Raw genomic sequence first — 72,089 nt, forward strand, 5'->3', positions numbered from 1 at the left:
ATTGTATTAGACAGGGTGTCTAATGTATGAATTGAATTAGACAGAGGGTTTAAGGTATGAATTGTTTTTAGACAGGGTGTCTAAGGTATACATCGTGCTAGACAGGGTGTCTAAGGCATGAATTGTTTCAGGTAGGGTGTCTGAGTTATCAATTTAATTATACAGGGTGTCTAAGGTTTGAATTGTATTATACAGAGTGTTCAAGATATAAGTTGTATTAGACAGGGTGTCTAATGTATGAATTGTATTAGACAGTTTATCTAAGGTATGCATTGTATTAGACAGAGTGTCTATAATGAACGTTATTAAACAGGGTGTCTAAGGTATGCACTGTATTAGACAGGGTGTCAAAGTTATTAGTATTAGACAGGGTGTTCAAGATTATATGAATTAAATTAGATATGAACTGTATTGACAGGGTGTCCAAGGTAAGAATCATTTTAGACAGAGTGTCAAAGGTATAAATTGTTTCCGACAGGGTGTCAAAGATATGAATTTTTTTCTACATATTTAAGAATTTAAGAAACGAATTGAATGTCCATACGAAACATTAACATTTCCATGGCAAATTTATCGGGGTTAAAAATGTCTCCCTGGTCTGAATTACAATATTTATGTCCAGAGTTTAAATGAGTCTCCGCGGACAATTGAGAATAATCTAGACTTCAACGCTAGAATGGGACAACATCGTAGATTCTAAACAGAACAGTTTAAATGGTGCTTCACAATATACAGTATATACACACTTGTATTGTATACGACTTATATCAGGATTAGTTGTGTATAAATGAAGTATCCTTGAGCTTGAAATGAATTTGTGTATATATTCTGTATATATACATTATACATTATACATAAACTGTATGCATGGATTCTGAATTTGATACGAATGTAAATTGCGTCTATGGAGTTTGGGTCTATTAAACTTTTAAGTTATTCAATAAGAATTCAGCTACTAGCTTTCTTGATATATCCGGTACAAAGGCGAAAGAAAATTACGGAAAATGGGGGGAGGAGGGTATATAGTGTAAGAGAATGTGTTTATCTTTCATAAGTTTGTCGTTCACAAATTTGTCTTTCATAAATTTGACTTTTATGAGTTTGTCTTTCATGATTTTGTCATTCTTTCGTTTGTCTTTCATTTCCATGAGTTAGTCTTTCATAACTTTTCTTTCATTAGTTTGTCTTCCATGAATGTGTTTTTCTTTCTTCCATAAGTTTGTCTTTCATTAGTTTGTTTTTCATAAGTTTGTCTTTCATTTGTTTGTTTTTCATAATTTTGTCTTTCATTAGTTTGTTATTCATAAGTTTGTCTTTCATAAGTTTGTCTTTCATAAATTTGACTTTCATGAGTTTGTCTTTCATGAGTTTGTCTTTCATAAGTTTGTCTTTCATGAGTTTGTCTCCATGGTTTAGACTTTCATAAACGTGCCTTTCATGAGTTTGTCTTCCATGATTTTGTCTTTCATGAGTTTGTCTTCCATGATTTTGTCTTTCATTAGTTTGTTCTTCCATAAGTTTGACTTTAATGAGTTTGTTTTTCATTAGTTTGTCATTTATAAGTGTGCCTTCCATGGGATTGTCTTTAAAAGCTTGTTTTTCATTAGTTTGTCTTTCATGAGTTTGTGTTTAATAAACTTGTCTTTCATAAGTTTGTCTTAATGATTTTATCTTTCATGAATTTGTCTTTCATATACGTTTGTCTTTCTGGGTATGACTTTTATAAGTTTGCTTTCCATGGGTTTGTATTTTATAAATTTGACTTTCATGCGTTTGTCTATCATGAGTTTGTCTTTCATGAGTTTGTCTTTCATGAGTTTGTCTTTCATGAGTTTGTCTTTCATGGGTTTGTCTTCCATAAATGTGTCTTTCATGAGTTTGACTTTCATCCGTTTGTCTTTCATGAGTTTGTCTTTCATGGGTTTGTCTTTAATGAGTTTGTCTTTGATGCGCTTGTCTTTCCTGAGTTTGTCTTTCATGTGTTTGTCTTTCATGCGTTTGTCTTTCATGAGTTTGTCTTTCATAAGTTTGTTTTTTATGCGTTTGTCTTTCATGAGTTTGTCTTTCATACGTTTGTCTTGTATGGGTTTGTCTTGCATGGGTTTTGCTTTTATGAGTTTGTCTTTCATAAGTTTGTTTTTCATAAGCTGGTATCCTCCTTACTAGCCTGGTTATTAGTGACCTATTATATATATACTTTACACTTTTGTAACCGGTGTGAGCTCAATAACTCGGAATATAGGGATAGTTCCATTGATGTAACCCCTTCCGTTACTCGGATTGCAAGTAGTCCGGCCTATAAACAGGACAACTTATTAGCTCTTTTGTAACTACATTTTTCCTATACTCTGTAGATTTACTCAAATCAGTTTTCAGGCTTTAGATTTCCTTTATTTCATACCACTTTTATATGGTTACACTGTACACTATATATAGTGCATGAAAAAGAACTAAGAAAAGCATGACTCGGTAAAATAAAGTGCTTAATGATATCTGGATTGAAATCTTAAACTTTGAATAGACTACCAACTACTAACTAATAAACACCCTACTATCTACTAACTACTAACTACCAACACCAACTACTAACTAATAAACACCCAACTAAATACTAACTACTAACTACCAACTACCAACTAATAAACACTACTGACTACTAACTACCAACGAATAAACACTCTACTAACTACTAACTACTAACTACCAACTACCAACTACCAACTAATAAACAATCTATTAACTACTCACTTCTACATACTAACTACCAACTAATACACACTCTTCAAACTACTATAAACCTACTACTTACTACTAACTACCAACTATCAACTAATAAACACTCTTCTATCTACTAACTACTAACTACCAACTACCAACTACCAACTACCAACTAATAAAAACTCTTCTATCTACGAACTTCTAGCTACCAACTACCAACTAATAAGCACTCTACTATCTACTGACTACTAACTACCAACTACCAACTACCAACTAATAAATATTCTACTAACTACTAACTACTTACTACCAACTACCAACTATTAAACAGTAACTACTAACTACTAACTACTAACTACTTACTACCAACTACCAACTATTAAACAGTAACTACTAACTACNGGGGAGGGGGTAAATAGAAGGGAAAACATTTGAGTAATATTTGCATTATTCTATACGTATGCAATAGGTGTTTAGTTTATGTTTAGGGTAAAATTGCCCCTCTAGTTTATTATTTGAATATTTAAATCCGTTTCAACTCCTTGCACCTTCAAGGTTCCTGGGAAACTCTTCTTTTTCAATCTTAATAACAAAATCTTTCTTGAATATACTTTTAAGGAAACTAAGGACTTATTTGTGAAATATGAAATAGTTTTGCATTTTAAATTTAAGATTTAAGCTATGCATACAGCATAAATAGCTTGCAGGTTTCTGAAAAAACGAATGGTACAGACATAAATTTGACTTCTTTATTTAAACGTTTTCGTTAAATATAAAAAATAATCTTTCAGAGCGCTTTGCGGCCCTCTATAGACTCTATAATAAAACAATTTAAGCTTTCAAACGTTTTTTAAGTTTCGACCCGCCATAAACCTTACTTTCCTCTACATGGTGTCAAATAAGTTACCACAAAAAATGATCATAATCGGTTCAGTCGTCTTTACATTTATTTAATAAACACAGATACAGAAAAGCCAAAATGTACACTTGGCTTTTAAGGCGATTCGCGCCCCTTATTTTTATTTTATCTTTTGACTTTTTTATTGTACTAAAAAAACAAAGATTGTCGGGATTTTTGTTTCATATTTTCAGAATTTCAAAAATCGTAAATCCAGGTTAAATTTTTCAATTTCGAATGACCATAAACCTTACCTGGGGTCATGTGACTGTGAGTGATCCAAAATAAAATGTTAGCCCGATCATTAAACCCGTTTTGACAAACAAACAGATATACAGACAAGCAAGAAGAATATTAAGTGTAAATCCAAGATTAACTGAATATCTTCAAACTTATTAAATTCCGTATTCTTAGAATCCCAAATATTTACTTTATAGGCTTATCTGGACATTTAATACGCAGACAACCTTCCACCTTTCAGATGCAGATTCATTCATTTATCCGTCAAACAAAATCCTTTCACTTTCAAACTATTTTTTAGCAGTAAAAATGTAAAGTGTAAAACTTTCAAAGGGTTAAAAATGATGAGAGATGTCCTGCAGTTAAAGGGAGAGACTGGCTATGCATGGTAGTTGAGATAAAAATGCACTACTGTAGAGAAAACTTTAGGATTCATTTAATAACACCAACCAAGACATATGTTTACAATCTTTAAAAAAGAGCGTACAAAAGACGCTTTTTACGCTTTAAAAAAAATTTCACATCATAAAAATGTCTCATTAATATTAAATGAATATTAAAGTTTTTTCTGTAAAACTGCACTTTCAGCTCAATTACCATGCATAGCCGGTCTCTCCTTTTAAATACCATCAACAACACATTTTTATGATGAACTTTATAGAGGTAATGAAATCTTTATCCTTAAAACACTTAATTTCTGTCCCCTTGTCCCTTTGCCCTTCCCCGACCCCCCCTTCTTCTTTTTCTTGGGTTTTAACCTAGGGTAAGATTTTACAAATAAGGAGACGTTTTCGAACTATGTACGCTAGTTTATTTATTGATGATCAGGACATTCTTTCGATCATTGCGGTTGAAGCAAAAAGAGCTTTGTTATTGTTTTCTGCACTATTTTGACATTAGTCCGTTAAGTTTAAGAATATACTAATTGCAATTTTAGTTTCAAAACGGAATTTCGTTTAGCGGAATTGCGCGGAATTGCACGGAATTACAGGTGCTCGCAATTGCGCTCAAGTAAAATCTACTTGCGTTGAAAACCCTACAATACAGTAAACCCTTCAAGCGATCTGCTCCCCCCCACCCCCCCAACCCCCAACTTAGATTATAAATAATAAGTTATAAATCATTATAGATTATAAACGTTATATTAAATGTTTTCAATCATAACACCATTGAAAATCTATTTGAAAAACAAAACAGTTTTTTCTTTTCATACTAGGGAAGCTGAGGTCACAAAGCCGTACCAGTAGTGTCGCATAAATTTGGCCTTTTTCTTCTGTCCATTGGATTTGCCCCCCCCCCCTCTTTACTCTCTTTTTCCCCTTTCAATACCCCTGTCCTGAATACCCCTGCGATACATTTTTAATTGTTAAGGTTATGTCTGATAATTTTCCTTATATGTTTAATATGTATTGTATACATATAACTATGTGTAATGTGTTTAGTGTGAATACCTATAGGTAAGAAAATATAAGAATATTATTTTGTCCCATGTAAATATATTTACGGGACGTACAGGGTGTCCCACGAAACATGACAGTAGCATGGACGACTTGAAGGTTGCCTTTAATATTTAAAATAATCAGCGACATTTATTCGTATAAGTAGAATTATAGAGTTAATTGTCTTGGCATTATCAAAATGTAGTCTGCCTTTTTTCTGCTTTTAATATTACCGGAGATATGAAGAATTTTTTTAAGATTTCGAAAATTTTGGGTTTTTATTTTATAAAATTTTAATCTGAACGAAATTTTTAACATCCCTCGTAATATTACCAGCACAAAACAGGCAGACCACATTTTGAAAATGCCAGGAAAATGAGAATTTAGTGGATATTGTTTCAAGAATCAGACATGTTAAAATAGGTAGGCGAATGAAAATTCAAAGATTAAAGACGACCTTCAAGTCGTCTTGCTACTGTCATGTTTTGTGGAACACCCTGTAGTTTCAATGTAGTTCTAATTTCATTTTAATTCATATACATCAAGTGGAAAAATTTGGATATTTTTGGATCCAAATAGGTATAAACATGTGTATCGTATAAATATATGTGTATGTATTATGTATGATATATGTTGTATAATCAATAATACACCTGATAGACCTATCTTACAACCATATTTATTGTATTTTAACATAAAAGGTTCGACTCTTAACCATTTAAAGGATGATTTGAATATTTTTAGATTTGAAAAAGAATTCCAATGTTCTAATAGACAATTAGTAGACACAGCAGGATACAGGGCAAACAGCCAGTCAGTCAGGGTTATTACAATTTTATCAAGATTAGAAGAATAGAAGAATAGTGGAATAGAAGAATAGAAGAATAGACAAAAACAAAGAAGAATGGAAGATTAGAAGAATAGAAGAAGACGAGAATAGAAGAAGACAAAGAAGAATAGAAGAATAGAAGAATAGAAGAAGACAAATAAGAATAGAACAATAGAAGAATAGACGAAAACAAAGAAGAATGGAAGAAGACAAAGAAGAATAGAGAAGAGAAGAAGACAAATAAGAAAAGAAGAATAGAAGAATAGACGAAAACAAAGAAGAATGGAAGAAGACAAATAAGAATAGAAAAATAGAAGAATAGAAGAAGACAAATAAGAATAGAAGAATAGAAGAATAGACGAAAACAAAGAAGAATGGAAGAAGACAAATAAGAATAGAAAAATAGAAGAATAGAAGAAAGAAGAATAGAAGAATAGACGAAAACAAAGAAGAATGGAAGAAGACAAATAAGAATAGAAAAATAGAAGAATAGAAGAATAAAGGAATAGAAGAAGAAGAATCGAAGAAGACAAAGAAGAATAGTGGAAAACAAAGAAGACATAGACGAATAGCAAAATAAAAGAAGAATAGAAGAAGATAAAGAAGAATAATATCTATTTATGTCAGTGTAATGGGTATTGTTGAGTGCGAAAAAGTTTTTGCCGGGATTTTTATTTTTTCTAGTTGTAGGGTGATTAAGTAAATTTATCACCCTACAATGAGAAAAATAAGGTAGGAAATTTGAAATTTTTAATGCAGGGTGAAAAACATACTTTTTCGCCCTGTTGCAGGGCGATAAAATCACTTAATCACCCTACAACGGGAAATATTAGGTGTGATAGATTTCATCAAAAAGAATAAAAAGACAGAGAAGAATAGAAGAAAATAATAAGACTAGAAGAAGATAAAGAAGACTAGAAGAAGATAAAGAAGACTAGAAGAAGATAAAGAAGAATAGAAGAAGAAAACGAAGAAGGCCAAAAGAACAAGGAAAAGAAAAAACAAGAAAACAAGAAGAACGAGAAGAACAATTTAACAAGAAGAGCAAGAAGTATAAGAAGCACAAGAAGAGCAAAAAATCATGAAGAAGAATTAGAAGAACTAGAAGAACAAGAAGAACAAGAAAACAAGAAGAAGAACAAGAAAAATAAGAAGAACAAGAAGAACAAGAAGAACAAGAAGAACAAGAAGAACAAGAAGAACAAGAGGAACAAGAAGAACAAGAAGAATAAGAAGAACAAGAAGAACAAGAAGAACAAGAAGAACAAGAAGAACAAGAAGAACAAGAAGAACAAGAAGAACAAGAAGAACAAGAAGAACAAGAAACATTCTTTTCATTCTTTTCATTCTTTTCATTCTTTTCATTCTTTTCATTCTTTTCATTCTTTTCATTCTTTCCATTCATTTCATTCTTTCCATTCTTTCCATTCTTTTCATTCTTTCCATTCATCCTATTCTTTCCATTCTTTCCATTCTTTCCATTCTTTCCATTCTTTTCATTTTTTCCATTCTTTTCATTCTTTCCATTCTTTCTATTATTTCCATTCTTTTCATTCTTTTCATTCTTTTCATTTTTTCATTCTGTTTATTCTTTTCATTCTTTTCATTCTTTTCATTCTTTCCATTCTTTCCATTCTTTCCATTCTTTCCATTCTTTTCATTCTTTTCATTCTTTTCATTTTTTCCATTCTTTTCATTCTTTCCATTCTTTCTTTTTATTCATTCTTTCCATTCTTTCTTTTTATTCATTCTTTTCATTCTTTCCATTCTTTCCATTCTTTTCATTCTTTTCATTCTTTTCATTCTTTTCATTTTTTCATTCTGTTTATTCTTTAATCCTTCCTTTCATCCATTCATCGTATTTATTCTTTTCATTTCGTCATCCTTCCTTTCATTCATTCATCCTTTCTTCCTTTCCTTATTTCAACATTTCATATTTTCATCCTTTCTTTCACTCCTTTCCTTTCATCTTCAATTTCAATTTCACTATTTCATCATATCTTTTAAACTTTCATCTTCATCATTCTTTTATTTTTTATTCTTCCTCTAATTCTTTCATTCTATCGTTTATTATTTTCCTTTCATCTTTCTTATCCTTGTACCCACTTCCTTCCTTTCATTCATGAATTGTATAATTTTAAACCTAAATTCCAGTTTCTTTGGTGCAAAATTTGCCGAGATAATTTTAAACCTAGATATAATTTAGAGAAAATAATTAATTATTATCACAATTATCTTTATTACAATATTTAGGAAAATTAACTCATTAAACTCCATAATTACAGGGTATGCAATTAATACATTTAGAGGCGTGCAAATTTCTTAATCCCGGCCCCCTCCCGTCCTTCCCTTCCTTCCCTTCTTTACCTTCGTTCCATTCCTTCTTTCCCTTCCTTCCCCCACAACCTCCCCTTCCCGTCCTATTCATAAATTCTAATTTGTGCCCCGACTTCAAGAACAAATGTACGTGATAAGTGTTGCACATTTTGTGCAAACAAATTGTAACTTTACGAATGTTGAAAACCTAGAACATGGGGAAGGGGGGGGGGGAATGGGTAATTGCTGCATTGGGTATAATTTGGATGTATATTCAACTTCTCTATTTGTATTTCCTAGACTTAATTATTTCAACCTTTTAGTTTTCAGTGCTATTTCGTTGTTGTGTTTAAATTGTTGTGTATACGGGCTGATACTGTTGTGTATACGGGCTGATACTGTTGTGTATACGGGCTGATACTATTGTGTATACGGGCTGATACTGTTGTGTTTTGCTGATGATATTGATTTTTTGTTTTTGTTTCTATCATATTGTTGTGTGTTGTCACGTTTTGTGATAATATAGTTATGTGTTGTGATGTAATATTGGTGTGTGCTGTTTGATGATATTGTTGTGTGTTGTGTTATGATATTGTTGTGTGTTGTGTAATTATATTGTTGTGTGTTGTGTGATGATATTGTTGTGTGTTGTGTGATTATATTGTTGTGTGTTGTGTTATGATATTGTTGTGTGTGTGTAATGATATTTTTGTGTGTTGTGTGATGATATTGTTGTGTGTTGTGTGATTATATTGTTGTTTGTTGTGTGATGATATTGTTGTGTTATGATATTGGCGAGTGTTAATACAATTTCTTTGAACAGCAACATTGTCTGTTTCAAAGATTTTTTAAATATGTGTTTCCAAATGTCTTCTATTGCTAAAACTTGTTGACGATACTTTTTTCTTGAGGCTTTTCTATCCACAGTTTTTGTGCAATCATGAAGCTATTGAACAAAAAGTTTAGAGACATAAGGAATTTTACAGATTTTTCTCTGTCAAACTTGAAATTTACAACCATTGATGAAAAATATCGCAAATCAATAATGATGAAGAATGCATGAAAACTGAAAATCATTTAGATTACCCAACCATTAAATAGATCAAAGAAAGTTTATAAAGAAATGTCAGGGAACCATCAACGCAATTAGAAGTGCCTGTTCATTCATTAGATAGATAAGTGGCTGTTAAAGTGACTTGTTGGTTTTTATCTTAAAATAGAGAAAAATAGTGTGAGCATAGCAGCTCATTTGTATTTAGCCATAGTTCGTATTAGACTTAGATCAGTTAATACAACCACCGCATTTTCTATTCCAACCCAGTTCCGTACGTTGAAGACAAATTCTAGCCACGCATTGGTTGGATAGCAGAGATTCAAGCTGGCATAGATTCAAGTCAGGCATAGATTCAAACCTGACATAGATTCAAACCTGACATAGATTCAAACCTGACATAGATTCAAGCCTGGCATAGATTCAAACCTGACATAGATTCAAACCTGGTATAGATTCAAACCTGGCATAGGTTCAAATCTGGTATAGATTCAAACCTGACATAGATTCAAACCTGACATAGATTCAAACCTGGCATAGATTCAAATCTGGCATAGATTCAAACCTGACATAGATTCAAACCTGACATAGATTCAAACCTGGCATAGATTCAAAAGACATAGATTCAAACCTGACATAGATTCAAACCTCGCATAGATTCAAATCTGGCATAGATTCAAACCTGACATAGATTCAAACCTGACATAGATTTCAAACCTGGCATGGATTCAAACCTGACATAGATTCAAACCTGGCATAGATTCAAACCTGACATAGATTGAAACCTGGCATAGATTCAAACCTGGCATAGATTCAAACCTGACATAGATTCAAACCTGGCATAGATTCAACCTGGCATAGATTCAAACCTGGCATAGATTCAAGCCTGGCATAGATTCAAACCTGACATAGATTCAAACCTGACATAGATTCAAACCTGACATAGATTCAAACCTGACATAGGTTCCAACTCAATGTGCATTGAAAAATCGGAAGCATTTTTAAATATGAAAGTTTGACTTTAAATTTAACTTTGTGAGATTAAGTCGAAAGTTCGGTAAGTTCCACTAGATTAAGTGGACAGTTCGTTAATTTCCACTAGATTAAGTCGACAGTTCGATAAGTTCCACTAGATTAAGTCGACAGTTCGGTAAGGTTCCACTAGATTAAGTCGACAGTTCGGTAAGTTCCACTAGATTAAGTCGACAGTTCGGTAAGTTCCACTAGATTAAGTCGACAGTTCGGTAAGTTCTACTAAATTAAGTCGACAGTTCGGTAAGTTCCACTAGATTAAGTCTTTAGTTTGTTAAGTTCCACTAAATTTAATAACGTTAATAAAAGGATTATTAGGGTAACTAAGCAACATGTCAGTTGAGATACGATTTGAAGGTCGTCTTTGATCCTACTTCTAAGCCTTATTAATTTTTAGAAGTACCTTTTTGAGTCATTAATCACTAAATATTTCTGGTCCAGGAATTTCCAAAATGTGGTCTGCCTTTTTGAGCTTTCAATATTAACGCGGAAATATGCAGAGTTTAGATTCTGAAGTCGACAATTTTGTTTTTAATCTGTTTATTGAAATCTGAACCACATCCTCTTCATATTAATGTGGCAAACCACAGTTTAAATGCCAGAACTAGGGGAATTTCGCAATTTACTTTTTCAAGAATCATACATTTAGGTTTACAAATAAAAACCGAAAAGTTATCTTTCAAATCCATAGATAAATAAATAAACATAGATAGCTTATGTACGCAAAATCACCAAGAATTGTACAGTCCGCGAACTCATACTTCTAGGGGTCAAAGTGTACTTCAATGATAAGCGGGTGGTTTGGTGTTTTAATGGATTTTATAATGGAGTGTAAAATAACTCCGATAAAGGAATTATTTGAACAACAATATTTCACTGAGCAATATATCATATTGACGAGAACTGAAGAAGGGCATGAGAAGGACTTTACTAACTTAAATTTCTCTCTACAGAACTCATGTACACCACAAGTACTCAATGGCATAAGAACAGCCAATGTTCACAACCGACCTAGTTAATCTATATAATAGGAATATCTTTAAAACATCTCTGTACATTTATATCTTTCAAGATGAAAAATGTCGTCTTATGCACAATCTATCTTTATCTACAGGTTGTCCCACATCATATTAGACCGTCAACGGGTCTAAATTGCGATTTTCGGGACTAATAAGAAAATTTAATTCGAATAAATCATTTTGAAAAATAACATAAGGCTTATATAAGAATTTTCTTGCGGAAAATGATAAGTTCTTCGAGTATTAAGGGTTTATTTTGTCGTTAAAGATTAGAGATAATCTAATATGATATGTTCAAACCCTGTATGTAAAAAAAATGGTTTGTATCAAGGAGGAAGTAATCTATTCATCTAGGTTAGATTTTAAAATTTGAATTCGAAAATGAATAGTTTTTAAAATATGATCACATTTAGGGTCCTGGAGAGCAGGAACCCCGGGGAAAGATTAAAAACTTCGATAATGTTCAAAGACTAAATTCTTGAGAGAAAATAATATTACAAGGTTTGGAAAAAAAATCAAACAAATGAAAATAAAAATTCGAATTGAACTGGGATAAGTTAGAGACGACCAGGAACAAACGAAAGGGATGCTGCAGTAAAAACTTCAATAATCATGATTGAATGAACGATATGGCAAAGCTAAAAAAGAAATAACATAAACGAAATCTGTCTTATCCTCTGATGGAAATTATGTTTTGGAAATTATCATGCTTAAATGATTTAAACACAACCTCCTGTGTAAAAAATGGTTAAACACGGTCTGCACTCTCAATGTGAACTGTACAGTTCAGCTTGCTTGTATTAAGTATTAAGTATACGTTCTTATCGTACATTAATAATCGTACATTAATTAACCCTATCCCTGCTGGGTTACTTGAAAACCAGGATATGCTGGGGGGGGGGTCAATTTGACCTCTAAATCCCATGTTTGATGTCCAAATATGACATTGGAAAGCTCTTGTGCTCTACTTTAAGAATTGCAAATTTGCAAAAATTGAATTTTTTATCGTAAAATCCAGTCATATAGTAAAAATGTTTGCAAAAAAAAATTTGTCCAAAAAATGAAAAATTATACATTTTTGAAAAGCCCTTGACCATGCGATTTCAAATATCCAAAAAATTTTGCAAAATTTTAAATAACCTAATTTTTAATCAAGAAAAACTAAAAATGTGCAAATTTCCTGTGACAGGTTGTTTGCAAAAAATTTGCATTTTTTTTTTCGCAAAACTTGTGCAATCTGTTTCCTTATGTCATAGGCTTTTCAAAAAACTAAATTTTATCAAAATCTGACAAGTGAAAGTGGGTCAAAACAAAGATTTAGTTTGTTACAGGAAAAAGCAGTCATTCAGGCAGTGTGCCTGAGGACTCAGGCAGTTAGTATAAAAACCCGGTTTTAGGCCTAAAGGCAGGGCTTTGGGTATGTAGGAAAAGTCAGAAAATTTCAACAGCCTTAGACCAATACTTTTTGAGTTATGTAAAAAAAACTACAGGGGGGGGGTCAAATTGACCCCCCCCCAGCAGGAATAGGGTTAATACCTATGGCCTGCCATTGGTAACAAACTATACCCAAAATACATATTCCGCTCTATTTTACAATATTTTGAAGTTAATTTCGAGTATCTAGAGAAATGTTAAATATTATAGATTCAGCAATATATAATGTGAATTTTTTTTTAGTAATACAGATGTACTGCAAATTATCCCGCTTTTGTACTGCAACTGATAAAGCACTTGGCTGTGTTGAATGTATAACTTGACCTTGGTGTACAGAGTACAGCTAGGACAGTACACTACAGGGGTCGTGATAAAATCAAATAATTTCTTTATCTGCTCCACAACCATTCAACACAGCACGAACATCTCCAATCAGGGGTGTAAACTGTAAACTGTAAACTGTAAACTGTAAACTGTAAACTGTAAACTGTAAACTGTAAACTGTAAACTGTAAACTGTAAACTGTAAACTGTAAACTGTAAACTGTAAACTGTAAACTGTAAACTGTAAACTGTAAACCGTAAACTGTAAACCGTAAAATGTAAACTGTAAACTGTAAACTGTAAACTTTAAAACCGAAAATTGAAAAAAGGGCTCTGCTACCCCTTTTTTACTGTCTTTGTCCAAGTTGCCTGTGGCTATCATATAGTTTTGATTAGCCAAACTGTCGACATTTGTTTAAGCTTACACATTAAAGATTGATGGTAAATGTAAAAAAAAAAATCCTTTTTTAGCTAAATACATAAAGGTTTCATTTAAGCTGGTCTAATACATCTCAACATATTTATAAGTTATCTTATTTCCTAGTTTTTTATCAGAAAAATCCAAAATTGGCACCATACCAAAAATCATCAAATCATTGAGATATCTGAGGAAAACTAAGAAAACAATAGTTTTCCTTTTCCCTAGTTGTAAATCCTTCTCCCTAGTTGTATTTCCTTTTCCCTAGTTGTATTTCCTTTACCCTAGTTGTATTTCCTTTTCCCTAGTTGTATTTCCAAACATTTGTGTAAATCGATAAATATTTCCTTAATCATTACTTAATAACTTGGTAAGGAGAACAGAACAGCTTTTTGGAATTCGTGGGAGTTTGGGTTTCTTAGATTTGGAATTGGCTTGGGATGCACTTCAGTACGGTTTCCATACTTTTTAGATGGTTTAATGACAAGTTTTGATTTCCTGCTCTGCTTTGGTTAAAACATGCATGGAGAAATTGATTTCTATGTTTGTAGACAAAATGGGGAATTGAGTTTGGTTTGATTTCGGTTTGGTTTGGTTTGATATCGGTTTGGTTTGCATGTGGTTTTATAGGTTGGGTTTGGTATCAGAGTTGGGATGGTTAAGTATTTGTTTGGTTTTTTTCTTGGGTTTACATTGAAGTCGGTCATTTGGTTTCATCCATGCATGAGTTTTTGAGGTTATTTGCTTGAGTTGAATATGTTTAATGCTTAATTTTAAGTGCAGATTTTTTTTCTTGAATGAATTATTTTTGTTCTGTTGAAGATTTTGTATAATAAATAGTTTTAATTAAAAGACAGATATAACGGATAGATTGTTAGGTTAGATTTTACATAATCATGTTTATATAATCATAGAATAGAAGATCAATTATACATGTATGCAATGTCAGTTGCTTACCACTCTTAGAAGAAGAAGAGATGGGACCTCTCTCATAGTGGTCCCAGCTTTACAGTTTGGGGGAGCGCTGCGTTTAGTTGCACACATGTATTATCATACAGGGGAGTAGGAGTAGCGAATGTTATATAGAATAAACCAAGACTCCATTTTGCTGATTCCTGGTTAGCTGAAAGAAGGAGTTTAACCCCTGATGGGTATACTAGCCATGCACATTGATATAGGTTTTTTACTTGACCAGCTATGAGGACTGGACTGCTCTGGAAGATTCCTCTCAATGGGGCTTTAAGGCTTACAACACCCCATTTCACATAAGGGGTGCAGTTATGAGTTTCCTTATATTTTGCTATAGTCTGAAAGACTATAACACAAAGGAAAACAGTGAGCAATTCCTTATACCCTTCCTCCTACAAACCTCCTTATCTATCTCCTACCTGCTTCACAGCTCGATGTCAAAAGAACTTTTTGGAGAGGAAAAATTTGAAAAGAAATCTCTTGATATTAGAGATGGGGGCTTGGGAGACGTTTCCCCTCACTGCCAGGGAGGGGGGAGATGGGTGAGATATTCACTCTTCCCCTCCTCATATTTGCCTCCAAGAAAATATTAGGAATTGGTATTTTGCTTAGTCAGGTGTAACTCATGAGTAAACAATTCAATACAGAGTTCCAAGAAAAGAAAGTAAGATCCTCTGAACTAGTTCAATTTAATACAGAGTTAAGAAAAAAAGCAAGATTCTCTAAAAATAGTTCTTTTAAATTAGCCGAAATATGATTGAAAGATGTACGAACAAGAAGAAAATGAAGAACAAGAAATATAGAAATCTCAAAATATGTTCATCTGATATCATATAAATATTTAAAGTTAAAAATTGTATGCAATGTATCTCAATCCTAAGACTCCTAAAGAATTAAAGACAAGGCCAAAGCAAACTTTTTGCCACCAAAACACACACACACCCTACCCTGTCCTTTAAAGAAGGGCGTATTAGCTCTAAAAGACAGCATAAAGTCATTAATTCAACTTCATTTAAAATTGGCAATAAATAAGAATCTGGAGTTGAATTTAAGCTGGACATTAGGCGGCTGAGCTTTAGTTGGTTTAAATACCAACAATTCTCACAACAGTGCTATAGTGTAGAGTGTAGAGTGTAGAGTGTAGAGTGTAGAGTGTAGAGTGTAGAGTATAGAGTGTAGAGTGTAGAGTGTAGAGTGTAGAGTGTAGCGTGTAGAGTGTAGAGTGTAGAGTGTAGAGTGTAGAGTGTAGAGTGTAGAGCCTGAAAAGAATTTAAGTTCTCTGGCCGTGTCAATCAATGAATAAGATAAAATGTTTAGAATAGTTAAAGGAGGGGATGGACAAGCTTGACAATAGCTGAGAGAGCTACTAAAGATAGGACCTGGAGATGCCCTTGTAAACATGAATAATCCCATAGATTTCATCTTAAAGAAGATTCATGTCAATACTATCTTTTAAGGGAGTGTTTAGACTAATTTTAGCTGATATACATCTCAACCAGGGGTTCATGAATTTCCATTTGGTGTACAGAAATTTGAGGGAAAAATTCTCTTTCGGACAGAAAGAGAAATAAAGTCATGTGGGTTCACTGCATACTATATATTACCCGTAGGAATGTGTACTGCATTTGGATTATTGAAGGGGAGGAAGGCCAACCACATCATTTCTACATACGAACCAAGTTCTTCTAATTTTCTCAACCGAACCTCCTCCGAAACCTCAGTCTAACCTTTTTTCTCTTTAAAAGGTCAATTCTGGGGATTTGCGACCGTTTTAAACAATACAGCCATGTTAGGGCACAATTCACAAACAATATTAGAATTTTCGTAATACATAGAAATTGGAACCCAAATCCAATGGGGTTTAAACTGTTACTGGAGTTGGGAAAAGATAAAAACCATAAACCTTGATCTACAGAAAAAAAACTCCTTTGAATACGTTCTGCAGTTTGGAATTTTCTCCACAAGTTGACATCATACTTCCATACGTTTACATAAACAACATATTGGATCTAGGACGGTTGATCTAGGATCTAAGACGGTTGATCTAAGATCCAGGAGGGTAAACTCGGATCTTGGAAGGTTGATCTACAAATCATGGAGGATTGATTGAAGGATCTATGACGGGTTTTCTAGGATCTAGGAAGATTGATCTAGGATCTATGACGGTTTTTCTAGAATCTAGGAGTATTGATCTATGATCTAGGACGGTTTATAAACGATCTAGGAGGGTTGATCTAGGATCTAAGAGGGTTTATCTAGGATCTAGGAGGGTGATCTAGGATCTAAGAGGGTTGATCTAGGATCTAGGGGGATCGATCTAGGATCTAGGAAGGGTTTATCTAGGATCTAGGAGGGTTTATCTCGGATCTAGGAGGGTTGATCTAGGATCATAGGAGGATTGATCAAGGATTTAGGCGGATTGATCTAGGATCTAGGAGGGTTGATCTAGGATCTAGGAGGGTTGATCTAGGATCAGGCGGATTGATCTTGGATCTAGGGGGATTGATCTAGGATCTAGGAGGGTTGATCTATAGATCTAAGAGGGTTAATCTATATATCTAGGAGGGTTAATCTAGGGTCTTCGAGGCTTAATTTTAGATCTATGATGGTTAATCTGGGATCTAGGAGGATTAATCTAAGATCTAGGTGGGTTTTTTTAGGATCTAGGTGGGTTAATCTAGGATCTAGGAGAAATAAGTTAGGATCTTCTTCCTACATCTCGGTCTAATAAACTAACCAGAAGATTCACTGGTTCAATGTCTCCAAGATAAACATTTTTTATTCGTTTTTGACCGAGTATTATCTAAAACTGTAGAAATGAACGAAGGACAATATTTGTCCCATAGATTACTAACAATACAGATAGAACTTTTCAAGTAAGGAGGTTTTTCTTTCACAATAACCCTGAGCCAGAAGTCCAACGGAGTTACAAGCATACCGCGTTGAATTAAAAGACAGAGAGTGAGCATGCGCGTAACTTCTTTGGGCTTCTGCCTCATGATTATATTGAACGAAAAACCCCTAAATCTTAAGAAAGACAACATTTGTGTTCTATCTGTATTATTATAAATCTATGATTTGTCCTTTATTCAGATGAAATCCGGGATTAACAACTAACAAGGGAACCAAGAATTTACGGAAACTCACAACTCACAAGGCCAGGAAATTTGAGAACCAAGAGAACCAGGAAAAATGAAAGAAAACCAGAAACCAGGAAAAAAGAAAACATATTTTGAAACTGAAAGAAATAATTCAATCTGGGAAGGAGGCATGTTGCTTCTCCGGACATGAGTATTTTGTTCCACTAATTACTTTCCTAGACTGTAATTTGTTTCACTAATTACTTTCCTAGACTGTATTTTGTTCCACTAATTACTTTCCAAAACTGTATTTTGTTCCACTAATTACTTTCCTAGACTACTGTATTTTGTTCCACTAATTACTTTCCTAGACTGTGTTTTGTTCCACTAATTACTTTCCTAGACTGTATTTGTACTTAATCGTCAGGTTTTGTACTAAAATGTATTCAGGGGTAAAGAAACTTAACATTTCTTTAATTATCACACTTTACTCACGATTCAATATATAATCATGAATCATTATAACAAAGTACTAAAACACCAATAAACCGGGAAATTTAGGATTTAGGAAACATATTCAAAAAGTCAGGCTTTAGGCTACTTTGCGCCCCTTATTCTAAGTTTTTTTTTATTTTTCTGTATACATTGATGTGTTTAAAAAACACATAGAAATGGAAATTTTTATTTAGAAATTTTTAATTTCGACTTTCCATTTATAAGTTAATAGTGTCTTCTTCGTACAAATATTAGTGTTACGATTGGTTTTGATATTTCCGAATACTTCTGAAAGATAAAAATAAATAAGTAATTCATTAAATTCATTAAGTTCTGGAAATGGTTGATAACAGGCCCGTAGCCAGGGGGGGGTGCAAGGGTGCAGGTGCACCCCCCTTTCTTCTGTAAGAGGGGTGCAATGACGAATTTGCACCCCCCCCCCTAGTCCCATATAAAAGAAATTGTTTCTAAAATCTAGTTATAAATTATATAGCCCGAGTAAGAATTAATTTCCAAACCAAATTATAATTTATTTGTGCGTTACTCATTAAAAGTGTGACGGAGTTTTTGTGTACTCTCTCAACTCATCCCCTGAGTCATGTCTCTCCTGTAACCTATCGCAGGCTAACAACAGTTGATCACTCTGTTGATTAAATATAACACAAAATCAAAATTTACTCATAGTCATTTAAGTCTAATTAAAACAGTATGATTTATTAATTATATGAATAGAGTCCCATGGAAATGAAATGGTAATCTCCTGTACACTTTCAGACTTTTAGCCCCCCCGCCCTTGAACTGTGTGCTATGTTTTATGAGTCTGTTTTTTGAGGCATTTCCGTGGTAAGGCGTTTCCCCCTGGACCCTTGAAAAGCTTTTTTTTAAATGAATAAGAAATAAGATCATTTTCATATTGCAAAGTCAAAGTAATAAATGATTACTTGACTCTGTTAGTTAAGCAGTACTCCCTTAAAAGCTCAAATACACTTGTTAAAAAGGTTAGCCTTTATAGTGTGCATTGACAATGTAATAAAAACAACCAAATACCACTGTAAAACCAAACCAAACATTGTTTAAAAAAATCATTAAAAACCCCAAAAAAATTTTTTTTGCCTGCAGCGCGTCAGGTTGCACCCCCCTTGGTCAAATCCTGGCTACGGGCCTGGTTGATAACACCTGAATTCAACTGATAAAATAATCTGTTAGAAACAATTAAGACAATTAAATTTTGGAGCGCTTTTAGTTTTAGAGTTTAGAATTTTAATTTCAATTGTCTTTTAATTTGATTTCGAGGATTAACACGTTCATTGTCGAAAACAATATTTTTTTAATATAACACTTAAAAATGAAATGTCTGTGCAAGGGAATAAAATAAAAACCAGAATATCCAAGTCAACACTCAATAGCTAGGATCTATAAGCAAGGTCGAAATTTCCAATTTGAAAAAATTAGAATTAACAGAATCGAAACATGGTCATGTTGACGAACGTTGAAACAAAACCAAGTCAGTTTAATTCTAGAAAATTCAGTAGAACTCAGCAGGTTTCAAGTTTAGTGGCAGGTTAAAGATTTACTTATACAGAGTGTCCTCTTNGTGTCCTCTTCATTTTAAAATATATATACAGGGTGTCCTCTTCATTTCAATATAAACAGAGTGGCCTAAAAAAGGGTCACGTCTAAAGGAAATAACGCCAACTACAATTTTAGAAACCACTCCAACATGTTGGATTGTCCGGTATCTGTGAACCATAATCATATATATTAGGTTATTAACCTTAGATAAAACCTTTACAAGTTTTGAATTGCATTTTAGCAATCATATTTGTCTCTGTGTAAAGATTATAAATGATAGTGAATGATCTATCCTGTATCCGCCCATCATAAAATGAATAATACTTCATAAAATCAAAGCCCCCACCTGAACCCCTCCCGACTCCCATGGTAGTCTCCCCCCTGAACTGGTCGCCCTACCAAATGGTCTCCCATGGTCCTCTTCTTGCTCTTTTTTTATACCTAACTTTTGTAGCAATCATTTAAATCAAAATCGATTTCTAATTTAATATTACAAATCATAAATTTCAATGTTAATAATTTAATCACCTAACTTTTGTTAGCTCTATTAACCACTAGCTTGGGAACACTGCACCACCAACTACCAGCTACTTCCGCCGTTTACCCGCTCTTGAACGATTTTACCGGGAAACTAAATGTTCACTATAAAAGTCGACCCACTCAACAACTTAGAATCTCAGAATGAATCTAAGAACATTCCCGTGGGCCTCCCGAGTTCTCCGATCAAAATTTTATGCAAATCAGTCCAGGGTTTCCTGAGTTTTAATCTGACAAACAAACAAACAGACAAGCTTAGATTACAACTTCACATATGTAGATACTAGGCTAGCAGTAGCAAGGTGCTTAGCGCCCCCTCTTTTCAACTTTTAATTGTTACTCAATCAGCATTTTCTCTGCGGTAAAACAATATTAAAAAACTTGCAGATTTAGAATTTTTTTATGTTTTACCCAAAGCGATTGGTCCCTCTTGTATCCTGCTTCGATTGAGAAAGGGTCAACCTAACCTAAGAAAATGAGAATATATTGTAATATTTCCTGCAAATTTGACATTCGGATTTTTTCTGACAATAAATCGTCTGACCCGGAATTTCTCATACGAGAGTCTTTTCAGAATTTTTCTATCGTCCCCCACCCTGGCCGCCGAAAAGTCATCGGTCGGACGTTGATATTAGACTGCATATTGATACAATCTGTGTAGACTGTATAGAGTTAGGTGTTCAAGGATTGGGAGTAGGGCAGGATATTGGTGATATGAATAAAAATAGAAATATATACAACATTACACATAGATATGAATATATATATAAACTATCTGTTAATCTGAGGTCTGACGGTGACGCATGTTGCATGTTCCAGGTTCAATCTCAATCTATCCAAACCTAGCTCCGAACCTTGAACTGAACACCTTACCAAACTAATTCTAACTCCCCTCTGTACACTGCAATCTTCAGTCTTCGGGTGACATCTTTTATTCTAGAGATCCCTCTTAGGGTTCATAAATAAATAAACATATGTGCATGTATTTTTGATGTAGAGAAGTTTAGGGCTTAGATATAGAGGAGTTTAGAGTTTAGATTCAGAGGAGTTTAGGGATTTGATGTAGAGAAGTTTAGGGGTTAGATATAGAGGAGTTTAGAGTTTAGATATAGAGGAGTGTAGAGTTTAAATTAAGAGGAGTTTAGGGTTCAGATATAGAGGAGTTTAGGGTTTAGATATAAAGGAGTTTAGGGTTTAGATATAGAGGAGTTTAGGGTTTAGATATTGAGAGTTTAGGGTTTAGATATAGAGGTGTTTAGGGTTTAGATATTGAGAGTTTAGGGTTTAGATATAGAGGAGTTTAGGATTTAGATATAGAGGAGTTTAGAGTTTAGATATAGAGGAGTGTAGAGTTTAGATAAAGAGGAGTTTAGGGTTCAGATATAGAGGAGTTTAGGGTTTAGATATAGAGTAGTTTAGGGTTTAGATATAGAGGAGTTTAGGGTTTAGATATAGAGGAGTTTAGGGTTTAGATATTGAGAGTTTAGGGTTTAGATATAAAGGAGTTTAGGATTTAGATATAGAGGAGTTTAGGGTTTAAATATATAGGAGTTTAGGGTTTAGATATAGAGGATTTTAGGGTTTAGATATAGAGGAGTTTAGAGTTTAGATATAGAGAATTAGGGTTTAGATATAGAGAAGTTTATGGTTTAGATATAGAGGAGTTTAGGGTTTAGATATAGAGGAGTTTAGGGTTTAGATATAGAGGAGTTTAGGGTTTAGATATAGAGAAGTTTATGGTTTAGATATAGAGAAGTTTATGGTTTAGATATAGAGAAGTTTATGGTTTAGATATAGAGAAGTTTATGGTTTAGATATAGAGAACAAACTTTAGATATAGAGGAGTTTATAAAGAAGTATAAGGAAGTTTAGGATTTAAGTTTCCCCGTGGTCAGGGTATAATATTTAGGATTTAAGTTTCCCCGTGGTCAGGGTATAATATTTAGGATTTAAGTTTCCGCGTGGTCAGGGTATAATATTTAGGATTTAAGTTTCACCGTGGTCAGGGTAGGATTTAAGTTTCCCCGTGGTCAGGGTATAATATTTAGGATTTAAGTTTCCGCGTGGTCAGGGTATAATATTTAGGATTTAAGTTTCACCGTGGTCAGGGTATAATATTTAGGATTTAAGTTTCCCCGTGGTCAGGGTATAATATTTAGGATTTAAGTTTCCGCGTGGTCAGGGTATAATATTTAGGATTTAAGTTTCTCCCTGGATGGGATAAAAGTTTAGGAATCAAAGGCCGGGATATAATGGTTAGGATTAAATTTTAATTCCCCGATGCCGGGATATAATGTATAGAATTTGAGTTTCCCAGGTGCCGGGATATAATGTATAGATTTCCCCGTAGCCGGGGTATAATTTTTATGATTTGTGTATGAAGTGATCCGGGTCATTTCTTTCCAACATCTCTTTGAAGTTGGTTTAGTTTATCTCTTGATCTGGGTTGGGGAGTCGGTCTTTATATTTCACCCAGATAGACCCCGCACCCCGGGGTATACGAGTTAATAGGATATATAAGAACCAAGACCAGATTCAGGGAAAAACAACAGCGTCCAAATTTCACATTTTAAACTTATTAGGATGTATGCAAACTTTTTTCATACTCTTTCATTAAAATAAGTATGGATGAAATAAATAATTTTTCTATTTACATTCTTTAGTATGATTGCTTCAAAATTATTAATAATATATAAACTGTACTGTAATACGTCGGAAGCATAAATTGACTACATGTATAAACCTTATTCATGTATTACGTAGGAAACATAGTTTGACCGCTGAGTTGGTCACCAAACCAAACCAAGTAATATATAAACATATTAGAGATTATAAATAGCTAGTGACAACATAATTAACTTAAGTACATTTCCTTTCTTCTTAAAAACTGTAAGAAGCTAAATTTCGGAATCTGATCTGTGAACCTTTTGATCCGAAGGTAATTAGACCTAAACGTATTCTAATCTTTATATAATTGGTGCAAAAAGTGATTTACATTAATTTATTAAAAAATTGGAATTTTATCTAAAATCCGTAAAATTGATTTAATATATAAATATATATTTTTAAAATTAATTTTTTTAAATACAAATTAACTTTTTAAATTAGATAGATTTTTGACATGTAAGTAATTAAAAAAAAAAGTAGGGTTCAGGTGAGATATGACTAGGGTTCAGGTTATGGGATGAAAAGGGTTCACGTTAAATATGAGAAGGGTTCAGGTTATGGGATGAATAGGGTTCACATTAGATATGAGTAGGGTTCAGGTTATGGGATGAATAGGGTTCAGGTTAGATATGAATAGGGTTCATGTTATGGGTTGAATAGGGTTCAGGTTAGATATGAATAGGGTTCAGGTCATGGGATGAATAGGGTTCAGGTTAGATATGAATAGGGTTCAGGATATGGAATGAATGGGTTCAGGTTAGATATGAGAAGGGTTCAGATTATGGGATGAACAGGGTTCACGTTAGATATGGGCAGGGTTCAGGTTATGGGATGAATAGGGTTCTGGTTAGATATGATGAGGGTTCAGGTTACGGGATGAATAGGGTTCACGTTAGATATGAGAAGGGTTCAGATTATGGGATGAATAGGGTTCACGTTAGATATGGGCAGGGTTCAGTTTATGGGATGAATAGGGTTCAGGTTAGATATGAATAGGGTTCATGTTATGGNTAGACATTTCTAACATCTTCTCAACCCTCACATTAATACTGGCACCCCAATTACCTCTCCACCGCTAAAATCATGAGCAATTTCACTGGAATTTAAAATTTACCTAATTGTTTCTTGTATATTTGCACATTGTCCGACCCCAGGGGTTATATTTAGTCTAAATTCTATTTATTTTCAAACTGTTTCCATGGACTTCCTTCGTCCCGGGAGAACTCAAGCTTTGGGTCGGGGCAATTTATGAATCCAAGGGTTTATAATTAAATGGAAGGTTCTTGAAATCCACTCCATATAATATTTTATATTTTCTGTTCCCATTTTTAAAGTGATCTGGTTAATGCTTTATACAGGGTGTCCCAATAAACATGGGAATTCAGTGACGAATTCAATCTCGTCTTTGTAAATAATTCTTTGATTTAGTATAGTTTATACATACTGAGAAAGCTGTAATCTGTGAGTTTCGTCTCCTATGTTCACATTTTGTTTGTTTATGTTTTGATTGAATTCGGTTGTACTTAGTAAAACAAGAAAATTGCAGTATACAAACAGAGTAAACTTGTCCGTCTTCACTGTTTATCTTGCGAAGACATTATACTTTGCAGTATTTTACCCTTTTCATAAAAGAAACTCTAGCAGACATAATAATATTACGGCCTTTGAAATTAGGTACTATAATGCTAATTCATAACAAAGACGATATCGAATTCGTCACTGAATTCCCATGTTTTTGGGACACCCTGTAGTTCCCTAATCTTTTTATAAAGATTTTTTTAACAAATCACAAAACTTTCTTGGTTTGCCTACATTTTTATCCAACCCTGTGGTCCCCAAATCTAATTTTTTCCAAATCTAATCCAATGTGTAGTCAAACAAAATTGTTCAGTTACAATATGAGTTTGAAAGTCGTCTTACATACATTGATATTTAGAAGATTTCTGTTTGAGAAAGCTTGATTAAAATCTACAGAATATTGCAGTTGAGGAGGTGAGGTCCCTATATCTATACCTGCAGCTATACTACAAGGTGTCTTAGGCGCGGATCCAGGGGGGGGGTCAAGAGTATCTTTTGCCCCCCCCCTCCGCCTTTTTCTGGAGATTCCTAAAAGTTTGCTGTAACTTGTTTTCCAGGCTTCCAGGAGATACAAAACTTGGAAAGAGAGAATTTTTAAACTTTTAAAATGTCTAAATATTATATATGTATTAAGCGCTTTAATCTTGCTTTTCAAGAATAATTTTTTAATAAATTTCCGCGTATTTTCTTGCTATATATTTATTTTTAAAATAAATAAGATTTAGATAATAGTAAAAACCCCATTGAAAAATTGTCAAGACGACATTTGATAAGTTCCTTCGATGACTCCGAAGTTCTGGGTTAAAATTTAGTTTATTTGACAAGCTAGCTTCCCAATCTTTTTTTTTTAATTATTATATTTCTTTTCTCCAGAATATTTTTTATGCTAAAACTGATCTTGTAAGTTGTATAGATAGTTGTTTATTCAATTTTGGCGAAATCTGTTTATAGGACTGGTGTATAATGTAAACAATCTGTTTATAGGACTGGTGTATAATGTAAACAAACATCAAAATATATTTCCTTTATTGAAGTTGTTTATTATACAGAATGAAAACACTAATAGGACTGTATACAACTAATTAAAAGTATTTCATCAGGTTCACATGTAAAAACTTTATGTTAGTAAAGTCATGTGTTTCTTTCTTAAAGACTATAGCAGAGACTTTAAGCGTACTTTCAAGTGACCCTTCAGGTAAACGATACCCTTGAAATCTTAATCTGATCAAAACTTTGGAAGATACCGTCGTTTTCCTGACTCAAAAAGTATTTATTTCTGTGAGTTTCTCCAATGTATGTTGATAAACAAGAAATGCGCAAGTCACTTTAAACCGCAAATGAAAATAAACAGTTTAAAGAACCAAAAAACATTGATATCAAATTCATACTTTCAGACAAAGCTTTTAAGGGTACCTTTGTAAATCGGGCATTGCCCTCTTTGCACGGAGTCACTTGAAATTACGCTTACAGTCCCTTTAAAGGAATTAAAGCAAGTTCTTATAGTTCTGCAATAAACTTTTATTTTCTAATCCAACTAAAAATTGTTTTGTAAATCTATCTGATCTGATCTGATCTGATCTGATCTGATCTGTTCTGATCTGATCTGATCTGATCTGTTAAAAAAGAATTGTTAAATACAAGATGAAAATTTGTGTAGCGACGAAATTACTGAAAGGATAGGTATGAATGTCTCCGGCCTATTTTTGCACAATTTTGCGTATTTTTGTCAAACAATTTATTTTAAAAAGACCATATAAATATTGCAATAAAATAGTTTTTATTTTTTAGAAAAAATGTTTCTGATTTTGTTTATCAGTGCTGTGAGCGGGTTCAAGGTAATATACAGGGTTGTCCGCACAAAATGAGACTTTAAAGGGGCTGTTAACCCAATCTCAAGTGTGATCCTCTTTTTAAACAGTTTCAATCCCGATTAACTATGGTACTCTTTAAACCATAATATAATTAAAAATGCCTAAAATATTCCTTTTTTTCTGCCGGAAAATGTATTATTTTCAATTGTGGTTTCTCATTAAAAGTGACTTGTTAATTTAAGCTACAGAGTAAAAGAAAGAAATTGTCAGAACCCAACCTGTTAAAAAAAAGTATGATTTATCTAACCCACTCTGTATATATATGTATTTATTAGATGAATAGTATGATATGTATGTATATATTTTAGATAAATAGTATGATAGATCTGACTCACACTGTATATTTTAGATGAATAGAATGATAGATCTGACTCACCCTGTATATTCTAGATCAATAGTATGACAGATCTGACCCACCCTGTATATTCTTGATGAATAGTATGATAGATCTGACTCACCCTGTATATTCTAGATGAATAGTATGATAGATCTGATCCACCCTGTATATTCTAGATGAATAGTATGATAGATCTGACCCGCCCTGTATATTCTAGATCAATAGTATGATAGATCTGACTCACCCTGTATATTCTAGATGAATTGTATGATAGATCTGACTCACCCTGTATATTCTAGATCAATAGTATGATAGATCTGACCCACCCTGTATATTCTAGATGAATTGTATGATAGATCTGACTCACCCTCTTGTATGATAGATCTGACCCACTTTGTATATTCTAGATAAATAGTATGATAGATCTGACCCACCCTGTAGATGAAAATACAATATCTTGGCCAGTTGCAACTAAATTTACAGCCAAGCAGGTCAGCTTATTAGATAGATATTTAAACTTATTTTATGACGAAGTTGTGATTCTAATTGAACGTTGTAATTTTTTTAAATCATTGGTTTTGATCTACGATTATCCAAAATTTTTAACTTTAAAGTTTAGTAAAGTTTCTCAAATTATCCAAAATACAGTAATGTCCAGTAAAAAGTGGAATAAAAGTCGTCTTTATTCAGTCAAGAAAACTCAAGAATGTGAAATTAACATTTTAAAGGATGGATCTTTCCTAACCGCGGTTCAAATTTAAAAAAACCCTCAAATGCATTTCTAGTTTAATCAATCAAAGACGATTTTTATCTGCTTTAAACTGAGTAAGATTGTATGTCTTGCCTTTTTGTATAATAAAATAAAAAATAAAATTAAATAATCTACCTCTAGGTCTATAAAAATATAACAGATGGAGGATACTGGTACGAAAACAGAGACATCAGGAATAACAAGATAAAAAAGTTTAAAAAAATTATCAGAGCTTTTATCAGAACAAAATAATCGGCTCTTCTGATCAAAATAACCTCCATGAAAACATCAAGGATCTTAAAAGAATTCTAGTTTTAAATACTTGTTTTTCTAGTTCATCAGAGCACTCGGGAACTCATCTTGACGCTCCAACCCATCTTAGAGATACTCAGGTATCCTATTCCTGGGTTCAAAGGATACTCAGGTATCCTGAGTTCAGGGGATATTAAGGTATCCCTGGTTCAGGGGATACTCAGGTATCCTATTCCTGGGTTCAGGGGATACTAAAGTATCCTGAGCTCAGGGTATACTAAGGTATCCTGAGTTCAAGGGATGCTCAGTTATTCTAATCCTGGGTTGTTCATGGGTTGTAAGATATCATATAGGTTCAAAGGATAGTTAGGTATCCTATCCTGGGTTGTTCATGGGATGTCAGGTATCCTATTCCTGGGTTATGGGGATCCTAAGGTATCCTATCCAGGGTTGTTCATGGGATGTCAGGTATCCTATTCCTGGGTTCCTGGGTTATGGGGATCCTAAGGTATCCTAGGTTCAAAGGATACTTAGGTATCCTATCAAGGGTTGTATGGGATGTCAGGTATCCTATTCCTGGGTTATGGGGATCCTAAGGTATCCTAGGTTCAAAGGATAGTTAGGTATCCTATCCAGGGTTGTTCATGGGATGTCGGGTATCCTATTCCTGGGTTATGGGGATCCTAAGGTATCCTAGGTTCAAAGGATACTTAGGTATCCTATCCAGGGTTGTTCATGGGATGTCAGGTATCCTATTCCTGGGTTCCTGGGTTATGGGGATCCTAAGGTATCCTTGGTTCAAAGGATACTTAGGTATCCTATCAAGGGTTGTTCATGGGATGTCAGGTATCCTATTCCTGGGTTATGGGGATCCTAAGGTATCCTCGGTTCAAAGGATAGTTAGGTATCCTATCCAGGGTTGTTCATGGGATGTCAGGTATCCTATTCCTGGGTTATGGGGATCCTAAGGTATCCTAGGTTCAAGGGATACTTAGGTATCCTATCCTGGGTTGTTCATGGCATGTCAGGTATCCTATTCCTGGGTTCAGGGGATCCTAAGGTATCCTAGGTTCAAAGGATACTTAGGTATCCTATCCTGAGTTGTTAATGGGATGTAAGGTATCCTATTCCTGGGTTATGGGGATCCTAAGGTATCCTAGGTTCAAAGGATAGTTAGGTATCCTATCCTGGGTTGTTCATGGGTTGTAAGATATCCTATTCCTGGGTTATGGGGATCCTAAGGTATCCTAGGTTCAAAGGATAGTTAGGTATCCTATCCAGGGTTTCTATGGGATGTAAGGTATTCTATTCCGGGGTTACGGGGATCCTAAGGTATCCTAGGTTCAAAGGATAGTTAGGTATCCTATCCAGGGTTGTTCATGGGATGTAGGGTATCCTATTCCTGGGTTATGGGAATCCTAAGGTATCCAAGGTTCAAAGGATAGTTAGGTATCCTATCCAGGGTTTCTATGGGATGTAAGGTATTCTATTCCGGGGTTATGGGGATCCTAAGGTATCCTAGGTTCAAAGGATAGTTAGGTATCCTATCCAGGGTTGTTCATGGCATGTAGGGTATCCTATTACTGGGTTATGGGGATCCTAAGAATACTAAGCTGATTCTGGGTTTAAAGTTATCCATAAAGGATGAGACTTCGGAGACGACTGTACGAAGGATTTTATTTCTTATTTCTTTTTCCCATGGTCCCCCGAATCTTTACTCTTTCTCATACTATTATTTAAAAGAACCAGAGAAGACTATTTTCTGAGAAAGAGTAAAAATTCTATTTTCAGCTCGTCATTAAGGTTTCATTTTTTAAACCCTGTACTAATTTTTACAGTTCGCAATTGACGAGAATGAAAAGGTTTCTTATATTTAACTACTCCAGGGTGGCTGGAGTACTGGTGATATTCCCTTGGACAGATTATTTGGGACTGCAGTTAAGATTGATATATCAAATCAGGTGACATACTGTGTAGATATTTATGTTTTATTAGGTTTTTAGAGAGCTTCGCGTCCCGTTTTCCTATTAACTATTTTAGCTTTGGACTGTTGCTCAAAATTGGCATTTTTTATCAAAATTATCAAAAATTTTCTTTTTCAATTGGCGAATTTTAAAAAATGATAATTTTTGACATTTTTTCCGGTCACAATTGTTAAATTTTGACGGTCCATAAACCTGGGCCTGATCGGTTCAACGGTTCAGCGGTTTTGACGTTTATTGGATATAAACAAACAGACAAACAAACATACACCCATACGGACAAGTAAAAAATATAGAATATATAAATCAGCTTTCAATCGTTACAACTATTTATTAAGAGTAGGGAAGATATAGACTACAGGATGAGTGTAGAGGATATATTGAACTGGGAGAAGGAACATGGAACTATTCCTGAGAACTCAATCCTTATAGTTCACACAGGCAGGGGGAACCTATACACAAACAGGTTTTATAAATTAATAGGGAATAAATCATTTATCTAAAATTAAACAGTTAAACCCTGAATAAGCCATACTTCGAAATAATTCATCAAATGTCGTTTTCTTCACTTTCTGACAATGGAATGTTGCAAATATTTAGTTTTTTAATTAAATGATTATTTAAAACTGTTCTCGCATATTCATGGGTATTTATTTATTTTCACAAATACTGAGATTTACGTAAAATAGTATAAAACCCTCTGAAAAATTGTTAAGACGACATTTCAGAAATACTTTCGATGTATTGCTCATTTAGGGTTCACCCGTATTTTTGTTATCGTTTCAAGAAATTCAATTTTGTTGTTACCACAAAAACTGATTATTTTTAATTAGTGAATCTAAGTTCTTCTTCTTTAGTTTAGTTTTGGTTATTTATGTGATAACAAGCTCAAAATTGATTAAAGAAACTATAAACGGAATTTCATGTGATCTTCCATTTATAGAATTGAAAATGATCTTTTTTTAAAACGAACTTTGAATTTGCTACAGGTTCCACGCAAAGGCAGAAAACACACTACTATGGAACGAATTTGATTGTTGTAACTGATATACAGGGATATCCACAAAGGATGAGAGTTTCATTACGACCCAAAACTCATTTTATATATTTCGAAGGTTTAATTTGGTCCACTTTCTTAAAAAAAGTCTTTAGCATGCCTTTCAAATGTGTTGGAATCCAAATAAACATGGAAAGCTGCGGGAACCTTGATTAGTTGAAAGTAAAAAATGAGACTGACAAAATTCGATACAGTTGTCTCGGAAATCCCATCTTTTGTGGGTAACCGGCTGTATTCTCTAATAGTCATCAGGTTACTTTTTTAGAAATAGTTTCGTTGAAAAGTACAAAATTCTTAGTAACATTTTGTATTTGTAATGTATACAAAAGCCTAGAATTCCAGTGTTTTCTTGTTCTCACTGTACATATTGTAGGGTAAAATATTTGGGATATCCTGCTGGATTAAATCTACCTGAGAATGACACGGAGCACCTTCATTTCCCTGGAATAGGAGAACAGGCAGCCAGACTCCTGGTTTCAAGACAGGTACCCCATACAGAGTCCTGGTTTCAAGACAGGTACCCGATACAGAGTCCTGGTTTCAAGACAGGTACCCGATACAGACTCCTGGTTTCAAGACAGGTACCCGATACAGACTCCTGGTTTCAAGACAGGTACCCGATACAGAGTTCTGGTTTCATGACAGGTACCCGATACAGACTCCTGGTTTCAAGATAGGTACCCGATACAGAGTCCTGGTTTCAAGACAGGTACCCGATACAGACTCCTGGTTTCAAGACAGGTACCCGATACAGAGTCCTGGTTTCAAGACAGGTACCCGATACAGAGTCCTGGTCTCAAGACAGGTACCCCATACAGACTCCTGGTTTCAAGACAGGTACCCGATACAGACTCCTGGTTTCAAGACAGGTACCCCATACAGAGTCCTGATATTCGTGGAATTAACTAGTGACTTATCACTCGTCTTCAATCGACGCGGCATTTTTCAAGAGCTTAATTAAGCAATGGACTTTGTGACTTATTTCCCTTCAACTTTAAGAAGTAAACCATTCGAATTCAGCATTTAATTTTTTTATTTTTCAATTGTTGTCAAACCATGAAAAACTATTGCGAGACCTTAAAATTAAAGAACAGAAGACGACTTTAAGACTTAAGTTATGAAGTTCGAAGTTAAACTGCTGTAGTTTGTTATAGGTTAAAGGAGTTGGAATAGATACACCGAGTCTTGATTATGGACAAAGCAAGGACTATATAGCACACAGGTACAGTGGTACCCATAAAACTGTGGAATAGAAAGACAACACACTCCATTGGGAATTTAAATAGTTCGATGAACGCATAGCAATTGTACAGTGAACACAGACCCATTTCACTTATTTAGTTGATTTGTGTGTAGAAAAATATTTGCTTAACAACCTCAAATACACATAAAATTTCTTAATGTCGTCTTCCTATTCCAACAATTAAGATTCTTCAAATTTCATGTATTTTGATTAAATATAAACCGTTTAATTTTATTCATCCTGATTTTTTATTGAATTTCTTCGATAATTTAGAATACTGCTAGGGGCAAACATATGGGGACTAGAGAATGCTGCAAGGTAAATATCTATCTGCGTAAAGATCATTTGAAATGTCGTCTTTTAATTCATACAGCTTTGTACTTTATTTATAGCTGTAGCATTGCACATTCTAAATAATATTTTAAGTAAAACCTTACAATATAGTTTAGACTAATTGTTCTCAAGCCACATACTAAAATAGTAATATGAGTAGGACGGATAAACTCCTGGGTTCCAGCTTTACAACTTTGTTCTCAAGCTATACTTACATAGTATCATGGCAATCCATGAATAGGACGGATGAGCTACCGGTGATTTGGTTCCAATTTTACAACTTTGTTCTCAAGCTATATACTTATATAGTATCATGAAAAGGACGGATGAGCTACCGGAGACTGGGTTCCAGGTTTATAACTTTGTTCTCACGCTATACTTACTGCATAGTATCATGACAATCATGAATAGGACGGTTGAGCTACCGGTGATTAGGTTCCAGTTTTACAACTTTGTTCTCAACCTACATACTTATATAGTATCATGAATAGGATGGATGAGCTACCGGAGACTGGGTTCCAGGTTTATAACTTTGTTCTCACGCTATACTTACATAGTATCATGACAATCATGAATAGGACGGTTGAGCTACCGGTGATTAGGTTCCAGTTTTACAACTTTGTTCTCAACCTACATACTTATATAGTATCATGAATAGGATGGATGAGCTACCGGAGACTGGGTTCCAGGTTTATAACTTTGTTCTCACGCTTTACTTACATAGTATCATGACAATCATGAATAGGACGGTTGAGCTACCGGTGATTAGGTTCCAGTTTTAAAACTTTGTTCTCAAGCTACATACTTATATAGTATCATGAATAGGAAGGATGAGCTACCGGAGACTGGGTTCCAGGTTTATAACTTTGTTCTCACGCTATACTTACATAGTATCATGACAATCATGAATAGGAAGGATGAGCTACCGGAGATCAAGTTCCAGTTTTACAACTTTGTTCTCAAGTTGTATACATGTAAATATAATATTCTAAATAGGACGGATGAGCTCCCGGAGACTGGGTTCCAAGTTTACAACTTTGTTCTCAAGCTATCCGGGGGATCAGGAGGACCAACCAGAGCTCTAGCTATCCTTGAACCAGGTATAGATGATTTTATTATATTTAACCTTGTTTTGTTTCTTTTTTATCTAAGGTCTTTATCTTATTCTAAACTATGTGGCTTGGGAACCCAGTGTTGCCCAAGTTAATCATAGTTACTTCCGCCGTTTACCCGCGCTTGGTCATTAATTATGGTTTTAGCTGTTTTTCCTTATAAAAGTCGACCCACACAACTGAGAATCTGAAAACCATGCTAAGAACATTCCCGCATTTCTCCCGAGTTTCCCAATCAAAATTGCGGCAAATCGGTCTAGGGGTTTTTGAGTTATGATTGGACGACCAAACAAACAAAAAACAGAGATTATTACTTTATATATAAAGATGAAATGGATTATTTTTTATTATTCCTAATTAGTTTTTGTCTCATGTTACGAAAACATACAACTAACTCTTAAAAATAAAATAAAACTTTATTCAATCAACGGGTAAAAAATCTGCGTTTTCTGTTGAAATTCAAAATACAGAGTATCCTGCACCTAATATTGAATAGTAATATAGCTCTGAATTAAGTTTTTTGGGTCACAACAGAAAATTCACCTCGTGTTCTTTAGAGTACAATCGTCGTCGTATATATAAATACATTGAAGACGACTTTCTATTTTATTTTTCTATTTCTACCAAGAAAAGTATCAATAAGCGGCCTCTCTTTGTTTACTTGTAAACTTGTAATTTGAAAAAGGCTTGTTATAGGGATCAAAACAATATCGATAAATTTGTTTTCATTGTATTGATAGAATCGCCGACTACTGTAGTTTGCTGATACGGTCAGTTTGGAGATGATCTAATTTGATATGGGAACCTTAATAAGATAAATCTAAAACTGGATAATAAGGCGGACAATTTCACCCATTTACAGAGTGTCCCAATAAACATGGGAATTAAATGACGACTTCTAAATTGTCTTTGATCCTAACGGGATTATTTCGTAAATATAATTTTGCAGTAGCAAAGTTAAAACATTTAACATCGAAATCTAGTGGTTTCGGGATTTCAAAAATGTGGTCTACCATTTTTTACCTTCAAAATTGACGGAGATATTAGGAAATTTTTCCAGATTCCATCTAATTAAAAATCAACTTAACTCTTTCAATATTCTATAATTGTATGTCATTTATCAATTATCAGAAATCAAAGAAGATATTCAAGTAGTTTCTCAATTACTATGTCTATTTGGACACCCTGTATTTATTTTAGAAACATCTGGAAGCAATGGAAGAATCTGTTCTTTTGCAATTTTGGGAGTAATGTTATTTAAATTCGTGTGATTAGAACCAAATTGATATTGATCGAAAAAATATATTATTACAACCTTTTTACATCTTTTTTTACATATTTGATAAATATGCCCACCAAGCTTTAAATTTTTTGGAAGAGAATTAAATAAATTAGATTTAAATCCAATCTGACATCTTTCCAACTTTCTGAAAACTTTTATTAGAGATTACAGATTACGGAAAATGATTCACAAGTTCAGATTTTATGGCTTTGCATTTTAGTTTCGTCAATTCAGAGTAGGGCAATAGAATTCAAGACACCAAAAATAATATATCTCTGTGGAGCCCTTTATGAAAAAAAAATGTTTTAAAAATCGTAAAAATCAGTGCATTTTCAGGCTTAAAGTCGCACAAAACATAAATTAACACTTTGTTCATGACTTTCCCCAGTCAAAAGACATGAAGTACCATAAAATCAAAGCCTGTCTGCCTGAAAAAGTCTTATTGACGTAATTTTTAAAGATTTGTTCATTGAGGGCGCCACATACATATCTTCTTTTAAAAGAAAACAAGAAAACAAGAAAACAAGAATTTTTTTCACTCTTTATTCTAAATTTCGCTCTAAGGATTTTGTAATTAGTAACTATTTGAACTGGTATGGCTCAGCAAGAATACCAAGAGCACAGTTACCAAACTAACGAAGCATGACACTCATATGAAACAATTGAAATTTAAAAATATATATTTGTATCTTTATTAAATCATTAAGTTCAATTATATAAAAGAGAATATGAATCAGAGATCAAATAGAATCGTCATAATTATCTGATTACTCTGCTAACTATCTAATTACGCTACTAATTATCTGGTTACGCAACTAAAGGGATAATAGGATACTTGGTATGTAGATCGCTATTATCCAAACAGCCGAATATATATTTTCCCGGTCCATATATGGTTCTACCCAGCAGGAAGCTGGAGAAGAGAAGGACATAGTTATCCTCGTCCAACTCGTAATCTCCGTGAGCCGTCATGCTTGCGTATCCGACCTCGGTCAACTCTTCCAGCTCCTTCTCCTCCATCTCTTCCGCAAAGCAGGCGTAGAAGTTCTTCAAACACGCCTTCGTAATCTGTTTCTCCTTGTTCTTTCCAACCTGGACAGCGAACATGAGCTGGGGGAGGAGTTTAACCCAGATTGGAAAATCTTGCATTCCTCCAGAACCTTCACAAAGTCGAGCCCACATATTCAACCATTGGTTCAAGGTGATGCTGGTCACCTCCAGCTTCCTAGGCTTCAATGCCTCCTCCCAGGTCCTGTACTCCAGACCCTCCTGGTTCTTTCCCTCTTTCTTCACCTGGTCCAGCAGGCACTCCAAGAAGACGCTGTTGGTGTCCGCCAAGGTCATGTACTCCTCAGAGTTCTTCTCCCAGCCCGCCATAATCCTCAACCTCTCGTTCAGCTTGTTGAAGTCCTGGGCGTCCACGATACCGTCGTTGTTCACGTCGAAGAACTTCTTGAAGAAGAAAGTAAACTTCTTGATTTGAAAAGGAGAAAGTCTCTTGTGAAGAGAAGCATAATCTGAATCTTCACACTTGAACTTGCAGAAGGATAGTTTGGGAATTAGGTTGGAGCTCATTATTAAGTTCGGTACAAGGATCAATCAACACTGAGTATTTATGTACGCTGTACACGGAACAATAACAATCTTATGGGGCGTAGAAAGGTGTCAGGAAGGGGGGGGGTGGATTAAAAAGGAGCGAGTATAGGGATTAGGAAATAGGAATTGGGTATTTTAGTAGGATGTGAGGCAGGGGGCGGACATAACTGAAACAGAGATATTTATTATACTTGAATTTGAAATTAATTAAAAGTTCAAAACTTTAGCGCGTGCCTTGATGTTTAGAGGGGAAGGGGGGTCTGGTATTTGAGACTTTTAAAATTGATCGGATTTTTTTATTCAATTTCATATAAGTCCTTTCACGTCTATATATATTTTTGGTCTCTAGCCTATCTCGTTTATCCTAGACATATAAAAACCTTAAAATTATAATTTATGAAAAAATAAATCACATTCACGACCTTCGCTTGAAACCTCTCTGTTCAACTTTTTTTAATGTGTTATCTACCAAAAAATGGAAAATTTATTTCAAATGTGTACTGTTAAGACTGTTCCCTCCAAGGTTGTAATGCAAGGAAAGTTAATTGCGGTTGTGTATACTCTGCGTACATATTGAAACCAGTTCTCTCTCGGCAGAATTTGTAAACAAAAATAGATGCATCAGTGTTCGTTTAGTATCAGAGGAGGTTAAAAGCATTAAATTTTGATAATTTTGATAATTCACGTAATAGTTTCTTATGACCAGAATATTTCATTGATTTTTTATGTGAAAGATGGATCCCATGTCAGGCTTCGACATCCGTCTTGTGTTTACATTAGCGCCCAGAGACAGTACACTGCAGTACAAAAGATGTGTACACTTCCGAAATAACTTTCCTTGCATTACATCCTTGGTTCCCTCCATGATCAACTACGGAAAATCAATTTTCTGAGTTACTAACGTTGACGATAAATTGCTTTATTAATATTTACTAATGTTTGAGAAGATTATGAAATGCATGGTGTTCCAATAAACATGGAAGTTAAGAGACGACGTGAAAAACGTCTTCGGTTTTCAGTAGTTGACAACATACATTAAGTGTATTAAATTAGAGAGTGTGGGTCTTATAAGCTTTCCAAAATGTGGTCTGCCTTTTTTGTATCTTCAAAATTGACAGATATTGAACATTTGAACGATTTAAGTGTGATTTATTAAATTGGAATCTAGAGAAATTTCTAAACATCTCGTCAATTTTGAAGGTACAAATATTGTAAACCACATTTAGGAATTCCCACGACTAGTAGTTTTGATTATTAACTGTCTTAACTGGGATACTGCTTAAATTGTGTTCACGATAAAAGCCGCAAGGAACAAACTTAATTCGTATGTTTATTGGGACACTCTGTATGACTTAAATAATTTTTATAAAATATACCAGGGTAATAAATAATTTTGTAATGATAAGGCTTATAAAAATAATTCTAAGGAAGCAAGGAACTATATACAGGAACGCCCAACTCAGATATACGCATATTATGTACTGTACACTGTGGGAGGAATGCAAACAAACCTAGTGCCCCCACAGAAGTTGAAGGGAAAGGACTACAGCTCTGATGTGATATTACAGTCCAACAAAAAAAAGTTAGAGCGAATACTTATGAATGATTCTTGGCTTTCTGGTCAATATGGAAAATACAATAGCAATATATTCTTATTCCACCCCTTGGGCCTTTTTCCCTCAAAAATGATGCGTTTCCCCTGAATTCTAATGTTTTGATCTCCTCTCACTGCAGTACAAAGATTTGACGCATGAGATATGGCGGTTCCTGGTCTATATATTTCTTGTAAGGAAGTAAGTGAGAAAAAATGGCTTTTAGCTGATTTCGAAAGGTTAAAAATTATTTTCTAGACGGCTTGATGTTTATAATTTTAAAAACTGATTATTTTTAAATTTGGTTTCTCTAGAAAAGTGACTTTTGCATTTCTATGGTAGAAAATTATATAGGCATAATCAGAATTAAACACTTTTTTAGTCTAGAAAAAAAACATTATTTTTTACATTTTAAATGAGAAAACAGTTTTTCCTTTACAGTCCCTTTGAGGATACTAATGTTAATGCCTTTGCATGAAAGGTTACTTGAAATTACGCTTAAAGCTCTTTAGATACGATAGAGCATGTGAACAGCTTGAAACATTTTTATAGCAAAGATAATCAAATTAAATAAATTTGTTTGATTACCTGTCTGTCTGTTTTCTATTTTAAAGAAACATCGAAGGTGAAAGTTATAAAAAGTATATCTTAAAAACTGAAACTGAAATGATTGTAGTGTTATTAACTTATTTTTATTTTACGTAATGAGAATTTTATGAAAAACGTCATCTAGCATTTTGACCATTTTCTGGAGTTCGTGAATATTTTACTCTTTCTTATCTTTTGTTTTATAATCATCTGTGGATAGATGAAAGATATAGGATTTATATAATCTAAATATTATAAGGTACAGAATATTATTATATAAAGTGTATTTACATAATATCGCCTTTTTTAAGCTCATCGAAAATTTAATCAATTTTAGAATTACACAAAAAAAGTAACATCAAAATTTTTGCAAAAGAATCGTCTTCATATCTGACTAATTTATTTTGTAATCTACTAATTCTCTGTAGTAAAACAGTAAAGAACTGATAAGGATTACTGTTGTTATACTTTCAGTTTTTAGGATACAGACCAATATACATACATCTGGACACATTGGGATAGTATCTCAGACCAAAGTTAAAAATCTAAAAATTCTCCAAAAATTCAGGAAATATTTTTTATAAATTGTTAAATAAAGTTGAAGCATGCGGAATCCTCTTACTGCTATAAGGTTAGTTTAAGACAAAAAATATAAACTACAGGAATCCACGTAACCTATTTTATTTGTTTACATAAACAGTGTACTGTAGTTCATAAGATCAACCTGCGCCTTCTAGAAACAGCACTGCAGTACACTTTTCAGACAAAGATACGGGAATAGATAGAAAATATATATTTTATTAGTTTTCAAATACCATATCATCTTATATCAGGATGTAAGAAAGAGCCCCAGTGTCGGAATTGGACTTAATATGTAATTTTTTGATAAACAAATATGCAAAGATACGAACTTTTCGAGTGGTACTTATATGATTTTTTACTGTTTCTATGGATATTTTTTATCATTATGTTCATTTGCTGCAGAGACTGCAGACAACTTTGAGAAGAAATTGACAATTTTGTGGTTCATGGCCTGCAATTTTCGTTGAGCCATTTAGGTTGGACTAACCAATAACCTTGAAGGTTCCATGCAATCTGCATGCCTTGCAAAATTATAGTTTTTGTATTAAGGAACGATTATTGGCCCAAAAATATAATTTTAAAATCCCTATACTTTTGCAATATGATAGTAAATAAGGTTTATATAACCTTTCATATTTGAAACTTTGACTATTCATAGTCTACCACATCAGGTTGCAAAGAAGAAGTTAAAAATGCTGCACATTCCCTCAGATATGCGGACACTCCCTTTAAATGTTTATTTTCAAAGTGAGAACAATCCAACGAGGAACAATCCCTTTAAATGTTTATTTTTTAAGTGAGAAAGTGGTTCATGGATTAGAGGATTTCTTCTCCTGGTACGGGATCAAGGTTAATTCATTCAAGAAACATTTTAGAAATAAAAAACCTTCATTTTTTAAATCCTCATTTGTTATATTGTTTTTATTATAAATATTTAGGTTGCAAGACATCCTTTTATAGCAATTCTAGCATGTTTAGTAATCACAGGGGCTGCAGCTATTGGCATGATCAAATATAGGTATTAATTTTATCATTAATATATTTTTATTATTATTCTTATTATTATTATTATTATTATTATTATTATTATTATTATTATTATTGTTATTATTTATGATATGATATTTTATGATAGGACAGAGAATAATGCCTTTAAACTATGGATTCCGGATAATTCTGATTTTGTTGCTGACAACGCTTGGTTGGAGGAAAACTCTCCTCCTGAAATCAGGTTTCTGAAAAGAGGACTAAAAAGTCGTCTTCGTCTTATTTTCTCGTCGTAAATTTAAAAGTTAGAGTCTTTGAACCAAAGATAATATATATATAGATATGGAGGCAGGTATAAATTTAGAGGTCTTGAGAAAATGTGCAAACAGCACCATCTCTGTCGTACGCATGGCATTTTATCCTCTGGATTGTTGCTAATTTATCACTTTGTTTATGCATGATAACACTAAATGCGTACTATAGTATCAACAATGTATACTGCATAAATTGTACTTAATGAAACAAATTCAACAATGCAAATAAAACTGAGGTAGGAATTTGACTAGACAAAGTTTAAATGTGCAAGTTGTACTGAATGGCATACGTAAATTAACGCAATTTAAATAAAAATTATGACTATAAAAGTACATCGAGTCTAGGAAAAATTACAAATGATCTGATCATAACATAAACAAAACGCGTACTGTATCTTTGTGTTACCTTGAAATTTAATTTTATTGGTCAAACAGGTCCAGATAGCAACACTTGAACTATACAGGATGCAATATTTCCTACAGATAGCAGCAAGGGGAGAAAGGAATATAGAAAGTAATCAATTTGCTATAGATGTCTCTCCTTGCACATTTTCTCAGAGGTTCAAAAATTAGTTGTCTGCTACAAGCAATTTAGGAAGGAGGTTTCTACCTGCCTGCATATCTATATATATATTATCTTTGCTTTGAACTAAAGCCGTAAAGCATTGAGACCGTTCCTTTGCAACACTTACACTTCGGTAAATCAGATGACATCTCCCACTAGCTGCATGTGTGCTCTAATAATCTCGCCGCCAAACTATCGTCATTATAAACGGTTTTTGCTCCCACAAGGAATGGCCGGGGCCTCTGCAAAGTTGTTCTTCCATATAACATATTCAAGACGATTAAGATGTAGAGTTTAATAGATATATATCATGTGACACTTTACTTAGTGTTACCCACAACGGATGAGATTTTAATGACGACCTTAACCTCTTTAGATCTGTCGAGCAAAGGGTTCAACCTGAGCTTCTCAAAAAAAGTAAATTAAATGATTTTGCAAAGACAGGAATCATGGTGTGCATTTTTTCAAAAAATTCAAAAAAAGGATTGAATCAATTATGTACAGTCGTCTCTGAAGTATTATCCTTTATGGATAACCCTGTATTAACACGTACAAGCGTTATTGATAAACCTTAAGTTAAAACAGCAAGGGGGTGCATTTAAGAAAGACAAACAAACTTTAAACCATTTTTTAAATATAACTTAACTAGGATATACAATGACATTATAGTCCTAAAAATTTGAATGGTTTTTAGCTACTTCCTGTTTTAAGTTTTTTATCGAACTTTTATGTTTAGATTTAATTCCCTGATAGTGACAAGTCCAGGGGGCAGTGTGCTTAATCCAGAACTTATAAAACATCTTAATAAACTTAGATTAAAGGTTAAACTTATAAATTAAGGTTTAAAAAATTACGGGCTGAACATTATCAATAGTTGTTAGCATAGATTAATAAAAATACTGATAGAACACTAGATGTCGTCTTTTCGAGATTTAGGGGTTTTTCGTTAACAATAACCCTGAGGCAGAAGCCCAAAGGAGTTACACGCGTGTTATTGTGAACAAAAAAACCTAAATCTTGAAAAGACGACATCTAGCGTTCTATCTGTATTGTCATTAATCTATGGTTGTCTGTATCAATGGAGTTGAATTCAGTCAAAAGGTTTTAGCTTTAAATGAATTGAGTCTTTCCACAAACTTAAATTGTCAAATCCCTTTGCAACTGGATGTTGTAAACCTTTGGTATTTTAAATTTAAATTATTTGATCCAACAGAATTCAAAGTTTGAACTATCTAAGGTCTACGATATTGCTATGCATAGATATAGGGATTAGAAAATCAGAGTTTGTGGAAAAAATTAAATTTTCAAAGAAACTACATTCAAAATCAGTGAAAATCGGGCTAAAAGTCGTCTTTGTGCAATCTTTTTATCGGAAGTTCTGTAATTTCTAACTGACGCTAAAATTTTAACTCCTTATATTGACGTTTTCAATATTAAATAAAAGTTCATCCTTTTGTGCAGGTAACTTTGCACATCATCAAACATAAATATTTAATCATTGAACTAATCTCCTAAATGAACATGGACAAGATAACATTCACCTGAAATATTCCTTGAAGATAAACATAAACTAACCATGGGCTTGAAAGATAAAAGCTCAGGATAAAGATCAAAGGCGGGACAATTAAAGGAAGGGGGGGGGGGGGGAATTATTCTTCTTAGGAAAAGAGTTTATTCAAATTTGCCCCCCCCCCCCCGGTAAGAAAAATAGTTTACGTGACGATTCATCCTACTTGATTATGTATTTTGAAACCAATCTTGACTCACTATTAGATTATTTTAAGGGTTAAATAGTGTGATTTACTTAAAATGAGTCATCCAAAAGATTTTCTGCGCTCTTCAATGGCGATAAAATCAAAATGTGAAACTTTTCTGTATTTCCTACAAAAGCAATTGACAAATATATGAAAATAGAGGATTATTTTGTTTGAATATCTTAAAAGCTCTTAATATCTCAATCATTTTTTAAGTCACAACACAATTAAAAGCATTTTTTTAGAAGTCCCAGGTAAAGACCAAATTGGGGCGGATTTTTTTAGTATGTTTCTAGCATTTTCAAATAGATGGCGCAAAGACGACATAAAAGTCGACACTTTATTCTTATGATTATTGATATACCCTGTAATCCTTTCATCAGGTCAACGAGTTTGAAACAGATGAGAATAAACTGGATTGGAAGCAACAATGTTTCCAGCGAGATGTTCCTAAATTTGCTGTTCAGCAGGATATACCCTACCCAGGTATGTTTATAATTCAACCAAAGAGAATAGAATATATATTAGAGTGGAATTTACATAGGCTCTATGCCTTTCACTTTACAAACGATGATTTTCCGTTATAACTATAAAATCAAATGATGTTTTTATTCACCTGATTCATTTTATAAAGTTTATTTAACAGCTTTAAAAAATTCGAAATTGAAATGAATAGTCTAAGGAACATACTGTATTAATGTACTCTACTGCATATAATTTGTGAACATTTGCATGATTTGTACACTTTGAACTCCCGTTCAAGCTGAAAGGGACTGACAAAATTCATACAGAGGGATTTCTAAATTCCACTCTAATATATATTCTATTCTCTTTGAATTTTTATCATTTAAAGGGACTGTCAGCGTAATTTCAAGTAGTCCTTCATGTAAAGATTGCAATGTTAAATTTACATAGGTACCATTTTCCCAGTTTAAAAGGTCTGATCATGCCTATAATGTTTTCTCCAGGAGAAATGAAATGAAAATAATCAGTTTTAAAATTTATATCATATTCATACTTGATCAGACCAAGCTTTAAAGATTGCCGTTGTGAATCGGGCATTGTCATCTTTGCATGGAAGTTCACTTGAAATTACGCTTACAGTCCCTTTAATTTTCATTTAATATTGTAGAAGCTTGTCCTGGAATAGCTTCAATGCTTGAACCAGTCTGTTTTGAGCAAAGCATTCTGGAATTTTGGCCGAAAGATTATGATTTTGAAAAGCTCGATCAGACTTCACTACTTGAACAAATCAATGCTGACAATGCATTTAGTTCATTTTTCAAGACTCCCATCAATATTGTGGATTATCTGGGAGGCAAGATTGAACGTGATCCAACAGGCAAGATAGTTTCAGCTGAAGCAACCTTTATGAGATGGTATGGCAAGATAAATAGTACTGCTGTAACTCCAGATGATATTAGTTCCTCTGGTACAGGTGAAATAGTAGATTCTAATTCTCTAGAGTGGGAGGAACAACTGGAAAAAGTTCTCAAAGATGATCAAAGTGAACTGCCTGCCAACATTGAGACGTTTATCAATGTTGCAAGATCCTATTCAGATGTTGCTGGTGAAACTATTGTAAATGATGCTATGATGATGCCAATTGGGTTTCTTATCGTATTTGTTTACGTTACAATTATGCTTGGGAAGTTCACTTGTACAGAGCAGAGAGCTCTGCTTGCCCTTGGTGGATTAGCATGTATAGGGTTGACTGTTGGATTCACGTACGGATTCTGCTCTGCTCTAGATCTATTCTATGGACCTATGCACAATGTTATTCCCTTCCTACTGCTTGGTATTGGAATCGATGATATGTTTGTGATCATGCAGTGCTATGACAACCTAGGACCACTGAAAACAGACAACATACAAGAAAATATTGGGATGACAATGAGACATGCTGGTGTAGCAATTACTGTAACATCTTTGACAGACTTTATTGTATTTGCACTCGGAGGAACAACTGTTCTTCCAGCTTTAAAATCTTTCTGTTTGTGGTGCAGTGTGGGGATAATAGCTGTTTACTTCTTCCAAGCAACACTGTTTACCGCCTTCCTAACTCTAGACTGCAGACGATTAGCTTCCAACAGGAATGGCCTCTGTCCCTGTTATACTCACAAAAAGAAGAAAGAAAAGGTTGATATCACCAAAATAGATCTGTCTCTTTCACAAAAGTGTTTCCAGCACTTTTCCAAATTTATTCTCAGCCTCCCGGGTATGATTGTTGTTGTCGTGTTAGGATTAGGATTACTAAGTGGGGGGATCTGTGGAATGGTTTTCCTGGAACAAAAGTTTGATCCAGTTTGGTTTCTACCGTCAACATCCTCGGTAGCTCTGTGGTTTGCAGCTAACGAGGAATACTTTCCAAGTACCGGGGAACAGGTTACAGTTTACATCACAGAAATAGATTGGGATGCTGATCTTGATAAGGTTGGGGAGCTGGTTGATAAATTCAAGGAAGCTACTGACATCATTGACGAAGTAAATACGTGGTATGATGATCTTATCATTGCCAAAACAACACACTGTAAAAATTTTGCCAACAATTTTAATGGACTCCTGACCTGCTTCTTGTTCTCAAGTCCACAAGGGTTTTCAGCTCAAGGGGACTTTCAGTTTGTAGATGGAGGGGAGCTTGTTTGCGGCGAACCAGCTCCAGAAATACTCCTGGGAAAGTTCACTTTTACGCATAAAAGGTTCAGCGGAAGGGATGAGCATATCCCAGCTCTCAACAAAGTCAAGGATATCATCAACGGAGTCAAGTTTTCCAAAGGAGACGTTTTCCCAATGGCCCGAGAGTACTCCAACTGGGAAACTGATGAAGTTATTACAAATGAACTTCTGAGAAATGTTGGGCTTGCAATAGCTTGTGTTTTTGTTACTACTCTGATCCTACTTGCGGATATTCTTGGTTCTATATTTGTACTTCTCTGTGTAGCTCTAACCCTGGTTGATCTTTGTGGATATATGCACTTTTGGGGCCTTACTGTAGATGTTGTGAGCAGTGTTAATATCATCATTGCTATAGGTAATCAGTTATGTTGTTTGAATTAAAAACTTTGTACAGTGATAACCGGAAAACTATAAAAAAGGAAGACGACTTTTAGACTCAAGTAACAAGTTATGAATTTAAATAGTTTAATGAGCATGGGAAATAGCAAATGTGCAGTTAAAATAGACCAATTTCACCTAATTAGTGATTCAACAAGGTGCTTGTAAAGCTTTGTAACAAAATCGAATACAATTAAGTATTGCTATAACGTCGTCGTGCTATTTCATAGTTTTCTTCTTATTACTTTATCTTCTTAATTTCTATCATTAAAATTACTTTATTTTAAAAAATCGGAAAAGGCAATTACAATTATACATTACAAATTGGTGTTGTTGCCACCCTCCCTCCATTAAGTGTTCAGCTGATTAGTATTAAACTAGCTTTTTTGTCCGTGAAAATAGTGCAAAACTATAAAGAAAACATCCTTAGAAGTGCTTACTTATATTTTTTTATTAAAATAAAAAATTCTGATTGGTTTCTGTACCCCCTCCCCCCAGTACATTGCAGTACATTGTAGTACCCTGTACCCTAAAGCACTCTGTATTCCCTGTTACAATCAGTTTCCATTAAAAGATTTTCGAATTACAAATTGGTGTTTTTGCCATTCCTCCCTCCAATGAATCATCAGCTGTTTAGTTTTAAACCATCAACATAATGTCTTTTATACTGTTTTACACAAATGAAAATAATGCAAAACTAGAGTAAAGTGAAACCCAGAAAAGCTTCTTTAAGTTCTAAATATTTTTGTTCAAAATAAAAATTCTGTTTGGTTTGGCAACTTTTTTTTGCAGAATCTTTCCTACTTTCTGAAAGGTTTTACATCGGTATGTTTAAGGATATCTACTCGATATAAAGCAATATTTATTAATATTTATTTTGACTCAAACTCTTAACTAAATGAATATAGAAAAAATATGCCGGTTTAAGAAAGTTTTAGATAGATATTTGCAATCATCCAGAACAAAAAGTTTTATCAAAAATTAAACTTTAAAAGTTTTACAGAAGTTTTTAAAAATATGCAAAAAAAATCATTTCTGACACCCCTAGGCTTTGTACGCCAATATAATTCACCAAAACCATACTGCAGTCCTTCAATTATCATACAGGGAAATTTTCATCTTTCTAAACATCCCAACGAAAGATTTGACAGGTTCTTTAAGCAAAAAAAATATTTTCTTTTCAATTTTTGCTAATTACATCTGTTTTTAATATCAAGTCTTAAATTTAGGTTTATGTGTTGATTATTCGGCTCATATCTGCCACACCTTCCTAACAATCGGCGGATCAAGAAGAGAAAGATCCGCCCAAACCCTAGTCAATATAGGCCCTGCAGTTCTAAACGGCGGAGTCTCAACATTTATTGCATTTGTCCTGCTAGCGGGCAGTGATTCTCATGTATTCTCATCATTCTTCAAAATATTCTTCCTCGTCGTTGTTTTCGGACTTTTCCATGGGTTGGTTCTACTCCCGGTAGTCCTACGGATAGCAGGACCTGGAGCATATACAACATCAGATCCGTCCCAATCCTCTAAACCCAAACAGAAGAAAGAAACTGAAAATGAAATGAATGAAGTAGAGAAAATGTAGTCAAATATTTTTAGATTTTTGTCTTATTATTAGTAATAATATTTTATATTGCACTATATTGTAAATATTAAATACATGAAATGATGTTGTCATATGTATTTAAAAGCATTAGGAAAATCCGTAGATAAATAAATAAACATAGATAACTTATGTACGCAAAATCACAAAGAATTGTACAGTCCGCGAACTCATACTTCTAGGGGTCAAAGTGTACTTCAATGATAAGCGGGGTGGTTTTGCGTTTTAATTTCACTATTTGAACAACAATATTTCACTGAGCAGTATATCATATTGACGAGAACCGAAGAAGGACATGAGAAGGACTTAACTAACTCAAATTTCTCTCTTCGGAACTCATGTACACCACAAGTACTCAATGACATAAGAACATCCAATGTTCACAACCGACCTAGTTAATCTATATAATAGGAATATCTTTAAAACATCTCAGTACATTTATATCTTTCAAGATGAAAAATGTCGTCTTATGCGCAATCTATCTTTATCTATGAGAAAATCATAAACAGTAAAAACTTAAAGGGAGTGTTCGCGGAAAATGAATGGGGGTAGACTGAATCCTAATTAAATTCGGATTCAATCGTAGATGCAGTATTCCATTCAACCAGTAAAAATTGAGCCGAGTGTAACTTTTTTAAATATGGATTTCAAGGAGCTGGATAACGAACATTTTTATGCCAAACAGAAACTTTTTAAGATTATCATTTTTAAGTAAAAATGTGTTTTATGCTTTTTCTTAAAACCTTATTTTCTGGCCCAAACCAGGTTTTCAAAAGATATTTGACTTACAAGGTAAAATATTTTGTTATGGTTAAAAAAATGTAATTTTCTTTTAATATTTAATTTTTTCATGTTTTATTTATTAAACAGTCTTTGGCCCCAATAAGAAATCGTATTTATAACATATGGAAAATAAACAGCACAAATATGATTTTATCTGAATTAGATCACATGATTTTTCTTCCAGAAAAATCTAGATATTTATAAAAAAGGAATACAGAAAGAATTTGCAAGAAAAACAAATTACTAATCTAACTTTAAGTGTAATGACAAATGGTCCTTAAATTACCAATCCAACTTTAAGCGTAATGACAAATAAAATTACTAATCCAACTTTAAACGTAATAACAAATGGTCCTTAAATTACCGATCCAACTTAAAGTGTAATGACAAATTGTCCTCAAATTACTAATCCAACTTTAAGCGTAATGACAAATGGTCCTCAAACTAGTGATCCAACTTAAAGCGTAATTTGACAAGTGGGCCATAAATAAAAAAGTTGCATATTTCCGATTCACAACTTTACCTTTCGCACCTTTATCTCAGGAACAATGAGAAAAATATCACCGTTTCTCGTATCTGTTGCTTAAGACAAACAAAAATTTAAATATTCCAAAATATTCAGATAGAAAAACAAGAATTTCCTCATCATTTTTTGTCAGACGAAGGTTTAAAGGATAGCATTGCTAATTGGACATGCAGCTGTTAAATTAAGACTCAATTAAAATTATACCGACAGTCCCCTTAACTTCTTTATTGTTATTTAATTAAAAACAGATGGAGCTCAGAAATTTTTTATACCTTATCCCTGTCCCCCTTAAATAGAAAAATAAAAAATATCTTGAGCTGTTTCTGACCAGGAGGCTGTGTTTTCTGCCATCGTTCATTTGTTGTCTGGGGTCACCACTTTGGAAGTACATTTATTGCTTCTAGATGTAAATACATAATAAATAACGAGTGTATAAAAGAAGAGGAAGTGAGGGAGTATCTATGTAACTAATTAGCTCCAGGAGTAGCTAGCAGTGTAGCTTATTAGCTTCTGGAGCGTTGAAGTTTAGCTTATTAGCACCAGGAGTACAAGAGGTTTAGCTTATTAGCTGCAGGAGTAGCCGAGGTTTAGCTTATTAGCTCCAGGAGTAGCTGCAGTTTAGCTTATTAGCTCCAGGAGTATCTAAGGTTTTGTTTCGTCACAAATCGGCGACGACGAATATCGAGAAACCTTAGAGATATACATTTCTGATCATTCAATAGAACTACCTTGAAGTCATCGTGTAGAGAAGAATATAACAGAAACTGAACTAATGAAGACAGAGTTCTATGCAGCGTTATTCTATAAAAGTAAAAAACTGTTACAATATTTAAAATCATGAGTATTCAAAGAATGTGTACGAGCAATAAAACTAATCACAAATAAAACATATAGGGTAAATAAATAAAATCTGTATGTAGGGCGAATCAATAGCTCAGTTTCCCCATAGGCCTGTCCCTCTGCTATCCGGAAGGAGACGTATGACGGGAGAGTATGAAAAGAAATCTAACCCTTCAAGTTCTCGTACTGAAACTCAATATTATACCCTTAAATTTTATACCTCAAGTATCTCTACAATATTTGATGAGACTTCGATCTTAACTCAAACCGATCTTCATTTTAAACCATTTTCAACGGATCGGAATAATGACTTTGTATAGAATGATTGAATCCGGCCCTGACTCGAGGGTTTTAACAAAGGAGCGCATATATACCGCGTACTAAACTTATTTGTCGGTAAAAGTCGTCATTACGTAGCAATCATTCAACAATACTTTTAAGGGTTAATTCATATTATGTATCTATACAATCACCGGAATTTATGAACCATTATCAGTTAGACTAGGACCTTCAGGATATTTAATCATAAACCTGAGCAAGGACGGGTTTAAGATTACTATTAACCTTTTATTTCTCCTGATCCAGTACGGTTTTAAATATTCAATGAACCTTATTCCGGAGCATTCAAAGTCTGGATCCAGAACCCGAACTCCACAAAACACTCCCGGGCCGGCCTCTGGTTCTGGAGACCAGACTCTGATAATATCAGGCAAAATTCATCCAAAATAATTCTTTATTAACAAACAAAAATAAACTGATCATGTTTATATGTTCCAGGTCATGGAACGCAATTTATATGAGGATAACCTCCGATCAGAACAGAGCTTTGAGTAAAAAAATTTTTTTAATTACTGCAAAAACGATATATATATCAACCTTCTTCATCCGGTAGATCAGATCAACTCGTTGAACTGGGTTTCCAGGTCAAACTTTACTGCCTTGAGCTTGAGGTTCAGTTTAATTGGTTCCCGAAGTCCTACTGGATCAAATAATTCTGCAATTTTTGAGATTATTTGTCTCCGTGTAATACTTATAGGCTGGAGTAATTTCTCTGCTTCCTGGATTGAGGTTACTGGAGTATCATTAGGTTTCTTTGCTCCCCTGATCCTCTTATTCAGGTTCAGCTCTGTTAACCCTGGCCTCAGTATATCCTCCCTTGTCTCCCATTTATATCCTAACAGTTTAGTTGAAATACCGTCCGTTGAAGACTTAGGATCAGGATCTTCTCCGCTCCTAACTACATATTTCAGCGAGAACCCTCCTTTCTTCAGTATTTGTTGGACCTGAGAAATCTGGTTTTCTCGTTCCTCCTCTGAACCTGCTCCCGATGGTATATCATCCACGTACCTATTATTGATAATACAATCCCTTCCTAAAGGGTACTCTTTCTCCGAGAGGTTTGCTAACTGCTCCAGAGCATATCCTGCTTGTGATCCTGTTGGAGTTACTCCATACCAGGCTCTAACCATTAACCATCTCTCCGGGGGGACCTCTAAGTCTAGAGAATCATGGTATAGAAAAAGTGAGAATGGCAATGCAGAGGGTTCCAACCTTAACTGGTTATATAATTTAGAAATATCAGATGCCCATGCAAACTCTTCACTTAAACACTGTAATAATATATTTAACATGTTACCCATGGTGTTCTCTCTCTTGGCTAAGGTTTGGTTGAGACCCGTCATGGACGGATCTACAACTAATCTCATCGGAGTACTTATTGAACCTTCATTTTCTACAATGTTCCAAAGATAATAATGAGTAAATTCTGCATCCTTAATTAACTGGTGTACCTCAGGGTTCATGCTGGATAGTTTCTTCATAAAACCCTTCTCCACTAGGTCTTCATGTACTTGCCTCATGCCTGCCTTCATCTTGTCTGGTTTCTTGCATTGGGAACGTTAGACGCTGATGGCTTGTTTAAAATTATTATCAGCTCCATGTTTTTCCTTTAAAAATGCCACAGGATTCATCATAAATGGTAATTTAACTTGGACAATGGCTTCCTCCAGGTTTATGGACACACTCCTTTCTATTACCTCTTGTTCTCTACTCTCCTGTAGGGAAACTGCATTCGTTCTTGGCAATTTCCTGCAAGTAATACATGCTGCACATGAAGAACACCTGAATGAGATCAAACCATCCGGATCATCCTGGTTTATCAGCTCTCTCATCCTTGCAATAGGGATTTGGTCACCTTTGACTCTACACACATGAGCCTCCAATCCTGTGAAGTGAGCCTGAGAACTTCCCAGTCTCGGTTCAGGTCCCGGATCAGCTCCTAGTTGACTAAAATCCGTCCTGCTCAAGGGGGTAGGATGCACTCCTGCTCCGGTTCTCTTGTCTCCGATCAGAAGATGAGGGATCTGAGTTCCAGCAGCGATCTCCTCCTTCCGTTGATATATATGGAATACTGCATGAGACACTTCATCCCTAATACCTCTATTCCCCCTTGTGAAGGAAGCATGCGGGCCGGCAAATATGATCCGAGATCCAAAAATATCTTTAAATGGACTTTTATAAACCCCAACTCCCGAGTCTAAGGTTTTAATTAGAACCGGCATTAGATGCGAATTCTTAATTCCTATATATATCCTATATCCTATAATTGAACCTTGCTCCCTCCCACATACTCAGGCAAGGATTCCCTAGGGCTAGCTTTTTCTAAGGATAAATTATACTCATTTTAATATCCTTTAGATCATATTTCCTGAAGTCTGAAGTGAGATCTTCCATTCCTATGCATCAGAGTTCATGAAACCTATTCTCCTGATCCGGGCCGAGGCAGAAGTTGAAACTACCATACTCGGAGCAGACTGTACCTCCTCCCACTACAGTGATCCTGGTTGGAGTATCCGAGTATTTCTCCAGGTTCTCTCGTAACGCAACCTCTCCGCTAATTAAATGGGAATTAGCCCCTGAATCAAAAAATGCTAGAATCTGGGATTCCCCTATTTGTAAAATTTGCATAAGGTAATGAGCATGCTGAGCACTTTCAGATTTTATCAGTTTTTCTTCTGGAAAAACCCTTTCCCCTGAGCTAGTATTAATACAAGGAACTGAACTACCTACAGGTTCCTGGATTCCTGAGCTCCCATCAAGACCCCTACGGGTTACGGGAGCTGCAGCATGCACTTGCCAGGCTAAGTTTGCCGAAACCTTTAAATTTGACTCATTGATATTTGTGGAAATTTTTCCCAAATATTTATCTAAGGTTTTCTTTATATCTGAGTAATTAGCTCTGATCCAGAACCCGAACTCCACAAAACAGGTTTAGCTTATTAGCCCAGAAGTAGCTGAGGTTTAGCTTTTTAGCTCCAAAAGTAGCTGGGGTTTAGATTATTAGCTCCAAGAGTAGCTGAGGTTCAGCTTATTAGCTCCAGAAATAGCAGAGGTTCAGCTTATTAGCTCCAGGAGAGTAGCTGAGGTTCAGCTTATTAGCTCCAGGCCAGTAGCTGATGTTTAGCTTATTAGCTCCAGGAGTAACTTCACATTTTAAAGAAACGAGCAATACATTTAATTGATAACTCAAAAGCCACGTCTCATAGTGATCCTATTTTCCTTAAGTATAAGATTCTAAAGATTAATGATCTGGTAGACTTTAACCAAGCTATATTTATGTATAAATATACACATAAACTTCTTCCTGCATCTTTTGAAAATATTTTTAAAAAGCTTGGAAACTTTGAAAGATCTCTTAACTATCAACTTGACATTCTCAAAATGTGCTCATTACCATCAAGCTCTCTTCTTAAGATGTGGAATAACCTGCCTCTTGACTTAAAAAGAAGCAACTCTCCAAGTATATTTAAAAATAGACTACTAAATTCTCTTTTTGAAAATTATAGGACAATTTGTTATAAACCGAATTGCTATTCATGTAAAACTAATTAGATATGTTTTAATATGCTTTGATATTTGTTGTGTACATGTCTGAAAATTACTTTAAACTCTAGTTATTCGAATTTATGTATAAACTATTTTGCATATGATAAATTCGCACCCTGATCTCTAATCGTTCTCCTTAAATCTATTTAATTGAAATATTTTGTTATTTTTACTAACATTAGGTGGAAAAAATAATCAAAACAGCCAAGAGCTATTTTCTACCTAATTACTTAATACTTGTTCTGAGCTGGAAACTTTAGAATGTGATCTCCTTAATCCCGATCAGTTGATTAATCTGGAGACTAAAAACAAGAGGAGAACAAGCCATATTTAATCTGGAGATTAAGAAAAAGAGGAGATCAAGCATTAATCCCGATATCCACCATTCAAAAGTTCCCAGCTCTGTTAATATAATCATCAATTTTGTGATTGTAAACTCTATCTGTATACAGATACATTTATTTTAGCAATAAACTTTATCTTATCTTATCTTATCTAACTTAGGTTCTGCTTATCAGCTCTAGGAGTAAATGAGGTTTAGCTTATTAGCTCCAAGAGTAGCTGAGGTTTGGCTTATTAGGTCCTTCTCTGTTTCCAAGATACGACACTAATGATTTGCGGATTTCATAATCCTCTTTCGATGATTTCATATCCTCTACGATAGTAATCTCTGTTTCTCTGGGTTTTTTGTGTATGCTATTATAACACATGAACCCCTTGCCCAATTTACCTCGAATTTTGATTGAGGCCCTCGGAAGAACCAAATAAATGTTTTAAAATTGATCTCAATATGTTGAGTTTTTTGTCTTATAAAGGTTCAGTTTCTGGACAAAGCTGGGTTCCCAAGCTAGAAATACATACAATACAAATGTATACGTAAATTCTTTATCTTGTGGTTTAAAAATATAATATCTTGCAAAACATATTTCAATTTGTATAATTATTATGCAAGGAAAGGTAGGTTTCAAGGACACTGAATCACATTCACAGTTATACAAGTTGCCATGCAAAAATATCTTAGAATTTTTCCAATTACTTTTTAAACTTATAAAGCAGGGTCAAGCGCGATAAAATTTTATAATGGACATGTCTAGAGCTATAAAAAGTATACGTTAGTTAGTAATGTAAAACGAAAGTCGACAAAATCTCGAAAATTGATGCATCAGCTCTTCATAACTCTGTGACAGATCATTTAATAGTACGGAACTAAACTTCAAAATTTATCAATTTTATCTCCACATTTTTTTTTCTAACTCAGTGAAAAAATCCTCGAAAACTTTTCTTATAAATATTTTGGGAAAAGTTGTTTTAAAAAAAGGGAAAAATAACTTTTTCAAGAAAAAATATTCCCTTGTTTGTTACTAAGTATTGCTTGAGTTCAAATGTAAATAATGTAAAGACAGCAGGCGCCATATCATGTGATATCAATATATAATTTAGAAATTTCATACATTCTTTACAATTATCACATAAAAAGTTCAGGAGAGAAATTTATTATTTCTATGAAAAATGTTTAAGTTTAATGCCGCTTATTACAAAATTACATTTGATTATTTCTCGGGTTTACAACTCTTCAAAAATAGGAATCAATTGACTTTTGAATAGGCTTTTCAATTTTTTACGGATCAATTTGCAGACCCCTGTTAAATATAATAAACCAAAAAATAGAAATTAAATTAACGGCGAAACCTTTCTTAACTGATTTTTGAATTAGATAGATAGTATTAGATAATATAAAGAACTTAGTGTGACAAATAGATAGATAGATAGATAGATAGATAGTATTAGATAATATAAAGAACTTAGTGTGAAAAATAGATAGATAGATAGATAGATAGATAGTATTAGATAATATAAAGAACTTAGTGTGACAAATAGATAGATAGATAGATAGATAGTATTAGATAATATAAAGAACTTGGTGTGACAAATTTTGACATTTGTAATAATCGTCCCGTAAACTTCTTTCAGCAGGTCACACACAGCCTTGTCAAGCATCTAGGAGGTAGATTTATTCTTATTCAGTTGGAAACCCTACTGTTGAATCCTCTTTGATCGTCGCATTTTTTTTGTCAGTTCTTGTAAAAATTTTACGAGTCAAAAGTTGAAAAAAGTAGGAAAATAAAGGAGCCCCGGACTATAAATTAAGGGAGCCCCGGACTATAAATTAAGTGAGCCCCGGACTATAAAATAAGTGAGTCCCGGACTATAAATTAAGTGAGTCCCGGACTATAAAATAAGTGAGTCCCGGACTATAAAATAAGTAAGTCCCGGACTATAAATAAGTGAGTCCCGGACTAAAAAATAATGATAAGTAAGAAAATTGAGAAGAATAAAGGGGGAAAATCAACAAGTATTGTATCTAAGAAAGCATAGTGAAAAAAGGTTCTTAACTAATTGGTACAATAAGGGTGAAATCTTTTCTAAAATCATATTTAAGAACCGAAATAGTTTTTTTTCGGAATTTTGAGACATGTTTACAAAAAGGCCTTTATAATAATAAAAGTTTTAAACAAATCATTTGCGACGGCCATTTTTAATGCTTGTCAAAAATTCCTTGTGAAACATGCCTTAAAACTCCTAGAATAATACTTATTTTGGTTCTAGAAACTGATTCCAGACAAATGTTTCATACAATAGAAATCTTTTTATAACAGTACTTTGATTATAAATGTTGAAAAACTCTTCAATACACCTCTCTCTCTCTCTATTTCTCGCAATCATTAATTGTACTCTTATCTTTTAAATTCAAATGTGACTGGTGATAAATAATTCTTGTCATTAAAATTATAACTTAAATCTTATATTACATATAATTTTAAATTATAAATCAAAATTTCACCACAACCAAGGTTATAATGCAAGGCTGTGCATCCGTCTTGTGTTTACATTACCGCCCGGAGTCAGTACACTGCAGTCAAAGGATGCGTACACCTCTGAAATAACGGAGTTTGTCTGCAGAAATAACTTTAATTGGGGGATCAAGCATTGATCCTTAAATTATTAAAGTTATTCTAAAAATCTATACTTGCATCTTAAAAATATATTTGCACACTTTTATTACAAACTATAACTAATTGTTGCCTTCCAATAATAGTGTCTTGGAGTCCTGGAGTCTGTTTCTTGGGTTTTTATAGGATTTAAAGACGTGGAAATTTCCGTGAGAGCTCCCCCTACCCCCAACCCCTTCTAAATGATTCTCCCAGCCCCTCCCCCCCCATATATACATGAGGTCCAAATAATGGGTTCCTAACAAAGGTTAAGACTTTTATAAAGACCTCAAACTTTTAACGTTCCAATATCTTAAATTAAATTTGGTGTTCTGCGTTAAATAATATTTTGTAAATGTTTAAAAATTCTGATACAAAAAAAAATTAATAAACAAGTAAAAAATATTATGAAATATCAACTTTATATGCGTCGAAAAATTAATGATGATTATAGGTTGTGATATCGGAACAAAGAGAATAGAATATATATAAGAGTGGAATTTACTAGAAAAAAGTGTAAAACGGCCATTTTGTTGTATTGTTTCCATACTGCAGGTGTACTTCACATATTTGTGCTCTATAACCTTTTGGACCCTGGATTAACATTTTATAGAAAATCTAAAATTAATATTAAAAGAAACCCAAATTATGAAATAGGCTGGTTTCATAATTGACCAATGATCATTTCACATAGACTCTATGCCTTTCACTTTACAAACGATGAATTTCCGTTATACCTATAAATCAATTGATGTGTTTTATTCACCTAATTCATTTTATAAAGTTTATTTAACAGCTTAAAAAATTCGAAATTGAAATGGATAGTCTAGAGAACATACTGTATTAACTACTGCATATAATTTGTGAACGTTTACATGATTTGTACACTTTGAACTCCTTTTCAGGCTGAAAGGGGCTGAAATTCATACCGAGGGATTGTCTAAATGCCACTCTAATATATATTCTGTTCTCTTTGTATCTGAATGATTTGTTTGGAATTAAATTGATTATTTTACGATCCGAGTTAAATGTTGCAGTTTTCTGAATTTGGGTGAACCCTACGTTCTCCGGTATGAGTAGTTTTTAACAATTTTCTTTATATAGACGCAAGAGATAAAAGTAAGATTAGTAGCGATCACCATCGATAATTTTTCATTACTTTCATTTTCGCGAACACTCCCTGAAAATTGAGGATCACTTGAAATTAAAATGACAGTCCATTAAATTATATAATATTAATATTTATTACAAGTTTTTATAATTTTATTCTTTTAAAATTCATCTTGTATTTTCTAGAATAATCCACATTGCATATCGTACATTCTTTCCTCTGTGGCACATGCAATACAATTTACATAAATACAATTTACATAAATACAATTTACATAAATACAATTTACATAAATACAATTTACATAAATACAATTTCATAAATACAATTTACATAAATACAATTTACATAAATACAATTTACATAAATACAATTTCATAAATACAATTTACATAAATACAATTTACATAAATACAATTTACATAAATACAATTTCATAACTGCAATTTACATAAATACAATTTACATAAATACAATTTACATAAATACAATTTACATAAATACAATTTCATAACTGTAATTTACATAAATACAATTTACATAAATACAATTCACATAAATACAATTTACATAAGTACAATTTACATAAATACAATTCACATGAATACAATTTAGATAAATTCAATTTTCTTTTTAAACTTTTCTTTTAAACAAGCTTGCATCCGATTCTGCTTGCAGATTTAGATACACTCATACATTGTACTAAAATCTCCGTAGAAGAGGCTGATTCATTTGACGTAGATGTCCCGTTTTGCCCTTATATAGTCCGTATAAAGTGATACACTGTACAGCCTGCTCTAGCTGCTTAAAAGTCGGCCTGGTACTTGAAACCGGAGACAATTAACAGTGATTGCTCACATATATACATGTTGCATTGATATATGTGCCTTTGCTCTCCCAAAATGTAAAAACCGGAATTTCTAGGGCAAAAGCTGAAGAAAATTGTGAAAATTACATAATTTTTTTCATCTGAAGTCACGGGGCATGGACGGTGCCAGGATCCTAATATTTGATCTCCTCTCCCTATACCCTATACATAATTTTTCAATATTTAAATATTTTGTTTGTATATTCCCTGAATATTGAAAATTTCTTGTTTTTGGATCAGAAGCTACACTCCCCTCTCCGTTTGCTCACAAGACCTGGAGACAAACTTGAACCGCGCAGAGATAAGACACATATAAGCTCGTAACCTAACCTAGAGCTTTATTCAGTCCTCAGTTTGAGTGAGACCAAGACATTGCAAAACTTAGGAAAATAATTAATTTAATTTTTATATTTCACAAATTCTTCTCTGAACGTATTTTTTTTCGCGCATTTATCTGAAAACATTAACTTTGATCGTGGAGCTCTGCTGCAGGTCGAACACATGGCACATCGAAGCTTTTTTATATTATTGAAGATTTGTTGGAAATCAGTTTTTCAAATTTTGCTTAAATATTATTTTAGTTTATACTTATTATATTCATTTTACCTAAAAACTACATTATCAGAGGTGTTAAATCATTTGGAGAACGTTTGTATTTATATAAAAACCCTAATCAGAAACTAACCTCCTATTTTCTAGCTGTGAGTTGTGACAATAGAAGTATCAGTGCTTATTAACTCTTATTGTTGTAACTTCCATCCTCAGCGTAGAGTTAAGATTGCAGGGTTTCAGATACTCCAGTATTATATATATTTTAAGTGTTGAAACTGTTAAGTTGGAAAAGGACGAAAAGCAGGGATATTTGAGAAGGACGGGAGACACTAGGAGGGACATCTAATAAGGACGGGAGACACTAGGAAGATATTTGAGAAGGACGGGAGACACTAGGAAGATATTTGAGAAGGACGGGAGACACTAGGAAGGATATGTGAGAAGGACGGGAGACACTAGGAAGGATATTTGAGAAGGACGGGAGACACTGGGAAGATGTTAAAGACATTGAGGTCCAAACAGAAGGATATTTAAGAAAGACGAGAGACACTAGGAAAGATATTTGAGAAGGACGGGAAACACTAGGAAGGGGATGATTTAGAAAGACTGGAGAGACACTAGGAAGGATAATTCAGAACAGCGAGATAGACTAGGATGGATAACTGAGAAGGACGGGAGAGACTACGAAGGATGATTGAGAAAGACAGGAGACACTAGGAAGGATAATTGAAAAGGACGAGAGACAATAAGAAGGATAAGTGAGAAGGACGGGAGACATTGGGAAGGATAATTGAGAAGGACGGGAGATACTAGGAAGGATAATTGAAAGGGATGAGAGACAATAAGAAGGATATGTGAGAAGGACGGGAGACACTAGGAAGAATAATTTTTAAAAAACATGAGAGCTATACACTAGAAAGGATAATTGAGGGGAAAGACGGAGACACTTTGAAGTAGAGGAAAAGGGTGAATACGGACGGGAAAGAAAAGGCGGGGAAGGACGGGAGATTGTAACACGTCAGTTCCTTTTTTTACATTCCTTGATTTAAGCAGTGTACACTGTACACCTTGTTTTACAGTTGTACACAGTTTAATAAAAATAAAAAGATCAGTAGTGTATGGAAACCTTACATGAAAATTTTAAGAATGTTATCTATACTAAGGTATATTGTAGTTAGTAAGAATGTGAATATAATAATTGAAAATCCTAAACAAAATATTTTTAAATCTGATTTGCAGGAAAATTGTTTATTTCTGCCATTAGTTTTTATTCATAAAAGTGCATAGTTAGTGTCAAGCTGGACTTGGTTTAATTTGAAAATTATTTTTGTTATTTTGTGAACAGTTTGCCTGATCCTTATGAAGAAGTCTAGTTATGAGAGCGAGAAATATTTTGAATTTGACCCTCATCAGGTAGAAATTTATAAATATAATTTAACTTCATTATCAAAGATTCAAACCTGTTACTGCAATATTACTCCATATTTAATATAACTATATTCTTATCATAAAATTAGAACACACAATGTTACTCTATTGTAATTATTACAACCGTATGAGTATTACTCTATTATAATTAGTACTCCATTGTAATTACTACAAACGTACAATATTACAATATACCAACAGAAGTCTCTTGTATCCTACACAATGCCTCCCATATCTTACTCTATTATCCTACAGAACTCTCTCACATCCTACAAAACTCTCAATTATCCCATATAACTCTCTAGTATCCTACACGACACTATAAAATCCTTCAAAACTCTGTAATATCCTATACAACTCTATAATTTCCTACTCAAATCTGGGATATCCTACACAACTCTTTAGTATCCTACACTTAACTCTATAAAATGCTACACAATGCTAAAAAACTCTCTAATATCCTACAAGACTCTGTAATACCCTACAAACCGCTCTAGTATCCCACACAACTCTATGATATTCTTTAAAATAACTCTCTTATACTCTAAAGAAGTCTTAAATATCCTACAAAACTCTATAACATCCTTTACAACTCTCCAGTATCCTACACAATTCTCTAATATTCCACACAACTCTGTAATATCCTACACAACTCTCTAGTATCTTACACAACTCTATAATGTCCTATGAATCTCTTTAATATCCTACACAACTCTATAATATCCTACACAACTCTATAATATTCTAAACAACCCTCTGTTATCATACACAACCCTCTAATATCATACACAACCCTCCAATATCATACACAACCCTCCAGTATCCTACGCAACCCTATAATATCCTACGCAACTCTCAAGTATCCTACAGAACTTTTTAATACCCTACACAACTCTCGTACACCCTACACAACTTTCTAGTATCCTACATAACTCTGTAATACCCTACATAAATCTCCATAATCCTACATAACTCCAATTTCTAACACTACCCTCCAGTATCCTACACAACTCTCGAGTATCCTACTTAACTCTCTAATATCCTACTTAACTCTCTAATATACTACACAACCCTCTAATATCCTACACAACCTTCAAGTATCCTACACAACCCTCCAGTATCCTACACAACCCTCTAATATCCTACACAACCTTCCAGAATCCTACACAACTCTAAAATATCATACACAACTCTTTAATATTAAACGCAACCCTCCAATATCCTACGCAACCCTCCAATATCCTACACAACCCTCCAGTATCCTACACAACTCTATAATATTCTACATAACTCTATGATATTCTACACAACTCTATAATATCCTACACAACTAAAGGAGCCTTGAATATATCCTACACCACCTTCTAAAAATCCTACACAACTCTTTAATATTCTACATAACTCTATAATATCCTACACAACTCTATAATATCCTACACAACTAAAGGAGCCTTGAATATAATATTAAGTAAAAATACTGTTATCTTGATGAAATCTAGTTTAATATTTGTTAAATAAATCCTTGTTTAGCGGGTGTCTCTTATTAGCGGGGGTTTCCCTGTCATTAATGTCTCCCTTCTACCCAACAGAAGCATTAACAAAGGTAAGTTTTTTAAATGAACAAAAATAAAACAATTATAAACTTAAGATTTTGATACAACATAACTTTCTAATACGTTCAAAAATAAACATATTTTTTATACAGTGTTCTCTCCAGTTAGATAAATTTTTTCAATTGAATTTTATCCTTCCTTGGAAAAAATCACCCACTTTTCCTTCCCAAACACCTCATAAATCAGATTTAGTTTAAGAAAAACCTCTAGGTTATTAACTAAGATGTTTTAAACCTCCAAAATATAAAAATCTTATTTTTATGTTTCAAAAAATGTTTTAAATCTGAATCAATAAAAAATGTTCTATATTTGTATGTTTAGGGGGTAACTGTTACCCAATCTGGTTTCGTAATAGGATCAGTATTTATCTCCACCATTTTATTTACTCCCATATGCGGTAAGCTTTTTTCATTCTTAATACCATTGAAAACATATTTATTGATTTTTTTGCATAATTCATTTTTAAGAAGTGCTTTGAATTATAGTCGTGCTATGATGATAAGTTTTGATGTCTAAAAATTTTACATGTTTATTTAGGGAAATATATAGAGTTACTCGGAGCAAGAAATTTTCTTTTAGTTGGCTCTTTTATTGTCGCAATTGGAAATATAGCATTTGGATTTCTCAGTGAGGTAATTATCACTCTTCATTTAAGGGATATCTGATTCTCCCCCCCCCCCCACCTTTTCTCAATCTTAATTATCAGTTGTTTCTAAACTTATGAATAAAATGTGAAAAAATCTTGTTTAATGTGTATTGTTAAAGCTCCGAACTATCTGAACAACTGTTCTTATAATTCAGTAAAACTAAACCTGTCCTAATGAATACCAGGAATATTGCTCATTTAGCTCTTCTCTCCGTTCTTGTCTTTCTAACCTACAAATATATCCAAACCAAAGATGAACTCGAACTGTGTAATACCTCCTCTGACCAGTACGTGAAAACTATCAGTAGTGTACAAGAACAGCTCCAGGAAGAGAAGGATCAGAGCAATATGGAACTCATCTCCAGGGATAAAGAGAACAGTAAACTCAGTTCTAACCTAGATCTATGTGAGTCCAGTTTAGAAACTGTTAAAACTAAATATGCCGAGGTTAAAGATTTACTCCGGTCCAAGTCGGATATCATTGTAGGATTAAACCAGGCTCAGGATCAGCAACTAGACAATATCAAATCTCTCAAGGACGAACTGATCACATCTGTTAACACTGTGAAGAAAATTTCTAAAGATCTTGAAGAATTAAAAGAAGAAAATAAGGAGCTGAGAGCGACCGCCACTGCGGCTAGAGCGAAAATTATCGATATGGAAGAAAAACTGAATAAAAAGAGAATGAAGAAGAAATTAGCGGACAAAAAGGATCTTGAGGAAGCTGATGAAGATGAAGAAGTATTGGATAAAGAACCTGAAGTTGATGTAGCTGAAGCTAAAGTTATGAAAGCCAAAGCTGCTCTAGCTAACGATGCTAAGAAAGTTGCTGTAGCTCAAGATGCTGAAGCTATCGTTGCTGAATCTGATCCAGAAGTTCTCAATAAAACAGAAGCTGATATTATTGAGAAAGAAAACGAAAAAGAGGAAGAAGAATAACCACTTGTATGCACATTAATAAAATGCAATTTTACAGAATCTTGATTTGTCTCTTTAAATTTGCTGAAATATTATGTTAGTTTTGTAGAAACCAGCTGTTTTTTATTTAAATATATAATTTTGAAACAAATCTTCAAACTCCAAACACTTGATTACACAGATGCGCCAGTTCTCAACTACAGTGATTCTCCGAATTTACTGGAAGGTCTTAAATTTTCGAAAAAATTATTTTCTTTTGTGATAAATTTCTTCTACTTCAAGGGTTCCTTTCAGATCTTTCTATTATTTCTCATTTCTTATGAAAATTACGAGTATTAACAAATTTTTTTTTAAAAACGAACAATTCTACATGAGACTCTCAGAATGATCAATGAAAGGACGATTATGGGATGAGTTTAGATGTCGTCGTAGCCTCGGGTTTAACTTTATCATTATTTTTACTCCAGTATTGTCCACTGGCTTATTCTCATTTTCTTTATTTTCTTATCTTCAAATTCTTATTTTTTATCTTCTTCATTGGTCACCTTTTTAAAAATACACATGTCTCAATTTTTTTAATTTAGAATTACTACAAAACCTATATAAACAGCTGAAATATTTTTATTAGAGCCAGAATTTAATCTATATATAAAGTTGTATAATCTCTGTTTTTTTCCATGTTTGTACGATCAAAATATTGCATATAATAAAAAAGATCAATAAAATCACAATTGTTTCCTGTGAATTTTGATCTCTTTTTTGTTTATAAATATTTTTTCTCAGATAAATAACAGTAAAGTATTCTTCTGGTCCTCCATCCTTATCCGCGTCATCATTGCTATTGGAGAATCCGCAATGACCCCGGCATGTTACGCTCTTGCGTCACAGCAGCTTGGTGAACGCCATCAGGTTGGTATCAACTATTTATTTTTATTGGATTTTTTTTCAAGCAGGGGAGTACTCAGAGTGACATGGGGACTCAAATCCCCGTGGATCAGTAAAACCCACAGTTTGCAGGCCCCGGCGGGTGCTAAGCCCCCTTTATAGAATAGAAAAAATTTAAGCCCCTACCTTGATAAATTTTTTAGTAATCCCCTGGTTTAATGCATACTAATTCAAAAGTTAGTAATTGTAATGTTTTCTAAAAAAACTTTTTTATCTTAGTCATAAACCACATTAAAGAGGACTAGGTACCGTACAAACATATTTGACAATCTAAGACAACTTTCACCACCTCCACCACCCGGGCCTATTGAAAAGTTTCTAAATATTTGTTACTTCCAGGGTAAGGCAATATCGTTAGCTGAGGCATGCTTTGGTGTTGGGACAATGTTTGGTCCATCTATTGGAGGATTTTTATATCAAATTGGAGGGTTTTCTCTTCCATTTTGGATTGCAGGTATGGCAAATAGAAATTTTAAAATAATAATTTTAATTGATATTTTTACATTGGCATGTCCGATTTTCAAACCTTTGTTTGATCAAAGCCTAATAATATATCCATATTTTCTAGCTTAAAATTATTATTTCAAATTGCCTAAAATTGACTTGTGATTTTTCAACATTTACGTTTATTAGTATTTTTCAACATTTTTTAGAGGAAAAAAGGAGACCGTTGTGAATCGGACATTGCCCTCTTTTTAGCTTAATATAATTAATTTATTGAATTTTATTAAAATTTGTAATTTAAATTTTTTCTAATTTCGAAGATATTTAAAATATTTGAATTTAGGAGGTGTACTATTTCTCATAAACATGTCAGCAATTATTTGCTTGGAGGATAAATCTGATATGTACACTCGACTAGAGGAGGAGGAGGGAATCACATGGAAACAGGTACATAACCGTTCCGTACTGCTTATGTATAGTGTACTTTACTGTAAATTGGCGTACATGTCTATAGTGTCTACTGTATTGCACATGTTTTCTGTAAAGCACGTGTTTGATGCACTGCACCTGCAGTTCATATGTTTACAGTATCTGCACATAACCACTTACAGCTATATCTACTGTATGGCATTTGCACATGTTAACTGTACATGAAAATTCGTAAACTGCACACGCCACATGTACACTGTACACATTATTTAACTTATTCAGAAAATATGTCACCTCCGCCTGTAGCAGGCCAAACGGCTAAACTGAATGGGATGATTTTTTTTTCAACGGGCAACGCCAGGCCCTTTATCTAGTTCTTGATATTGAATGATTTCTCTAGGTTCTATGTGCACCTGGAGTAGGAGTAAGCCTGTTCGGTCTTGCATTTGCGGGAAGCGCTTGGTCTTGGTATTCTGCTACGCTGGAACCTTTTCTAGAGTAAGAAACTTGACAATATATCAAAAACAAAAAATTCTGAGATAGAGAGAGGGGTGTCAACTTGAATTTAATTCTTTTTGCTTTAAATTTAAAACTGTATAAAGACAAGGATTAGCACAACTTTTCAATTGATGCAGGTTCTGCCTAACCTACATTTTCATTCTTATTGTTATTTCTGTCTACATATATCATAACTCATGAACCCCTTGATAGATTTGCTTCAAATTTTGAGGGGGGGGGGGGGGGGGAACTCTGCGGGAATATTATTAACCTTATTTGATAATTTTAACTTCAGTGAGTCGACTTTTAAGAATTTAGTTTCCATTAAAAGTTTAGTTTCCAGGCATAGGCGGGTTCCCGAACTACAGTGTTATACAAATATTCTAGCTTGGGTACCCAGCTTTGGCATAAAAACTAAGTCGGCCGGAGATGGAATTTAAAGAATTTGAGCCGGACGCGGTTTAAATCTGCCAAGACCCGGTTTAAATTAAGCGCCGGCTTAAATCTTGAAACATTTAATACAATTTTAAGTGGAACCAACCATATTGGAGCCGCGGCTTAAATTTAAACCGCCGCTCAAATTCTTTAAATTCGGCCTGCTTACATGTTTAACCAAGCTAAGAACATTCTACCAAGTTCTCAGATCAAAATTTGGCGCAAATCAACCAAGGGATTTATAATTGGACACACAAACAAACAAACATAGATTACTACTGATGTATATGAGATAATTTTAGTTCTGCATACGGGTTGGATCCTGCACAGACTGGATTAGTTTTTACAGCTTTCGGAGCTACCTACACTTTATTCACACCCATGTTTGGATTCTTAGCGGATAAGGTAAAACTAATTTTGTACTGAAGGCGGAATTTCACTTTACCCTCCATGGAAAGATAGCAATGCCTGATTCACAACGGTACCCTTAAAAACTTTGTCGGAGTATGAATTAGAAATTATAAAAACCAAAAAATATTTAAAGCTAAAAAAAAAATCTTCTCACCCTCCACTAGGCTTTCGGTAATTTAGTAATTAGTAATTTACAGTATTTAAAATATAGTAATTTACAGTATTTAAAATATATAGAAATTTGCAGTATTTAAAATATACAGTAATTTGCAGTGTTTAAAATATATAGTAACTTACAGTATTTAAAATATACAGTAATTTGCAGTATTTAAAATATCTAGTACTTTGCAGTACTTAAAATATATCGTAATTTACAGTATTTAAAATATTGTAGAGGATATGAAATCCCCGAAAGAGGATTATGAAATCCGCAAACGAGTTGTGTCGGACCCTGGAACCGGAGAAGACCTTCTCAACTTCCTCTCCTTTCATACACTCTTTATTTAATATGTATTTAAATATTTAAATTTCATATCCTCTAAAATATATAGTAATTTGCAGTATTTAAAATATATAGTAATTTGCAGTATTTAAAATATATATTAATTTGCAGTATTTAAAATATACAGTAACTAGGCTTTTAGGGCGCTTCTTCGCGCCCATCTTCTATTTAAATTGTGAACATGTTCTTTTTGTTTACATTTTAAAACAGAGAAGAAAAAAAGTTTGCGGATTTTCAAAAATAAATTCGCGGATTTTCAAGAATTTAAATTTTTGCAAAATTAAAATCCATTAAAACACATTTTTTAAAATTTTTATCATTCATAAACCTTCCCTGTGGTCACGTGATGTCCCACAAAAAATTTTGGCCCAATCGGTTCAGCCGTTTTGACGTTTATTGGATACAAACAGACAGACAAGCCAAATTTATATAAAGATTTGCAGTACTAGAAATTAAAGGCGCTTCGCGCCCTTCTCTCTAGCCTTAGAAGGCGCTTCGCGCCCATCTCCTAAATTAATTGTGAACATGTTCTCTTTGTGTACATCGTAAAACAAAACAAAAATAATTCGCGGATTTTCACAAAAAATTTCGCGGATTTTCTAAATTTTAAAAAATTTAATGACGAACGAATTTTGATGGAGACAAATATCTGAAATTTTGATGATTCATAAACCTTCCCTGGAGTCCCTAGATGTCCCACAAAAAAATTGGGCCCGATCGGTTCAGCCGTTTTGACGTTTATTGGATACAAACAAACAAACAAACACCCAGACAGACAGACAAGCAAAATTTTGCAGTATTTAAAATATATAGTAATTTGCAGTATTTAAAATAATTTGCAGTATCAACTTATTAAACGCCCCCCCCCTTTCCCCCAGCCCCCATATTATTCTATATTTTTTCATATAACTCTTTTCAGGGAATGAACGGCATCTCAGCTTTAATACTCGGCAACAGTATCATAGGTGTTGGATTGTTGTTTTTGGGTCCAATCCCACCCTTCTTCGGTATATCAGGTCAGCACATAGAATTCTCTCTGGGTCAGCCCATACTCTTGTCAATCAATACGCTTTTCCATGGGTCAATCCGTTTCCATACCATTGTCTCTGTTTCAGTCAAGACACTTCTCTCTAGGCCAAAATATACCCTTATCTCTGTGTCAATCCATACCCTCGTCTCTGGGTCAATCCATAACCTTGTCTCTGGGTCAATCCATTCCCTTGTCTCTGGGTCAATCCATAACCTTCTCTCTTGGTCAGCCATTTCCCTTGTCTCTGGGTCAATACATAACCTTCTCTCTTGGTCAATCCGTAACCTTGTCTCTGGGTCAATCCATAACCTTCTCTCTTGGTCAGCCATTTCCATTGTCTCTGGGTCAATACATAACCTTCTCTCTTGGTCAATCCATACCCTTGTCTCTGGGCCAATCTATACCCATGTCTCTGGGTCAATACATACCATTGTCTCTGGGTCAATACATACCCTTGTCTCTGGGTCAAATCATACTCTTGTCTCTGGGTAAATCCATACCCTTGTCTCTGGGTCAATACATAACCTTGTCTCTGGGTCAATCCATACTCTTGTCTCTGGGTCAATACATAACCTTGTCTCTGGGTCAATTCATACTCTTGTCTCTGTGTCAATTCATAACCTTGTCTCTGGGTCAATACATAACCTTGTCTCTGGGTCAATACATAACCTTGTCTCTGAGTCAATACATAACCTTGTCTCTGGTTCAATTCATACTCTTTCTCTGGGTCTATTCATACTCTTGTCTCTGGGTCAATCTATAACTTAATCTCTGAGTCATCCAATATTGTTGTCTCTATGTCTGTTTTTTCTACAAAAAAAAAACTTTTTGAATAAATTTAGGAAATCTATGGTTGTCTGTCCTATCCATTGGAGTTCAAGGTTTAGGTTCAGCGGCAACTTATCTAGGTTCTCTTCTCATTATGATGAAGGTTAGTAAAGGGAGTACATTGAGTACAGGAAGTACAATGAGTACAAAGAGAGGTTACATAGACTACAGTGTACATGGAGTACAGGATGTCCGGTGGAAACGGGCAGAACAGGGGAAACAGGCAGAACAGGAGAAAAAGGGGAAACAGGCAATACAAACAGATATACTGACAAACAGACTACAAATTGATACTTTATATGTAGATACTTGCTTGGGAACCCAACTTTGACTATAAATATATATATATATATAGTAAGGAGTAAAGGATGCAGGACTACAAGACAGGAAGCAAGCTAAGACTATGGTATCAAGTAGACTATATGTATAAGTAGACTATATATATACTAGGGAGTAAAGGATGCAGGACTACCAGACACGGAGCAGGCTAAGAATACAGTATCAAGTAGACTATATATATACTAGGGAGTAAAGGGTGCAGGACTACCAGACACGGAGCAGGCTAAGAATACAGTATCAAGTAGACTATATATATACTAGGGAGTAAAGGGTGCAGGACTACCAGGCAAGGAGCAGGTTAAGACTATAGTATCAAGTAGACTATATATATACTAGGGAGTAAAGGGTGCAGGACTACCAGACACGGAGCAGGTTAAGACTATAGTATCAAGTAGACTATATATATATATATACTAGGGAGTAAAGGATGCAGGACTACCAGACACGGAGCAGGTTAAGACTATGGTATCAAGTCTATGGATTGTAGCAGATTGTGCAGGGGGATATGCTGGTTCTACTCTAGGTATTTTATTAAAAACTAAATTATTTAATCATTAATCATACATTTATCTTCATTAAATTATCGTTATAAAATTATGATTATAAGACTTAGGAAATTAGAAGAACAGAAAAATTATTTTTAACCTAATCGATTTTTTTCAGAAGGTGAAAGGACGTTTTTACATTTTTTACATAAATTGTCCCTTGTTCGCATTTTTATTCGGATTTTTAAATCCCTGTTTTTAAGTTTTAATTTCCTAGTCTTAGAACAAATAATTCTTCTTCTTTTTTAATTTCAAGTACGCGATGTGTTATACTTAATATAAACACGCGGACCCAGGTAAGTTAAGGGAAAAATTCTGTTATTTTTAAACTTCATTAGGGGGCGTATCCAGGGGCTCGTGAGGACTGAGCCTCCCCCCGCCACTTCTTTATTGGAAAACTTCCTCTATACGCTTCTGAATTCCGTATTTCAGGAGAAACCCCTCTTAAATTGATTTGCAATTGACGCAAAAAAAATGTATTTGCAACAGGGAATTTTTTAATCATATCTTCAAAATCAAGTTAATTTTCTCCAGGGGGGCGTACCCCAAATTTTCCTGAAAGGGGGACCCCCTTCCCCCCAAATTTTCCAGGGAGGGAAACCTTTTCAAATCCCCCCCCCTTGTATATATGAGGCAAAAAAATATAAGTCTCAATGTGCGTTGAAGATAACAGAATATTCCCTTTAAGTTTTCAATTTTTTGTGCAAGTTGTCGGCGGTTGTATCAATACAATGAAGACGACATATCTATTAAGGTTTTTATTAATAACAAGCTGTTTACAAATAACAAGTAAACATTTAAAGAATCTGTTAATTGACAGCTTCTCTTTTTTATGTGCATCAATTAGTCTAACGTTTGATGGATTGGTAGAAATCAAAATCTAAAAAGAAAGTCGTCTTTATTGTAGTGATAAAAATACGGGGACTGTATGACGTTTAGATGGTAAAATTCAGGCTGAAATTCAAATAACCCGTCGTGCAGATAATCTTAAATGCATAAATTCTGCTATGAGAAAGATCAGCGTGAACGATACAATATATTTTCAGGGTATTTGCAATATTTCTATGGTTAATCCCATGTTTATCGGGAGAAATTCTTAATGTATTAAACTCTGTATGTATTTGAGATAAAGAGCGTTCTATAGACCATTTGATATTGGATTATCTCCAATTGTTCTGACGCCAAACCACGCAAACCTCTAGTATTTTCTACAATAAAAATTAAAATTAGATTTATGCAATTTTTTAAAAAGATACATTCTTTTTAAATGTTCAGATTAATCCCGAAAATCGCTATTTAAAGCTGTTAACGATCTAATATGATGTGGGACACCCTGTACTAAAACCTTTTCAGAAAAATATAAAAAGTAGTTCATAACCTGGCTAATCTGAGAAAAAAACGTCAGTCCATTAAAGCATACTAATCTTTGCATGCCTCTGATAAAATTTAGTTGGTTTTCCGGAAAATCCGTTAAACTTGAATTAATCCAGATGAATAATAAACGCTGTTATGTTCAGGAAGCATTGCTTATGACAATGTCGGATTTGAATACGGAACCTTGATTGAAGCTGGAGCTCTTGTATTTACAGTTCTAGTGATGGGAAGCCTGGCTTTCTCCGGGTATACAACGTGTAGGAAACCTTCAACAGAGACTCAAGAGAAGGTAAGAAGTAAATACTATCAGTTGTCTGTAATACATGTAGCCCCCCCCCCCCCTCGGTTTTTAAGCTATCGTCTTAAAATGTTGTCACTTTGAAAAACATTTTATCATTAGGTTTTCCTGCAGTAGAAATGCGTTTGTCACTTGACGAAAAACAACAGTTGAACACCTAAATCAGTGTTAGTGTACAATGCAAATCCTAAAAATATTTTGAACAAAAAGTTTCCCCGATTCTAATTTATAACAGATTAGAACCGATGTTAAATAACAATGTTAATGAATATGTTTGTCCGTCACTTCTATTTCTATCAACTTAACTTAGAATATCAGCGAAACTACAGTATCAGAGATACTGAACGAGCTTATAAAATTTTGTTTTCTATGACAATG

General features: G+C 33.9%; 4 protein-coding genes across 8 annotated transcripts in view; 3 read left to right on the top strand and 1 right to left on the bottom strand.

Moving 5' to 3' along the window:
- Positions 1-26,385: 26,385 nt before the first annotated feature.
- Positions 26,386-34,875, top strand: LOC111714553 (kynurenine formamidase). The gene is made up of 11 exons (XM_023489724.1): positions 26,386-26,450; positions 27,231-27,314; positions 27,716-27,768; positions 27,909-27,966; positions 29,713-29,787; positions 30,147-30,274; positions 31,239-31,350; positions 32,020-32,087; positions 32,382-32,426; positions 33,438-33,541; positions 34,754-34,875. The coding sequence occupies exons 1-11, from the start codon at positions 26,409-26,411 to the stop codon at positions 34,822-34,824; spliced, it is 840 nt and encodes a 279-aa protein (XP_023345492.1). The 5' UTR covers positions 26,386-26,408; the 3' UTR covers positions 34,825-34,875.
- Positions 34,876-35,642: 767 nt separating this feature from the next.
- On the bottom strand, positions 35,643-36,410 carry LOC111711663 (uncharacterized). The gene has a single exon (XM_023486092.1). The coding sequence runs from the start codon at positions 36,408-36,410 to the stop codon at positions 35,643-35,645; it is 768 nt and encodes a 255-aa protein (XP_023341860.1).
- Positions 36,411-39,054: 2,644 nt separating this feature from the next.
- LOC111713316 (Niemann-Pick C1-like protein 1) lies at positions 39,055-47,601 on the top strand. The gene is made up of 8 exons (XM_023488191.1): positions 39,055-39,242; positions 39,991-40,042; positions 40,132-40,211; positions 40,329-40,424; positions 41,796-41,880; positions 43,197-43,299; positions 43,946-45,844; positions 47,097-47,601. The coding sequence occupies exons 1-8, from the start codon at positions 39,217-39,219 to the stop codon at positions 47,453-47,455; spliced, it is 2,700 nt and encodes an 899-aa protein (XP_023343959.1). The 5' UTR covers positions 39,055-39,216; the 3' UTR covers positions 47,456-47,601.
- An 11,178-nt stretch (positions 47,602-58,779) lies between these two features.
- LOC111712587 (MFS-type transporter SLC18B1) overlaps positions 58,780-72,089 on the top strand; it is a 13,666-nt gene continuing 356 nt past the window's right edge. Inside the window, exons 1-15 of one of the 5 annotated variants that reach the window (XM_023487501.1) lie at positions 60,082-60,191; positions 60,374-60,441; positions 61,987-62,059; positions 62,391-62,466; positions 62,607-62,701; positions 64,417-64,542; positions 64,918-65,032; positions 65,366-65,469; positions 65,852-65,949; positions 66,687-66,789; positions 68,217-68,313; positions 69,170-69,258; positions 69,912-70,017; positions 70,296-70,335; positions 71,557-71,643. In XM_023487501.1, coding sequence (XP_023343269.1) covers positions 60,404-60,441; positions 61,987-62,059; positions 62,391-62,466; positions 62,607-62,701; positions 64,417-64,542; positions 64,918-65,032; positions 65,366-65,469; positions 65,852-65,949; positions 66,687-66,789; positions 68,217-68,313; positions 69,170-69,258; positions 69,912-70,017; positions 70,296-70,321 — 1,146 coding nt within the window. In that variant the 5' untranslated portion in view covers positions 60,082-60,191; positions 60,374-60,403 and the 3' untranslated portion in view covers positions 70,322-70,335; positions 71,557-71,643. Of the gene's footprint in view, positions 58,862-60,081; positions 60,214-60,373; positions 60,442-61,986; positions 62,060-62,390; positions 62,467-62,606; positions 62,702-64,416; positions 64,543-64,917; positions 65,033-65,365; positions 65,470-65,851; positions 65,950-66,686; positions 66,790-68,216; positions 68,314-69,169; positions 69,259-69,605; positions 69,706-69,911; positions 70,018-70,295; positions 70,336-71,556; positions 71,703-72,089 lie in introns of those variants that run through there. The other 4 variants (XM_023487350.1, XM_023487276.1, XM_023487424.1 and 1 more) reach the window with 4 other exon arrangements.

This window comes from Eurytemora carolleeae, unplaced genomic scaffold (genome assembly GCF_000591075.1).
Source record: "Eurytemora carolleeae unplaced genomic scaffold, Eaff_2.0 scaffold19, whole genome shotgun sequence".
In the NCBI taxonomy this organism is placed as follows: Eukaryota; Metazoa; Arthropoda; class Copepoda; order Calanoida; family Temoridae; genus Eurytemora; species Eurytemora carolleeae.

Bases quoted from the DNA above. Each gene is read 5' to 3' on its own strand.
- LOC111711663 (XM_023486092.1), bottom strand. From the start codon at position 36,410: ATGAGCTCCAACCTAATTCCCAAACTATCCTTCTGCAAGTTCAAGTGT.
- LOC111713316 (XM_023488191.1), top strand. From the start codon at position 39,217: ATGCGGAATCCTCTTACTGCTATAAG. The intron at 40,425-41,795 runs GTTTCTGAAAAG...TTTTATGTTTAG, and splicing joins AACTCTCCTCCTGAAATCAG to ATTTAATTCCCTGATAGTGA. The intron at 43,300-43,945 runs GTATGTTTATAA...TTAATATTGTAG, and splicing joins GCAGGATATACCCTACCCAG to AAGCTTGTCCTGGAATAGCT.
- LOC111714553 (XM_023489724.1), top strand. From the start codon at position 26,409: ATGTTTCTGATTTTGTTTATCAGTGCTGTGAGCGGGTTCAAG. The intron at 27,967-29,712 runs GTATCCTATTCC...TAACTACTCCAG, and splicing joins CCCATCTTAGAGATACTCAG to GGTGGCTGGAGTACTGGTGA. The intron at 31,351-32,019 runs GTACCCCATACA...AGTTTGTTATAG, and splicing joins GACTCCTGGTTTCAAGACAG to GTTAAAGGAGTTGGAATAGA.